This window comes from Nicotiana attenuata, unplaced genomic scaffold, assembly GCF_001879085.1.
Source record: "Nicotiana attenuata strain UT unplaced genomic scaffold, NIATTr2, whole genome shotgun sequence".
Lineage (NCBI taxonomy): Eukaryota > Viridiplantae > Streptophyta > Magnoliopsida > Solanales > Solanaceae > Nicotiana > Nicotiana attenuata.
In genome coordinates this window covers 233,484-305,572 of record NW_017671292.1, presented here as the reverse complement: position 1 = coordinate 305,572, position 72,089 = coordinate 233,484, and the positions used below count along the sequence as shown (strand labels likewise).

Here is a 72,089-nt window from a genome sequence, read left to right as displayed (position 1 = left end):
TTAAAATATTTAGAAATTCGGGACATGCCATTTAGCGAATCTTCATGGCTTCCCGCAAAGTTGATAGGACGCTAGCCACTTTATGCGCGCTTTCGATAATATTACTTTCCTAAACTCGGGTGCGCATTTCATGCAACCCAAATCCAAATCCCAAAACGTTGAATAAGAGGTGTTTAGGATCCGGGTGCATTTCATGTGACGTGATCCAAAAACACGCTCTTAAACGGCGCTCACTTTCGTAAAAACAAAATAAACTGAAAGCGGTAAATAATCTTAAAAGTGCACTATAGGTTTGAACATGTACAAAAATTAGATTTTTAGCCATTTATAATAATTTAAGCGACCGTGCTAGAACCACGGGATCCGGGGGTGCCTAACACCTTCCCTCGGGTCAACAGAATTCCTTATTCAGAATTTCTGGTTCGCAGACTCCAATTGGGAAGTCGAAAATTTTCCTCGATTTGGGATTTAAATTAAATCGGTGACTTGGGACACCAAAAGCCAATCCTATCCCAAGTGGCGACTCTAAAAATAAATAAATAATCCCATTTTGAATAATGTCACTTTAAATGGAAAAACTCCCTTATACATTATCCTTCGGGGTAGGTGTGTAAAAAAGGAGGTGTGACAGCTCTGGCGACTCTGCTGGGGACACGAACCCAGAATTTCGATTCAGGGTTCAAGAATTCGAGCTTAGTAAAATTGTTATATTTGGCTTTATCTGATTTTTCTACATGTCCATGCTATATGTGCTAAATGTTTTACCGCTTTGATATTTGTTGAAATTATATATATAAACTGTCGCGAATCCCTTCCTCTTTCTGAGTCTTCTACATCATGGAGAAGGGTGCACTTCGTGTAGCTTCTCTTCTGTTTAGAGTCTTTTCCCATTTAGAACGAGGTTGGATAAGTTGCAAAGCCGGCGGAGCTTCTGTATCCCCGGTGCGCTGCCTCCCCCTCGGCCCGAGTTGTCCGCTCGGGTAAGCCAGGTCTAGACCAATAAATCTAGGGTTAAACCTAGAAAAACAAATCCTCATGCCGGATCCCTAATAGGACGTTTGTTTGCATCATGTGCATTTGACTTAGGGGACTCAACACAGGGGCTGGGTCCGTCTAGGACAGGTGACCCGAAATGAATTGACCATCCTGATGCATCTTACGTGCTACTTGCGCATTTATTTGCTCGGCTATGCATGTTGACCGGCTTGTCTAAATGAGTGAAAATTGAGAAAATAGCAGTGTTAAGACTCAGTAAGGATAACCTTTTGTTGTGAAAAACCAGTGCCCAAATAGTACCGAAATGCTGCCGGATTTTTGAAAAATGAAAAAAAAAAGAGAACAGTATTTGGAAAATAGAAAGAAAATTGTTGTTCAAAAATATACTTTTGACTTTGGCAATCTGCCCGAACTACGCCGGTTTGATTCTCACCGGATGCGAGATACGTAGGCAACCCTCATCGGGTCCAACCACCCTTTTTCAAAATAGCCAAAAAATTTTAATTTTTGTCAAAATAAGTCGGGTGATGCCATTCTTGTCTAAAACAAGCCGAATGTCCCCAAAAGGATGCCGGAAGGTCTTTTTTGCAAGAATAGCCACCCTGGGTCATGGTTTGCTGGCACAACCTTAAAATCTTCCTTCCAGAAGTGCTGAAAGGCCGTATTTGCAAATCCAAGTCCTTATAAAGAATTTTTGCACAAATAGCCATTTTTCAAAATAAATCATTAAATTCCCCTAAACAAATGTGCAGGATGAATTCAAGTAATATCGAAACCTTCTCAGTCCTGAGCGAGATCCCTTTGAAACTCCATATGTGGTGGCATGACTTGGGAAAAGGAAGCAGAGATACTGTGATCAAAAGCCTGGGCGGTCTCGTAGATTTATTGAAAATCAAGCCAAGGACAGATGTCATTGAGGCACTAATACCATTTTGGGACCCGACCCGTAATGTATTTCGGTTTTCAGATTTTGAGCTCACACCTACATTAGAAGAGATCGCCGGATACGCAGGTCTCAACGGGAATCTCCGTGGTAGATACCCTTTGGCTCCACGGCCGGTAACTCTTCACAGGTTTTTAGATTTGTTGAACATCAGTCGGGATATTCAAGACCCCCATCTGACGGAAGGATGTTGTACGCTACATTTCCTATATCACCGGTATGGTAACCCCAAAGGTTTTGAGGAACCCAATACAGGATTGACTCATGCTGGGAACAAGGATAAATGGGAAGCCCGACGGGGATTAACCTTCATGGTGGCCTTCTTGGGAATGGTAATTTGTCCTAGAAAGGATGGTCACATAGACCTTGGCCTAGTAGGGATGCTAGATGTTGCCATGAAGAAACCTACTAGCACGGTGGCTCCTCTGATTGTAGCGGAAATATACCGAGCTCTGACCAAATGTCGAGAAGGGGAGAAATTCTTTCAAGGTTGCAATTTGCTCTTGCAGTTGTGGATACAGGAACATCTATGTCACCGCATAGGATATATGAACTACGGCTTAACCGGGTTGAGTTGTATTGCAGAGTTCGAGACCCGAGTTACAGGTATTGAATTCCCGGAGGGTACTGAGGCCTGGTCGTCATGTTTAAGATCCCTCACTGCAGATAAAGTTGTAGTGGGCTTATGGATGGCTTCCTCCTACTGAAGCTGTGTACACATCGGCAGAGGTCCCTTATATTCTTTTAATGGGTATTCGAAGCATTCAGCCCTATGCTCCTTACCGCGTTTTGCGACAATTTGGAAGATTCCAGACGGTGCACGGTGACGAAGACCTGAGTGGGCAAGTCATTGAGTTGGGCCCAAAAGCTGCATTCCCTGAAGGCCAAATCCGGAAAATATGGAATGAGTGCAGGTATCTTGAGCCTAAAACTATAGTACAGGACCGGGCCAGAGGCGAGGTAGANCCCGCAAAGATACCAACACGCTAGTCGCTTTAGGCGCGTTATTTAATAATTTTACCTTCCTAAACTCGGGTGCGCATTTCATGCAACCCAAATCCAAATCCCAAAACGTTGAATAAGAGGTGTTTAGGATCCGGGTGCATTTCATGTGACGTGATCCAAAAACACGCTCTTAAACGGCGTTCACTTTCGTAAAAACAAAATAAACTAAAAGCGGTAAATAATCTTAAAATTGCACTATAGGTTTAAATATGTATAAAAACCAGATTTTAGCCATTTATGATAATTTAAGCGACCGTGCTAGAACCACGGGATCCGGGGGTTCCTAACACCTTCCCTCGGGTCAACAGAATTCCTTACACAGAATTTCTGGTTCGCAAACTCCAATTGGGAAGTCGAAATTTTTCTCGATTTGGGATTTAAATTAAATCGGTGACTTGGGACACCAAAAGCCAATCCTATCCCAAGTGGCGACTCTAAAAATAAATAAATGATCCCATTTCGAATAATGTCACTTTAAATGGAAAAACTCCCTTTATACATTATCCTTCGTGGTAGGTGTGTAAAAAAGGAGGTGTGACAGCTCTGGCGACTCTGCTGGGGACACGAACCCAGAATTTTGATTCAGGGTTCAAGAATTCGAGCTTAGTACAATTGTTATATTTGGCTTTATCTGATTTTTCCACATGTTCCATGCTATATGTGCTAAATGTTTTACTGCTTTGATATTTGTTGAAATTGTATATATAAACTGTCGCGAATCCCTTCCTCTTTCTGAGTCTTCTACATCATGGAGAAGGGTGCACTTCGTGTAGCTTCTCTTCTGTTTAGAGTCTTTTCCCATTTAGAACGAGGATGGATAAGTTGCAAAGCCGGCGGAGCTTCTGTATCCCCGGTACGCTGCCTCCCCCTCGGCCCGAGTTGTCCGCTCGGGTAAGCCAGGTCTAGACCAATAAACCTAGGGTTAAACCTAGAAGAACAAATCCTCATGCCGGATCCCTAATAGGACGTTTGTTTTATCATGTGCATTTGACTTAGGGGACTCAACACAGGGGTTGGGTCCGTCTAGGACAGGTGACCTGAAATAAATTGACCATCCTGATGCATCTTATGTGCTACTTGCGCATTTATTTGCTCGGCTTTGCATGTTGACCGGCTTGTCTAAATGAGTGAATTATGAAAATAAGCAATGTGAGGACTAAGTGAGGGTGACCATTTGTTTTGAAGAAAAACCACAATGCCCAAATAGTACCGAAATGCTGCCGGATTTTGAAAAATGAAAAAAAAGACAAAAAAAAAGAAAATATTTGAAAACATAGAAAAGAAAAATTGTTGTTCAAAATAGTTTTGATTTTGGCAAATCTGCCCGAACTACGCTGGTTTGATTCTCACCGGGTGTGAGATACGTAGGCAACCCTCATCGGGTCCAATCACCCTTTTGCAAAAATAGTCAAAAATACCAAAATTTTAATTTTTGTCAAAAAATAAGACGGGTGATGCCATTCTTGTTTTAAAATAAGCCGAATGTCCCCAAAAGGACGTCGGAAGGCTATTTTTGCAAGAACAACCACCCTGAGTCATTTTAAATGGTTTGCGGGCACAGCCTTAAAATCTTCCTCCTAGAAGTGCTGAAAGGCCGTATCTGCAAAACCAAGTCCTTGTTTTTCTAGATAAAGAAAAGTTTGCAAAAATAGCCACTTTTTCCTTTTAAGTCAAAATAAGTCATTAAAATACTCCTTAGATGTCTTTCTTTCATAAATAAAAAATATAAAAAAAAATACGGTTTGAAAATTGATTCCGAAAATATTTTTGCTCAAAAATCCAAAACATTTCGTAAAAGTCCCTTTTTAGAAAGTAAGAGGCAACTTTCAAAATCAAAAAAAAAAAAGAAGAAAAAAAGAAAAATATTTCTTTTTACTTCTAAAAATTTCCGAAGTTCCAATAAAAAGAAAAGAATTGTTAGAAGTCTTTCTTCAAAAATCAAAAGAAAAATCAAAATCAAAAATCAAAAAAAAAATGTTTTCCTTTTTTTTTTAAAGCATTCTTTCAAAATTCCAAAAAAAAAGTTAGTTTATTTACCCTATTTGCAAGAACTACGCTTGGTGTGATTCATGCGGGGTCATGATACGTAGGCAATCTCCATAGGATTCGACCGTAACCCTAAAAAAAAACACGAGGGAAGGAAATAAAAGAAAAACAAGAGAGGAAAAGAAACGCAAAAGAGAAAATAAGGAATCGAGCGGAAGAACAGGGAAAAGCAAAAAATGAAAAAAAAAAAAACAGAGGGAAAAGAAAAATGAGAAAAAAAATAGAAAGAGAAAGAAAAGCAAGAAAAACAAAGAGTGGAAATCAAAAGAAGAGAGAATAGAAAAGAAAAGCCGGGATGACGCATGCAACCAGTGCAAACATGTAGACAACCGTTTAACTGTATAGGTGCATCACACCCCAATGTGCGATTACCTATCTGTTACTTGTCTCAAACTAACCGTGTGTTGCTGATTTCCAGCCTAGCTTTTAGAAACGGTGGTTGGTTGTGGTAAGCTGGCATCACATCAATACTTTACCAGATCGAAAGGAAGTGTGGAAATGTCTACAGAAATGACTTTGCCCGCAGTCCCCATCTCTGAAGATAGCCCCATCTCGGGGGTCCCGGCCTCTGAATCTTTTACAGCTGAAGAAAATCGGATCTTGCGCCTGCGACTGATGGAAATGTGGGATGCTTGGAACAATGGAAAGGAACCCCCAAGCAATATTCCCGGATTCCCAGAGTTATTCCCTAGAGCTGGAGGTGCTACTACGGTCCCTATCAGTCACCCTCCTACCCCTTTTGGGCAACCTACCATGACCGCTCATTTCGTTGGAATGCCTTCTGAGGTTCGCCCCCAGGTGTTCCCAGCGGGAGCGGTTCCTAACATCTTCACTGCTCCACCATGCCCTGCTACAACACAACCTTCGCTGCCAAGGCCTGCCTTTGATCCCTCAGCATTCACATTCCAAACCCCTGTATTTCCGTCAGATCCTCCTCAATATCCCACATATAATTACTCTCAGCCACCCCCATACGAGCTTACACCAGGGCAGGACAAAACCCCCAAAGACCCAGAGCAGGATGAAATGGCAAAGAGAATGAGAAGCCTCGAGCAGAGCTTGAAAAACATGCAAGGTTTGAGCGGGCAAAAGAGTGTCTCATACACGGATCTATGCATGTTCCCTCATGTACACTTGCCTTCAGGGTTCAAAATACCAAAATTTGAGAAGTATGACGGACATGGTGACCCCATTGCTCACCTAAAGAAGTATTGCAATCAGTTACGGGGGGCCGGTGGCAAAGAAGAGCTGTTGATGGCATATTTTGGAGAAAGCTTGGTTGGTATCGCTTCAGAATGGTACATGGATCAAGATGTCTCCCGTTGGCATATTTGGGATGATCTGGCCCGAGACTTTGTTCGACAAGTTCAGTACAACATAGACATCGCGCCGGACAGGAATTCTTTGGCAAATCTTAAGAAGAAGCCTTCAGAAAACTTCCGTGAATATACGATTAAGTGGCGCGAACAGGCGTCGAGAGTGAAACCTCCAATGGATGAGGTAGAGATGGTCACTGTTTTCCTCCAAGCCCAAGAAGCAGACTATTTTCAGAATATGATGTCCGCCATGGGTAAACCTTTCGCCGAGGCAATAAAAATTGGAGAGATGGTAGAGAATGGGTTAAAAACGGGTAGAATCTTGAGTCAGTCAGCCATAAGGGCCACCTCCCAAGCCATCCAAGGCGGGTCTGGAGGAACGGCCAAAGGCAGAAAGAAAAAAGAAACAGTGATGGTGGCCTCGGAGGGAAGAAGGTATCGGGCTCCTAGACCGGTGTTCTCTGGAAGAACCCCTCAACACTATTACCCTCATACTGGTATGGCCTATGCTCCTGCACCTTATGCGGTCATGAATGCACAACCTTTCGGCCGGCCGCAACCACAAGCTAACCAAAATCCACTTCCATTCCAAAGAAATCAACCTCCTTACCAGAACCAATATAATCCCCGACCACCACAGAATAACTTTCGTCCCCGAGAACTGCCCAGCAGACCAAATTTTACACCGATCGGTGAACCTTATTCCAGTTTGTTCCCGAAACTCGTCCAGATGAATTTGCTGCAGCCTATTCCCCAAAACAGGCAAAACCCCGAGTCTTCATCTTATCAACGAGGGGTCCATTGTGCTTACCATTCAGGAGCCGAAGGGCATAGTACTGATAACTGCTGGACATTGAAGAAGGCTGTGGAAGATTTGATTGAACAAGGGAAAATAGTGTTGAGGGATGAAGAAGCCCCGAATGTGACTAATAACCCGTTGCCCGCTCACAACAATGGGCCGGTAATCGGTATGATTTGTGAAGACAGGGAGTTTGATCCAGCTTTGAAAGCCATAGTTGCTATTGCCGATGCAGAAAAGAAGCCCAAGTTACTCCCGAAGCAAGGAAAAGGGGAGAAGGAGAACAAAACTGTCAAAACTGAACTTGAAAAGAAACCTGAGACAAAAGTAGAAATGAACTCTCTTAAGAATGGAATTCTCTATGTTCCGCAAGGATGCCAAGAAAAACCATTGGTTGTCACTATTCCGAGGAGAGCTGAGGTAAAAGGGGAAACACCAATATATGTACCAAAAGGAGCCTATGTGGTACGGGGGACAATTAAACCGCCTCGGCTGAGTGAGCCAGTGGTTATTGGACGCGTACCACAGAAGCCAATGACAGACCCCTCTGCAGTACCATGGAACTATCAGCAAACAGTGGTCACATACAAGGGCAAAGAAATTTCGGGGGAACACCTAGGGAAGAACTCTGTTGAGAAATATTCGAATGTGCAGGAAGTGAACAATGCCGCTCGAAAGCGTTTTCCGTCCAAGAGGCCAGTGAGTGCTGAAGAAGCAGAAGCCTTCTTCCAGAAAATGAAGATGCCTGATTATGAGACAGTGGATCAATTAAGAAAGTACCCTGAACAGGTGTCCCTGCTCTCATTGGTGACAAAATCTTCCGAACATCAGAAGATCTTGATGAAAACTTTGAATGAGGCATACGTGCCAATCGAAACTTCAGTCGAGCAGCTCGAAAGGATGACAGAAAGGTTTTTTGCCATCAACCAACTCTCTTTTAGTAAGAATGACTTGCCTCCTGAAGGTGCAGCTCACAACAAAGCCTTGCATCTGACCGTCAAGTGTGAGGGTTACTATGTCAAACGAGTCATGGTGGATGGAGGATCGGGGGTTGACATCTGCCCACTCTCCACATTGCAGAGGATGGAGATCGGGACAGAAAAGATTCGTCCGAATAATGTTTGTGTAAGGGCTTTTGACGGTATTAAGAGGGATACCATCGGTGAAATCGACATGACATTGACCATAGGACCGGTAGACTTCGAGGTGACCTTCCAGGTGTTGGACATGGATACATCTTACAACTTCCTTCTGGGGAGGCCTTGGATCCATGCTGCAGGAGCTGTGCCCTCCACTCTCCACCAAATGGTAAAATTCGAGTATGAAGGTCAGGAAATCGTGGTCCACGGAGAAGACGAGCAATCTATCTATCGTGATCCATCTATCCCATGTTTGGAGGCAAGGGAAGGAAGTGAGCATATTGTTTACCAAGCCTTTGAGATTGTGGTAGCAGATCAGCACGAGGAAGGAAATCCTTGTCCTCAGCCTTTCCTGTCTAACGCTTCAATCATGGTGGCCAGAGAAATGATTAGACATGGTTTCAGGCAAGGAAAAGGGTTGGGAAAAGCCTTACAGGGAATATCTGAGCTAGTAACTCTACCCGCAACAGAAAAGTTCTTCGGAGTAGGCTTCCACCATACCCCAGACGATGAGGAATGGGCTGAAGAAAGAAAGAAAGAAGGATGGTTTCTGCCACAGCCATTGCCATATCTCTACGATACTTTTGTCAAGACTAAGTATGGCAAAGGAAAGGATGATAAGTTGTTCACAGTTGAGGAAATCGAAGACATATGTGGAGCTATGAGAGAAATGCTTTATGAAACCAACATGGTTCAGCTAGGAGAAGGGACTAGCACCGCTGAAATGCTCTATGTGGGGCCAGATGCTAAACTCAAAAATTGGAAGGCTACGCCATTCCCGATTAGGCGGGAGTCCCGGTAGACTAGCCCTGCCACCTTTTCTACATCTCGAGTTATTTCAGGGTGTAGCTCGGGTGTCTTTTAGTTTCATGTCTTTAAATTCCTGAATGTAAACCCTGTTATCTTTCCAAGAAATGAAATCAATATTTCATCGTCCATCTTTCTTTTCTTTCTAATTTTGGATTGTTTTTCCTTTTTCATCTTTTCTTTTCAGTTATAATAATGCAGCTTTAAATAACATGACATGCTTGCGGACTCCATGCCCGGACTCAAACACGCTGTTTAATTGTGAAATAATGAATCAAGAACCGGGATATGATGAGGAAGAGGCTTTTAGGGAGATAAACCGAGAATTGGAACAATTCGAGAACAAACCTAAGCCAAACCTGAATGACACTGAACCGGTTAATTTGGGAACGGCCGAAGAAATAAGGGAAACCAAAATAAGCATTCACACAGATCAACACACTCGAGATGCAATAATCTAGCTCCTGTTCGAATTTAAAGATGTGTTTGCTTGGTCGTATGACGACATGCCAGGACTAAGTATGGACCTAGTGGTGCACAAATTGCCGATCTACCCCGATTGTCCTCCAGTACAACAAAAGCAAAGGAAGTTCAAAACTGATATCAGTGATAAGATCAAAGAAGAAGTCACAAAACAGTTAAGGCGGGGGTAATTCGAGTGGTCCGATATACCACGTGGTTGGCCAATGTGGTTCCAGTACCAAAGAAAGACGGGAAAACCCGGGTGTGTGTAGATTACCGAGATTTGAACAGGGCAAGTCCCAAAGATAATTTCCCGTTACCTAACATTCACATCCTTGTTGATAACTGCGCCAAACATGAAATACAGTCTTTCGTGGACTGTTACGCAGGATATCACCAAGTGTTGATGGATGAAGAGGATGCCGAAAAGACAGCTTTCACTACACCATGGGGAACCTACTGTTATCGGGTCATGCCGTTTGGGCTGAAGAATGCTGGGGCAACTTATATGAGGGCCATGACCACCATCTTCCACGATATGATGCATCAAGAAATAGAGGTGTATGTGGATGATGTAATCGTTAAGTCACGAACTCAGAACGATCACGTTCGAGATTTGAGAAAGTTCTTTGAACGGTTGCGCAAGTATGATCTGAAGTTGAATCCAGCTAAATGTGCTTTCGGAGTCCCATCGGGCAAGCTCTTGGGTTTCATAGTCAGCAGGAGAGGTATTGAGTTGGATCCAACAAAGATAAAGGCCATTCGAGATTTACCTCCTCCAAGAACTAAGAAGGAGGTGATGAGTTTATTGGGCAGGTTAAACTATATCAGTCGGTTCATCGCTCAATTGACTACCACCTGTGAGCCCATATTCAAGTTATTGAAGAAAGATGCGGCTATCAAGTGGACGTCCGAATGTCAAGAGGCCTTCGATAAAATCAAGGAATATTTGTCAAATCCTCCAGTATTGGTCCCACCAGAGCAGGGACGACCTCTCTTCTTGTATCTGACAGTGTTGGAAAATTCTTTTGGCTGTGTCCTCGGTCAGCATGACATAACCGGAAGGAAAGAGCAGGCAATTTACTATCTAAGCAAGAAGTTTACTGGCTACGAGGCCAAATACACCTTGTTGGAAAGAACATGCTGCGCTCTGACGTGGGTTGCCCAAAAGCTGAGACATTATCTTCAAGCCCATACCACCTATCTAATAACCAGGTTGGATCCTTTGAAATACATATTCCAGAAACCGATGCCCACTGGGAGGTTGGCAAAATGGCAAATCTTGCTCACTGAATTTGACATAGTCTATGTTACTCGCACGGCAGTGAAAGCCCAGGCTTTGGCGGATCATTTGGCTGAAAACCCGGTCGACGAGGAATATCAACCGTTAAGCACCTATTTCCCAGATGAGGAAGTAAACTCGGTGGAAGCCATCTCTGAGGACACTCGTGCTTGGAAAATGTTCTTTGATGGAGCAGTAAATGCGAGAGGTGTAGGTATTGGGGCAATCTTAATATCACCCAATGGCCAGCATTACCCGGCTACAGCCAGGCTCCGTTTCTTTTGCACGAACAATACAGCTGAGTATGAAGCCTGCATCATGGGTATGAACATGGCAATTGACCAAGATGTTGAAGATTTATTAATCATGGGGGACTCTGACTTGATTATCCGACAAGCCCAAGGAGAATGGGAAACTCGAGATGTTAAGCTCATTCCTTATCGACAGCATGTGGAAGATCTCACCAAACGCTTCAAGTCGGTAGAATTCAGGTATATCCCTCGGTGTCATAATGAACTAGCCGATGCACTTGCCACTCTAGCTTCAATGCCGCCTTACCCAGGCAATGCCCATATTGACCCTTTAGAGATTCAAATCAAAGAAAAGCACGGGTATTGTAATGCGGTTGAGGTGGAACCTAGTGGTCAGCCCTGGTATCATGATATCAAGAGATTTCTGAAAACACAGGAATACCCTGAGCAGGCCACCGGAGATCAGAAAAGAACCATTAGACGACATGCGAGTGGTTTCTTCTTAAGTGGTGATGTTTTGTATAAAAGAACCCCGGACCTCAATTTGCTAAGATGTGTTGACACCGAAGAAGCTGGAAGAATTATGCATGAAGTGCACGCAGGAGTATGTGGACCTCATATGAATGGTTATGTGTTGGCAAAGAAAATTTTGCGAGCCGGGTATTACTGGTAACCATGGAGAAGGACTGTTTCAGTTTTGTTCGGAAGTGTCATCAATGTCAGGTGCACGGTGATTTGATTCATGCACCTCCGACAGAACTCCATCCGATGTCAGCACCTTGGCCGTTTGTTGCTTGGGGCATGGATGTCATTGGGCCGATCGAGCCGAAAGCTTCGAATGGGCATAGGTTCATACTGGTAGCAGTTGACTATTTCACAAAATGGGTTGACGCCATCACTCTCAAGTCAGTCACCAAGAAAGCTGTGGTAGACTTTGTGCACTCCAATCTCATTTGCCGCTTTGGCATTCCTGCAACTATTATTACCGACAATGCAGCTAACTTGAACAGTCGCCTGATGGAGGAGGTATGTGAACAATTCAAGATAACGCATAGAAACTCAACTCCCTATCGGCCAAAAGCCAATGGTGCTGTCGAGGCAGCAAATAAGAACATCAAGAAGATTTTGAGAAAGATGATCCAAAGCTCCCGGCAATGGCATGAAAAGTTACCCTTCGCATTACTTGGATATCGCACCACAGTACGTACATCAATTGGAGCAACACCGTACTTGTTAGTTTACGGTACTGAAGCAGTCATACCTGCAGAAGTGGAAATCCCTTCACTCCGGATAATCGTTGAGGCGGAGATTGAGGACAGTGAATGGGTTAAAACCCGACTAGAGCAATTGTCATTAATTGATGAAAAACGGATGGCCGCGGTTTGTCACGGACAGCTGTACCAACAAAGAATGGCCCGTGCCTATAATAAGAAAGTGCGTCCCAGGAATTTTGAAGTGGGACAGCTGGTACTCAGACGCATTCTCCCTCATCATCAGGAAGCAAAAGGGAAGTTTGCCCCTAATTGGAAAGGTCCATACATCATCCGGAAAATATTGCCAAGAGGAGCACTGTATCTGGGAGACATCGAAGGGAATGATCCTGAGACAGCAGTCAACGCAGATGCAGTAAAAAGGTACTACGTCTAATCCTCATTCGGCGATGGCTTTTGTGCAATTGAGATGACGAAGGCTTTTCTTCTTGCTATCCAAACACTATCAACCCTTCGTAAACCCATTTGAGCCGGTTACTCTCCTTTGGCTACCCTCTTTGGAACCCGGAGGTATTATCGAAAAAAAAAAAAAAAAGGAAAAAAAAATATGATGAAAAAAAAAGAAAAGAAAAAGAAAAGAAAAGAAAAACAAAACAAAAACAAAAACAAAAACAAAAATTTGTTTGCCTGAACTACGTTTGACCTGATCCCGAAAGGGTACGTAGGCAGCCTCTCTCTGGGGTTCAGTCACACCAAAACAAAAATCCCAATTTCCCCCAAAAAAATGAAACTGGGGCAGATGATATAATGGTTCGGCCATGAATCCGCCGAAGTGGTTCCAAAGTTGTAGCTCCGCCCAAAATCCTTTTTACCCCAAAACCTTGTCCAAGTCCTTCCGATCAATTGACAAAGGCATGGAAGTGGCAAACGTCATTGTTGGAATCTGATACAATTCAAATTGAGAGAAATAAAATGAGAGAGTCTTATCGGTGAAAACCTTCGGGCACCATAAGACGATGGTAAGTAGAGAAACTAAAAATGAGAGAGTCCGCTTAGTGAAAACTCGCAAAGAGCACTATCGGGCGACGGTGAGAAGAGAAATGAGAGAGGTCGATTGGCGAAAACCCGCAAAGGGCGCTGTCGGCTGAAAAGAAGACATCTCATCACTGAAAGAGTCCTGGCAAGGTTCCCTGGTTTTGAAATGCGGAACAATGGAAGCTGGAAAGTTTGTGTGGGTCGGGCGTCCAGTCCAAGAAGCATGTCATGTTCATTTGAAGTCAGCATGCACCCCAGATGAGTCTTTCTTTTCCCCCGAAAGGGACGCTTCTCTTTAAACTCATATGCTTGCCTTTTGCATACTTTTTCTTTGAATCCCTTTCGGTTTAACTCTGATTCCATAACTATTACAAAGAAAAGGTGGCAGGACCGGCTTCACGGGGCTCCGCCTAGTCAGAGTCGAAGAAAATACCCAGCCTCAGCGAGTGCGTCAGGCCAATCCCGACTGACCATAGTGGTTGATGCTTTCGAAGCAAAGACATTGGAAAAGAAAGAAAATCAAAGGCAAGGGCAGAATAAAGTGAAAAGGCCAGAGCCCACACGGGCGATTCATAATGAAATCCCGGAGGCTAAATCCAGTCGGTTCGAACAGAGGTTCACTCTCAAAGGCGATAAGCAGCAAAGTTCTCAACGGAAATGGGGCCGGGACCAAGCAATCAATAGGATCAAGGCCACAAAACCAACCACCGTTTCAAACTAACCAATTGTTCTTTGATGAAAACAGGTTTAATTCAAAGCAACCTTGCAAGAAGCAGGTGCAATCCGAAAAGAAATGAAACGCGCAAGCACAGAAACAGCTTTGCAGCAGGAGAACGACCAAAAAGGGAGTTTTCCCTCTCCAGTTTCTTTCATGTGTTTGCAAAATAAAAGGAGAAACATGAAAAGGAAAAACAAAAGATAGAAGAAAGAAGAAAAGAAGTTAAAATAAAAATCCCAAAAAGAAAAACAAATCATGATAGCATAGGATTCCATTCCTTAAATATCCCGGAACAAAACCGAGGATCTCCCGGCACACAAACCGTGGAGCTTTTTTCTTTTCAAAATCCCGGAACAAAAACCGAGGATCTCCCGGCACAAAAACCGTGGAGCTTTTTCTTTCCAAAATCCCGGAACAAAAACCGAGGATCTCCCGGNTCAACCTCAAGACGCAAGGTGGGAAATGACCAATGGAAGGAATATCAATCCAGAATCAAGAAAAGAAGAAAAGAACAAAAAGAGATGAACTCAAATGTGAAGCAAGCAAGGGCGCGGATTGCTCAAAATCTTATTTTAGTCACAAGCTCCGCTGATCCTGTTTTGACCCTATGCTGCGTGAAGAAGTAAACACCTACAACTTGCGAGCATCAAGACTCAGATCGAAGTCCACAGCAAAATCAGCTAAGACTCAAGACCAAGTTTCAAAAGAATTATAGATAGGAATCTTGTAACTCATAGTTGGTAGGCATAGCTAGCTTAGCTTTGATTTTCCTTTTGGTGTAATAAGGAGGTCAGCAAGCAGTAGCAGCAGCAACAGCAGTGAAATTCACAGCTCCTGGTAGTCCCAGCTACCAAACTTTCCAGAACTACACTGACCTGATTCCTTTATAGCCCAGGATATGTAGGCAACCTTTGAAGCAGGGTTCGGTCAGACGGTTTTCAAAATGCTTCTCATGGAGTGCTGAGCAGGCAAAAATCCTTCATGGTGCTCATTTATCTTTGCCCGAAAACCCTTCGTGTCTTCGAGCAAAGAGGGGCAGCTGTGAGCACGTGATTTTTGCCTCGCTTAAATTACTCCTATAGAATTCTTAAAATTAGGATTTTTCTTTATTTGATTTTTAGAATCTAATTGCATGATTTTGTGTTTATTTGCATTTTTGTGTGCATTTTACTTGATATAATATATAAAAATAGCACATTTGCATTTAGGATCCAATTTTATAGTTTTCTTAGGTTTATTAGTTAATTGACATTGCAAAAATAAGAGAAAATAGCAAAATTAGTTCTTTTGCATTTTTTGCTTAGGATTTAGTTAATTTTAGAGAATTAAGTAGTTTAATTTTAGAGTTAAATCAGGTCTTTTCATTTTAATTTTGTATTTAACAAAAAATTAAAAAAAATGAATGAAATGAAAATGAATTGAAATTAAATAAAAGAGAGGAAGTAATTGAAAAGAAAATAAAGAGAAAAGGAAGAGGGCCAGCCTTTCTGGGCCAATTTTGTTTAATTCTGCCCCAGCCCAAACCAAATTCTTCACAATCCGGACCAAAATCCAAGCCCAATCCACAAAAATCCGACCTGCCCCCTCATTAAATGAAACGACGCCGTTTGGCGTCGTTCGATCTTAGCCCTCCATTTCCCCATTATCCAACGGCCACGATCGATCCTTCAATTTAAATAAAAGTGTCCAAAACAAACGGCGAAGCTCCAAACCACTCCAAAAATTTACCCCAAACGCCTCTCCTCCTCCTCTTTCCAACCCTCAAGTCCATTTCCTTCAAATCCTCACCGATTTTCTCGAATTTCAGATCGAAAATCCGGCCAAAATGCAAACTCATCCAAACCGGCCCAAATTCATACTATATGTTCCTCATCCCTCCCTCATCATTAATCCGTACCTAGAAACCCTCGAATCTGTCCGGAATATCATGAATTTTAAACCACAGAGCCGGCAGAACCCTAGAAGTTCATGTTGTTCAAGTTCTGCCCGATTTTTTGAGTCCGGCATTGGATTCGAGTCACGAAACAATGTTTCGTGCTTAACATTGTTTCGAGGCTCGAATCGAGGTTCCACTCCCGCTTGACCTTGCGTGGGTGAGTTTCTCCTACTTCGCTAACTAGCTTAAACAAAACTGTTCTTCGTTTCTATTCTTGTTGCTTCTGATTTTTCTTTTTGTTTCTCTGTTGTTTTTCTTTCTTGGTAGTAATTAAGTATTTTAGGTCTAACAAGTAGTTTAAACTTTCTATGTGATTCTTCCTTTGTTAGTCAATAGTAATTTGTCAATTTCGCTGTATTTGAGTCTTTGTCACTCGAGCATGTTCAGTGTTATAGGGTTTAGTTTAAACTTTGTTAATTTGAATAAATTTCTTCACGCTAATCGACATTGTTCTAACTCTCATGTGTGATTTAACTNCCGGCACAAAAACCGTGGAGCCTTTTCTTTTCAAAATCCCGGAACAAAAAACCGAGGATCTCCCGGCACAAAAACCGTGGAGCTTTTTCTTTCCAAAATCCCGGAGCAAAAACCGAGGATCTCCCGGCCAAGAACCGCGGAGCTTTTCTTTCCAAATCCCGGCCAAAACCGAGGATCTCTCTACACATTCCTGATTTGATTGCTTAGATATGCGTCACAACTAACTCACGAAATTTTTCTAGTGAAAACTGGGGCAGAAAATTTCGTTCGTTTGGTTTGTTTTGGTATCCTAAGCAGGTCAACATCAAGACACAAGGTGCGAGATGACCAATATCTCAATCCAGAATCAAGAAAAGAAGAAAGGAACAAAAAGAAATGAACCCGAAAGTGAAGCAAGCAAGGGTGCAGATTGCTCAAAATCTGATTAAAGTCACAAGCTCCGCTGATCCGCTTTGACCCAATACTGCAGAAAGAAACAACACCTACAACTTGCGAGCATCAAGATTCAGATCAGAGTCCACAGCAAAATCAGCTAAAACTCAAGATCAAGTTTCAAGAGATTTATAGATAGGAATCTTGTAACTCGTAGTTGATAGGCATAGCTAGCTTAGCTTTGATTTCCCTTTTGATGTAATAAGGAGGTCAGCAAGCAGCAGCAGCAGCATTAGCAGTGAAATCACAGCTCCTGGTAGTCCCAGCTACCAAACCTTCCAGAACTACACTGACCTGATTCCTTTATAGCCGAGGATATGTAGGCAACCTTTGAAGCAGGGTTCGGTCAAACGATTTTCAAAAAAAAATGCTTCTCCTGGAGTGCCGAGCTGGCAAAAATCCCTCATGTTGCTCATTTATCTTTGCCCGGAAACCCTTCGTGTCTTCGAGCAAAGAGGGGCAGCTGTGAGCATGTGATTTTTGCCTCGCACTAATTACTCCCACAGATTTCTTAGATCTAGAATTTTTCCCTTTAATTGTTTAACTTGTAGGAATTAATTGCATAATTTCCATGTTTATTTGCATTTCTGTGTGCATTCTTAAGTTAACATAAACTCATAAAAATACAAAAACTATGCATTGCGCTTAGGATTTAATTTTACATATTTTTAGATTAATTAGTAATTAGGGTTTTACAAAAATACAAAAAAAAAAAAACCACAAGAATTGAGTTGTTTTGCTTGGTTTGAATTTTAGCTTTGAATTTTATTAGTTTTCTTTAAATTGGTGATGCTGGTTATTCATTAGAGCTTAATATAACTTGGTAGGGTAATTTAGAGTTAATTTAGATTTTTAGTCTTAATTTGAAAAGAAAAAGAATAAAAAAAAGAAAATAAAAGGAAAAGAAATTAAAGAGAAATCAGATTTTGGGCCAAAATCCAATTCTAGCCCAAACAAACTTTCAAAATCTGGACCAAACCCAGCCCAAATCACACCCTTACCCGGTCCAGTTCCCCCCCCCCCCCCCCCAATAACAAAACGACGTCGTTTTTGCCAAATCAATCCAAGCCATCCATTCATCCCAATCCGATGGCCCATAATTCTTTTTGACTTTGAATAATAATGTCTGAAATATGTGAAAATCATAAAGACCAAAAATCCCCTCCTCGTACCCTGTTCGCCACCACCGTTCACCGCCGCCCTCCGCCGGCCGGAAATCGCCTCCGCCGGCGGCGAAGCTCCAAATTACCCCAAAATTTTACCCCAAACGCCTCTCTTCCTCCTCTTTCCAACCCTCAAGTCCATTTCCTTCAAATTCTCACCGATTTTCTCGAATTTCAGATCGAAAATCCGGCCAAAATGCAAACTCATCCAAACCGGCCCAAATTCATACTATATGTTCCTCATCCCTCCCTCATCATTAATCCGTACCTAGAAACCCTCGAATCTGTCCGGAATATCACGAATTTTAAACCACAGAGCCGGCAGAACCCTAGAAGTTCATGTTGTTCAAGTTCTGCCCGATTTTTTGAGTCCTGCATTGGATTCGAGTCACGAAACAATGTTTCGTTTGTTCTTTGAGAAGAACGAATGCTTAACATTGTTTCGAGGCTCGAATCGAGGTTCCACTCCCGCTTGACCTTGCGTGGGTGAGTTTCTCCTACTTCGCTAACTAGCTTAAACAAAACTGTTCTTCGTTTCTATTCTTGTTGCTTCTGATTTTTCTTTTTGTTTCTCTGTTGTTTTTCTTTCTTGGTAGTAATTAAGTATTTTAGGTCTAACAAGTAGTTTAAACTTTCTATGTGATTCTTCCTTTGTTAGTCAATAGTAATTTGTCAATTTCGCTGTATTTGAGTCTTTGTCACTCGAGCATGTTCAGTGTTATAGGGTTTAGTTTAAACTTTGTTAATTTGAATAAATTTCTTCACGCTAATCGACATTGTTCTAACTCTCATGTGTGATTTAACTCTGCCCAGTTCGGCTTTGTGATTGGTTCAATTAGTTGATCCACGTTTGTTTGCTGCAATTTGGTTTTAGATTCAATAAATCTGTCCAGTTAATTTGATGTTAAGGATTAACCATAGTTGAGTAGCTAGTATGGTTACAGTTGATAGAGTTTAACTAGTGTNCATTGGATTAATTGACTGAAACTGGGACTATAGACCTCTGTTTCACTCATTTCGTTTGCGTTCTGTAATTAGGTCCTATGCATAAATCGTTAGGTCTATTGTTTTATTTCAAATGTTGTTGATACTACCAGTTTCTAGTGTGGATGATTTGAATGTTGGAACAGCTGGTGTAATTCAGTCATATTACAAATGTTAGAACACATAGGCATGATTTAAATCTGGAAACGGCATACATGCTTATAACGACGTGCAGTCAATTACGTCTAGTAGTCTAAAGGCGTAGTCATTTCCAGTGATTCATCTCCAAGTTTAATTCACGAATGAAAAAAAAAAACTTCTGAGCGTGTATTTGAATGAAATTATTTGGTTATTAAAATCTCAAAATAAATGAGTTTGTAGTCATCAGTATACACATGAATGTAAGTCAACATGTTTTTGATTTGAGTAAATACGAAACTATTCATTTGTTCACAAATTGACTAGTCCAGTCGTGACTTGGGTTCCAAAAAACTCAATCTAATATTGGACTTGGATTCCTTCATGTGCCGAACCTGATGGCCCTTGTTTTAATAGAAGCTGGGCCTAAATTTTGTTCGTGCAAGGCCCACGTTTGGGCAGTTTTGTTTTCAGGAGCATAACTGAATTTGCTTAGGGCCAGGTTGAGGCCCAATAAAAATGCTAAAAGTTTCAAATCACGAGTCTTGGGCTAATTGTTGAGGCCCAATAGAATGCTGGAAACTAAAAATCCATTAAGATTACATTAGGAATATGGGGGCCTAGTTTGCAATATAAATTTAGGTTTTCGAGTTAGGTAGCGGGTTCAAATTAAGAGGGTCCTCCCTTTTGTTTGAATTCGGATTTGAACTCGAGGCCCGAATTTATAAATGCAAATTAATTAGGTCCTTTTAGAGACAAAAGAAATAGAAAATCGTAGTTGCTTTAGGTTGGCCTTTAAATAAAAATGAGATGAGCCTCGCCAAACAAAACACATAAATTGCGGGGCCCTCAGTAATTGTTCCTATTAAAATCCTTAGAATTCAGGGGCGTGCCGTTTAGCGAATTTCACGGCCCTCCACAAAGATAATAAGACGCTAGCCACCTCAAGCGCGCCATTAATAAATTTACCTTCTTAAATACGGGTGTGCATTTCATGCGATCCAAATCCAAATCCCAAAATGTTGAATGAGAGGTGTCGAGGATCCGGGTGCATTTCATGTGACGTGATCCAAAAACACGCTCTTAAACGGCGTTCACTTTCATAAAAAAGGTAATTAAAAGCGGTTAAACAAATTTATAAAATTGCACTATAGGATTGAATATGTATAAAATCAGATTTTAGCCATTTATGATAATTTAAGCGTCCGTGCTAGAACCACGGGATCCGGGGGTGCCTAATACCTTCCCTCGGGTCAACAGAATTCCTTACACAGAATTTCTGGTTCGCAGACTCCAATTGGGAAGTCGAAATTTTTCCTCGATTTGGGATTTAAATTAAACCGGTGACTCGGGACACCAAAAGCCCATCCTTTCCCGAGTGGCGACTCTAAAACTAAATAAATAATCCCATTTCGAATAATGTCACTTTAAATGGAAAAACTCCTTTATACATTATCTTTCGGGGTAGGTGTGTAAACAGGAGGTGTGACAGCTCTGGCGACTCTGCTGGGGATCGAACCCAGAATTTCGATTCAGGGTTGAAGAATTCGAGCTTAGTACAATTGTTATATTTGGCTTTATCTGATTTTTCCACATGTTCCATGCTATATGTGCTAAATGTTTACCGCTTTGATATTTGTTGAAATTGTATATATAAACTGTCGCGAATCCCTTCCTCTTTCTGAGTCTTCTACATCATGGAGAAGGGTGCACTTCGTGTAGCTTCTCTTCTGTTTAGAGTCTTTTCCCATTTAGAACGAGGTTGGATAAGTTGCAAAGCCGGCGGAGCTTCTGTATCCCCGGTACGCTGCCTCCCCTCGGCCCGAGTTGTCCGCTCGGGTAAGCCAGGTCTAGACCAATAAACCTAGGGTTAAACCTAGAAGAACAAAAACTCATGCCGGATCCCTAGTAGGACGTTTGTTTGCATCATGTGCATTTGACTTAGGGGACTCAACACAGGGGTTGGGTCCGTCTAGGACAGGTGACCTGAAATGAATTGACCATCCTGATGCATCTTACGTGCTACTTGCGCATTTATTTGCTCGGCTTTGCATGTTGACTGGCTTGTCTAAATAAGTGAAAATTGAGGAAATAAGCAGTGTTAGGACTAAGTGAGGGTGACCATTTGTTTTGAAAAACCCCAATGCCCAAATNACTCGAGGCCCGAATTTATAAATGCAAATTAATTAGGCCCTTTTAGAGACAAAAGAAATAGAAAATCGTAGTTGCTTTAGGTTGGCCTTTAAATAAAAATGAGATGAGCCTCGCCAAACAAAACACATAAATTGCGGGGCCCTCAGTAATTGTTCCTATTAAAATCCTTAGAATTCAGGGGCGTGCCGTTTAGCAAATTTCACGGCCCTCCACAAAGATAATAAGATGCTAGCCACCTCAAGCGCGCCATTAATAAATTTACCTTCTTAAATACGGGTGTGCATTTCATGCGATCCAAATCCAAATCCCAAAACATTGAATGAGAGGTGTCGAGGATCCGGGTGCATTTCATGTGACGTGATCCAAAAACATGCTCTTAAACGGCGTTCACTTTCATAAAAAGGGTAATTAAAAGCGGTTAAACAAATTTATAAAATTGCACTATAGGATTGAATATGTATAAAATCAGATTTTAGCCATTTATAATAATTTAAGCGACCGTGCTAGAACCACGGGATCCGGGGGTGCCTAACACCTTCCCTCGGGTCAACAGAATTCCTTACACAGAATTTCTGGTTCGCAGACTCCAATTGGGAAGTCGAAATTTTTCCTCGATTTGGGATTTAAATTAAACCGGTGACTCGGGACACCAAAAGCCCATCCTTTCCCGAGTGGCGACTCTAAAACTAAATAAATAATCCCATTTCGAATAATGTCACTTTAAGTGGAAAAATTCCCTTATACATTATCCTTCGGGGTAGGTGTGTAAAAAAGGAGGTGTGACAAGCGTGTCGAGTGATTGAGCATGATAAGGGGAAAGCGTGAGAGACTGCGAGATTGAGTACTCTGAGAGTATGAGTACATGAGTTCACCACTGAGATGTATTGCATTTCACATGCGTACTTGAGATATATGCACATAGATGCATTTCTTTTTTGCTACCCGGTTTAGGTGACAGTCATGATACCTGTGTATTGACATGTAGGCATAGAGATTTATTTTTCCTCATGCTATCTGAAAAATAAAACATCTTATTTATTGTTGAAATGTTTTTGGGAAAAATCACGGCTTTCAAACTTACTCGTATGCATTTGGTGTTTTCGGTGAAAGATTTGGGGATTTACCGATATACTTGAAAAGCATGTCTTTTTTTCTGTAACTGTCAACGAGTTGAGTATCTTACCTCTGAGTTATTTTCATGTATCCTTTTATTATATTGTTATGAATTGTTGCTGGTTATTGAAGTTTGTCACGATCCAAAATCCAACTAGTCGTCATGGCACCTAACCCAACCGCTAGGTAAGCTAATTAACAACTATCCAAATTAATGAGATTTTTTAAAGAAAGAAATGATGATAAAACTATTTTTATACAAGAATTCCCAAGGACTGGTAGTACAAATCATGAGCTTCTAAGATTTAGATTTTATAGAGTTAGTATGAAATAAATACATCATCTGTCCGAATATAAAAAATCAGATTTTTCATAAGTCTAGAGCTACCATGAACAAGAGGCAACAATAACCGGAACGCAAGTACATCTTCCGATCCAGCTCCCACCGTACGTAGCAACATCAGCATCCAACATCTGCATGCAACGTGCAAAAGTATAGTATGAGTACAACCGACCCCATGTACTCAATAAGTAACAAACTTAACCTTAGTTTGAAAGTAGTGACCAGCTGGAACAAAGGGTCCGAGTCCAACACCAATAACCAACAACAGTTCATAACAACATTATGAAAGTAATAGAAGAAGTAACTCAGTGATAAAATGCTCAACTCGTTCACAGTTCCAAAAATAGGAGTATTTCTCAAGTATATAAGTGAAAACCCAAATCTTTTACCGAAATCGCCAAAATATGAGTAAGTTTGAAAACTATAATCATTCCCAGAATGCATTCAACAGGTAAACGTTTTATTTTCTAATGGCATGAGAAAAATACATCTCTATGCATATATGTCAATATGTCCGAGAAGTTATGAAAGATATGATACCGTACAACATGAGAAAAATGCATCTCTATGCCACAATATAAATCAAGTGTGTTCACTGGTGGGTGTACAGACTCCGAAGAGGGTTCTTAAGCCCAAGCCCTATAATTCGCACGGACAACTCACGTGATGCATGCACAATTCACGTGCAATAGTATCAATATCTGGATCCGCACGTACAACTTTAGTGTTGCACGTACAACTCATATGCTGCACGGACATCTCACGTGCTATAGTATCAATATCCTCACAACTAGGCCCTCGGCCTCACTCAGTCATCAATCTCTCCAGTCTCTCGGGCTCACAATGCCATTGAGACTAGCCCAAAATAATGATATGATGTGTCAATAGATAGCAACAGAGACTGAGATATGATATGTAATGAATGAATATGAATTACAATTTAAACAAGTACTTCAATAGCAAGATGACCTCAGTGGGTCCCAATAGGATAAACATGAAGCCTAGACATGGTTTCTAACATGGATCACAGCTCAATAGCTCTAGTACGTAGAGATTTTATTGTTACAGATAAGATCAGGTAACTGCACCGTATCACAGGAATAACGGAGTCACAATTCACACGGTGCACGCCCACACGCCCATCACCTAGCATGTGCGTCACCTCAACACCAAACACATAATACATAATTCGGTGTTTCATACCATCAACACCAAGTTTAGAAGTGTTACTTACCTCGAACAAGCCAAGTCCAACATCGAGCAAGCCAAACGATGCTCCAAAATACCATCCCGCGTTAACCGACCTCTGAACGACTCGAAACTAACCAAAAGCAACTCAAATACGTCAAATAAAGCCCAAGGAAACAATTCCAAATGATAAAGGTCGAATCCATAATCAAAAGTCCAAAATCAACCAAAATGTCCAACCCAAGCCCGCACTTTGGAGCCCGACAAAACTCACAAATTCCGACGACCCATTCAATTACAAGTCCAACCATACTATTTTCACCTAAAATCGATGTTCAAAACTCAAAAATTAGCTATATGAAAATTTAGGCTAAAACCCCGAATTTCTCTTTAAAATTCACAATCCCATTTACCAAAAGATGAAGATAGATTCATGAATATAATCAAAACCGAGTGTAGAACACTTACCCCTATCTTTGTGATGAAAATTGCTCCAAAAATCGTCTCAATCCGAGCCCCCCAATATCAAAATATGATAAAAGAACCAACACCTCGAAAAATAAAGAATCTGCCCAGCGAATTCCGCATTTGCGATCAAATCGTCGCACCTGCGACCCCCGCTTCTGCGGTGAACATTTCGTTTTTGCGAAGGACCCCTGAATTAGCAGCCATCGGTTCTGCGATCGCGCTTCTGCGCACAATGAACCGCATCTGCGGTCGCACAAGTGCGCCCAAGCACCCGCACCTGCAATCCTCACACCCAGCTCTCTCTTCACGCTTCTACGATGACACTGCCGCTTTTGCGGCTCCGCACCTGTGCTCAAGGCTCCGCAGGTGTGGTCACACCAGAACCTTTGCGAAAGCATCCTTAGCCTAAATTTCCAAAATGCTTCGAACCTTGTCTAAAACTCATCCAAGCCCCTAAGGACCCCGTCCGAATAAACCAACAAGTCCAATAACATAACACGGACCTACTCAAGGCCTCAAATCACGCATAACAACATCGAAACGATGAATCGCACCTCAAATCGAACTTAATGAACTTTGAACTTTTAAACTTCCATAACGTGTGCTGAAACATAGCAAATCAACCCGGAATGAACCCAAATTTTGCACACAAGTCCCAGATAACATAACGATGCTATTCCAACTCTCGGAACCAGAATCCGATTCCGATATCTTCAAAGTCAACTCTCGGTCAAACTTATAAACTTTCCAAACCTTCAAATTTTCATTTTTCACCAGTTTGTGTCGAAACCTTCTAGAAACATTCAAATGCTAATCCGGGTATATGCCCGATTCCAAAATCACCATCTGGACCTAACGGAACCATCAAAACTCCATTCCGGAGTCAGTTTCACAAAATGTCAAACTTGGTCTACTCTTCCAACTTAAAACTTCAACAATGAAATACATCATACGGAGCTACTCATGCCCGTAAAATACCAAGCGAAGTTCAAATGCTTTAAACGACCGGTCGGGTCGTTACATCCTCCCCCACTTAACATACGTTTGTCCTCGAATGTGCTAAGAGTTGTTCCAAAGCCGCCAAACCGCCGTGTAACCTTACCATGCACATACCTGGGGATGATCCCACATCACCCTACTCCATATAGGCCCGACAACACAACATACTTAAGATCATTAATTCAATCATAAGCCATAGACCTTAGAATCCAATTTTTCCAACATCCGAAATTTCCTATAAGACCCAAATTTCACATTTATACATTGTATTAGTCTGAACAAGCTACATCGAGCCATAACTGTAACCCATGACACAACCATATGATATACCACATAACTAACATACTCAAAGCAATAATTTCTAATCAGCGTAGCTGCTTAATATAACTTGGTACTGGTAATAAACCTCATATCAAAAAAAACCTTCGTACACTGCCGATGATGAAAGAAACCCGCAGAAATTCATAACCATTCATCAGATCAACAAGTCATGTAGCTCCCTCCCCTTCGACAAGAACTATAGAAAATTTCTAAGTCGATCAGTGACATCACCCTCTCAAATATACCACAATCAAATCCGATAGCACCAATTCTAGGTCCAATGACCTTACCTTATCAAGCACAACTATTCTATTGACATGACACACCAATACACCCAGAGCCACAAACCGTACAATCCATACACCAATACACAATAATTCAAATGTGCTCAAACATAGAAAATGACTCAAACGAGAGAACTGTCCCGCAAGCTCAACAAGTACCGCCACAATGCAATGGTAAAAACCCATCACACCCCGCAGAACCATAACACTTGAATCTAACACAAAGGACCATATCTCAGCATAACTCTGTTGCAATGCGTGACCCCATCTAAACACTGGTCCGTATGAAATACCTCAGCTGCCACGATCAAAATCAATAACCACGCGCAATTCGGCATCAAGTACCCAAGGTGCATGACCATAACCATAGAGAAGCAATTTCACAATTCCACACAAACCCAAAAGAACATAGCCAATGCGCAATCATTCACTCAATACCCTAATACCCATCTCGCTCAGGTTATGCTATAAGGCCCAAAGAGATATGCACCATGTGTGCATATAACCAACGGATCATAACCCCTCGTAGCATAGAAGGGTAACACAGAATATCTCAGAACACGAATAAGCTCAATTCTAACCGAATGGCACATCTCTTATAATGGAAATACGGGGTCAACCAATCCGACCCGGTTAGAATACACATCCTTATTGGGCCTACCCATGGAACCCAAATCAACTCAAGTCACCCGCAAATAGATATATAACCCCCCAAAAGTCCACAATGACTGAACCATAAAGCATACTATCATCTGGCTAGCTTTGGCCACATTTTCACAGTCCACAACCACGAAACAATTTGGTTCTGAGAACTCCCGGTCTCCAAATACATAGTATACACGAATCACCATATCTGATACTCCACCACCCGAATGTCGAATGTCTAACACATCTCTCACACATGATCAACCCATGAGGAATACTCTTGTAATTCTTTCGTGCCATAATACAAAAATCTGAATATCAACAGTTGATCAACCAGACGAGCACCGCATACCAATGAAGCGTCTGTAAGTCTGAACACGGTGCGCCTTTTGAAATGCGCACCCTTCTCCGGAATTACCAAGTAATTATAGCATTCATCTAACAACAGAAATCGTCCATGCTATCTAAGAATTTGTGACCTTCCCTTCAAAACTGAACCGTGACCTTGCACATGCAAATCTTAATCCCACCCAACACACTGCATCTATCATGCCATCATATTAAAAGTACGAGAACCTCATAATATATTCTGAGACACAAGCAAAATACATACCCGGTCAGCCAAAACCCTCCATTTGAATTCGTCCAAGAGAAAATCCTAATACACAACATGTTCCTCACGCTAGTAGAAAATATCCACCTCGAACCGTGATAGAAATCCTCGAGAACTCTTTGGAATCCATTTGCACATAACCAAACCATTAGAACTAAATCTCTTTAGATCCACCAAGCTACGCGGGTCGCCAAAACCCAAGAGCATTGCCATGAAATACCTGTAGAGGCTCACCACGTCATAAGAACCAAAATAGGTAACCATATCCATTACCTTGCTGATCCAACCTATTACCAAGCTGTCCTAATTCTCCGAGTTCCTTCCGAATTACCCTTAAGTTGACACTTCTCCTTGCCAGATCACCCTGATCCTTACCCATAGCTCTCCACAAGAGATCCTAGCATAAAACCACAATGCCTTAAGTCCCACATGCCGCCGAATTCCCTCTTAAGCACCTCAACCTAGATACCTACTCTGAAGAGACCTTCTGCAAATCTAAAGTCGTTTCCTTCACCTTCTTGATACTGAAATGTAAGCTCCATAATGATAAGGAAATACTGTGAGTCTCGACAATATCCAATGTAAATCTCAAATTCTAACCATATACAAATCTGCAAAATTCTCAATCGCTACATATAACTCTTGAATCCATTAGAACATTCTTGAGAGTCATCCACTACACTCAAATCTCATTTTCACCAATCAAATAGGTCGAACGACTTGTGACCCATTAGCACAACAACACCAAGGAAGTAATCCCACCTTAATGCAACCAAAAAAATTCCTACTCCATGCACACTAAATCCTTCACGAATAACCTCTCAATCATTCCATGATTTTCATAAGCCCATAGTGTGTAATACATCATGCATATCAAGAAATTCCCTTGTTTAATTCATCCTCATAACCAACATTTGCAATTCATAACCGATCCACAAGTATGCCTCAGACTAAAATGGATATAACACTTAACCATGCAATCAAATTATCGATAGCAGACTCCCCCACTTGGCCCAAAGCCATAGATCAAAACACACAATAACTCACAATGCCCATACTCCGTTAGTGCTATAATCCCGCACCGAAGTTCAACTCAATCCTTCATACGTTCATGCAACAAAAACCATCTAATATCTCAAATCATCTACAAATCTTGCATTCATCCTCGTGACGGTCATGTCAACTACTACAACCGATCCAAACTTAAATCGAACAAACATTACCCACTGGTAGAAAAGAAAGCCTACACACAACATCATAAAAAAATCACACATACGTAGATTACCGCGCAGGTTATAACCCATCTGCTCAGCCTTAAACCGATATCTTTTTATGCCCTTCCACAGCTACAACTACTACGTAATTACTAAATCTTCCTGAGTTTGAACTCACAACAAAACATGAAAATCCACTCCACTCCACAATTAAACAACATGAAAGGTCCTTCAACACACCTATAACTTGACACTATACGTCAAATCAAGACAAAAATCAAGCACCCAATAGTCCTTTTTACATCTCAAGCAAACTCCTTTCGTCACATTCAAACAATATGGACACTTCCCGCAGTCACATCATACTCATTATATAGCCATCTAACCACTCATCGAGCCACAAAGTTCACTAATAGGGACACTACCGTACTTATAAGTCCAAAAGCACGTGCTCACACAACCGAAATCCTTGTGCTCAAGCTACAATCGAAACTCGACCTCAAGTCCTCCAGATTGGCCCATCATCAGCATGTGAAAATCACATCTCGCACCTCATCCATGGAAATCACAAGCCGTCGATGCACGGCTGATACTGAGCGCTCACATGCGCGTACGAATGCGTGGAAGGAATTCAAAGAGTTACGCTTCAAGCTAAATCAATGTTGCACGATAAAGAAAGAAAGATGGGAAGTTTATCCTAAATGTCCTGTAGCCTCTCAAAGATAGGTATGGACGTCATCGATCCGTAAGACTCTACTAGACTCTTGCTCATGACTTATAGAACCTATGAACCTAGGACTCTGATACCAGATAATAAACCTATTTTTATACAAGAACTCCCAAGGACTGGTAGTACAAATCATGAGCTTCTAAGATTTAGAGTTTACAAAGCTAGTGTGAAATAAATACATCATCTGTCCGAATATACACAAACAGATTTTTCATAAGTCTAGAGCTACCATGAACAAGAGGCAACTATAACCGGAACGCAACTACATCTTCCGAACCAGCTCCCGCCATACGCAGCAACATCAGCATCCAACATCTGCACACAAGGTGCAGAAGTGTAGTATGAGTACAACCGACACCATGTACTCAATAAATAACAAACCTAACTTTAGGTTGAAAGTAGTGACGAGCTGGAACAAAGGGTCCAAGTCTAACACCAATAGCCAACAATAGTTCATAACAACATAATGAAAGTAATAGAAGAAGTAATTCATAGAGAAAATGCTCAACTCGTTTACAGTTCCAGAAATAGGACTGTTTTTCACGTATATCACTGAAAACCCAAATTTTTTACTGAAATCGCCAAAATATGAGTATGTTTGAAAACTGTAATTTTTCCCAAAAAGCTTTCAACAGGTAAATGTTTCATTTTCAAATGGCATGAGGAAAATACATCTGTGCCTATATGTAAATATGTGTGAGAAGCCATGAATGACGTGATACCGTGCAGCATGAGAAAAATGCATATCTATGTTTGTATGTCATATGTGCATGTAAATGCAATGTATCTTAGAGATGAACTCATGTACTCACACTCTCAGAGTACTCAATCTCACTGTCTCACAATTTTCACTCGTCATGCTCAACCACTCCACATGCTCAATCACTCAGTACTGTATATGGCCAACCCAACCCAGGGAAGATCCATCTCGACTATATACATAGCAACTGACAGTCAGTCACTCAGTACTGTATAAGGCCAATCAACCCGGGGAAGATCCATCCCCAAAATATAAATCAATCGCGCTCACTGAGGGTGTATACAGAATCCGCAGGGTTCCTTCAGCCCAAGCGCTATAATCCGCACGGGCAACTCACGTGCTTCACGGACAACTCACGTGCTATAATATCAATATGTGGATCCGCACGGATAACTCACGTGCTGCACGGATAACTCACGTGCTATAGTATCAATATCCTCACAATCAGGCCCTCGATATCACTCAGTCATTAATCTCTCCAGTCCCTCGGGCTCACAATGCCATGAAACTAGCCCAAAATGATGATATGTTGTGTCAATAGATAGAAACAGACACTAAGATATGATATGAAATGAATAAACATGACTGAGTATGAATTACAGTTTAACAAGTACTTCAACAAGAAAATGACCTCATTGGGTCCCAACAGAATAAGCACGAAGCTTAGACATGGTTTCTATCATGGATCAAAACTTAATAGCTCTAGTACGTAGAGATTTCATGGTTACAGATAAAATCAGGTAACTATACAGTACCATAGAAATAACGGAGTAACAATTCACACGGTGCACGCCCATACGCCCGTCACCTAGCAAGTGTGTCACCTCAACACCAAACACATAACACATAATTCAGGGTTGCATACCCTCAACACCAAGTTTAGAAGTGTTACTTACCTTGAACAAGCCAAGTCTAATATCGAGCAAGCCAAACGATGCTCCAAAATGCCATCCTGCGCATAGCGACCTCCGACGACTCGAAACCAACCAAAAGCAACTCAAACATATCAAATAAAGCCCAAGGAAACAATTCCAAATGATAAAGGTCAAATCCTTAATCAATAAGCCCAAAATCGACCAAAAAGTCCAACCCGGGCCCGCACCTCGTAACCTGACAAAACTCACAAAATCCGATAACCCATGCAATTACTAGTCCAACCATACTATTTTTACCCAAATTCGACTCCAAATCGATGTTCAAAACTCAAAATTCACCTTATGAAACTTTAGGCTAAACCCTCAATTTCTCTTTAAAATTCACAATCCCATTTACCAAAAACGAAGATAGATTCATGAAATATAATCAAAATCGAGTGTAAAACACTTACCCCAATCCTTTTGATGAAAATTGGTTAAAAAATCATCTCAATCCGAGCCCCCAATCTCAAAATATGATAAAAGAACCAAACCTCGAAATATAAAGAATCTGCCAAGCGAATTCCGCATTTGCGATCAAATCATCGCACCTGCGACCCCCGCTTCTACGGTAAACGTTTCGCTTTTGCGAAGAACCCTTGAACTAGCAGCCATCACTTCTATGAAATCCTACCCACCTTTGTGATCGCGCTTCTGCGCACAATGAACCGCATCTGCAGTCATGCAGGTGCGCCCAAGTACCCGCAGCTGCGATCCTCACGCCCAACTCCCTCTTCACGCTTCTGCGATGACACTGCCGCTTTTGCGGCTCCCAGGTGCGGTCACGACAGAACCTCTGCCAAATTAGCCTTAGCCAAAATTTCCAAAATGCTCTGAACCTCATCCGAAACTCACCCAAGCACCTTGGGACCCCGTCCGAATATACCAACAAATCCAATAATATAACACGGATCTACTCGAGGCCTCAAATCACGCATAACATCATCGACACAATGAATCGCACCGCAAATCGAACTTAATGAAATTTGAACTTTTCAACTTCCATATCTCGTTCTGAAACATAGCAAATTAACCGGAATGAACCCAAATTTTGCACACAAATCCAAATGACATAACGAAGCTATTCCAACTCTTGGAACCACAATCTGATTCCGCCATCTTCAAAGTCAACTCTCGGTCAAACTTATGAACTTTTCAAACCTTGACATTTCTAATTTTCGTCAATTTGTGTCGAAACCTTCTAGAAACATCCAAATGCAAATCCGGGCATACGCCCGGGTTCTAACTTAAAGCTTCAACAATGAAATTTCATTCTTCCAAATCGATTTCGAATAACCTGAAAACCAAAATCGACGATTTATATAAGTCATGACACATCATACGGAGCTACTCATGCCCGTATACTACCGAGCAAAGTGAAAATTCTCTAAGCGACCGGTGGGGTCGCTACAGAGTTGGACTCCGACCCTTGTCCCAGCTCGCCACTGCTTTCAACCTAAGGTTATGTTTGTTACTTATTGAGTACATAGGGTCGATTGTACTCGTACTAAACTTCTGCACCATGCGTGCAGATGTTGGATGCTTATGTTGCTGTGTTCGACGGGAGTTGGATTTGAAGATGCACCTGTGTTCCGATTGTGGCTGCCTCATGTTCATGGTAGCCTTAGAATTATAGAAATCTGTTTATGTATATTTCAAATAGATGATGTACTTTATTTCAAACCAGCCTTGTAAATTCTAAATCTTAGACGCTCATGATTTCTACTACCAGTCCTTGGGGAATTATAAGACTCAGATATTTTCTTTTATTTATTTGTCTCAATAAATCTCATTAAATTGGTTAGTTGTTAATTGGCTTACCTAGCAGATTGTTAGGTGTCATCACGACTTGTTAGATTTTGGATCGTAACAGTATCGTACTACAAGTCTACAACAACAACAAACCCACAAAATCTAATTTTAAACTAAAGATACTTCAAAAAATGCTCAAAAAATCTGAGTGAGTTTGGATTTAAACTAAAGATACTTCAAAAAAGTTGAAAAAATCTAAGTGATTATCGATCCCCCACCCTTTACGTGAACATGGAGAAGCTGCCCATCAGACCGAGTAAGCTTATTTTTCAAGTACTTTCATTTAATTTATATATTTGTTTACTACACGGTTCACATATCTACTTAGTAAAATTTTCCGGTGAACCGATGTTGGATGACACCGCTTCAACTAACGTGCATCCTTCCCCGCTTACCCCTATTCTACGATGGTAGAGGGTATTTCGAAATACCCTCGGTTCAAGAATAGTGAAAATGAAGCAATAAACAGACATTAGCAACAACAAGGTAATAAGATATGAAAGCAAAATGGTGCAACATGGAATAACAAAAATCTAAGAATACAACGCTACAAGAATAAAGCCAATCCTACCGGAAATAATGACACACCGTGTAATAGCAAGGAGCTAGGAATAGGAAAGTACAAGACTAGTACTAATAATACTGGAAAGACTAGACGAAACTCTAGACTGTCTGTCAACCCACAACCCTATCCTCAACCTTCACACCTTTCTATCAACGATCATGTTCTCGGTAAGCTGAAGTAGAGTCATGTCCTGCCTAATCACATCACCCTAGTACTTCTTAGGCCTCCCTCTACCCCTCCTCTGACCCGCCATGGTAAACCTCTCACACCTCCTATCGGGGCATCAAGGTCTCTCCTCTTTACATGTCCGAACCATCTCAGCCTCGATTCCCGCAACTTATCTTCCATAGGAGCCACGCCCACCTTGTCCCTAATATATTCATTCCTAATCTTATCTTTCCTGGTATGCCCACACATCTATTTCAATATCCTCATTTTCGCTACTTTCAACTTCTGGACATGAAATTTCTTGACTGGCCAACACTCGGCTCCATACAACATTGCCGGTCGAACTACCGCTTTATAGAGCTTGCCCTTAAGTCTAGGTGGTACATTCTTGTCACATAAAATACCAGAAGTGAGCTTCCATTTCATCCATCTCGCTCCAATATGATGTGCGACATCCTCGTAGATCTCCCTGTTACCCTGTATCACAGACCCAAGATATTTGATCTTCGGTCAAAACAGTTCGAAAAATTGGAAGGACAGTATGTTAAGAGTATACTTCTTAGGTCTTAATTTCTGTTATCGCAGAAAACCACAAGGGAAGGGAAGAAGCAAAAGAAGAGAAATGAAACTAGAAAGCTGCTCTTTTTTCCACTTTTCGTCAACTGAATTTTACCATTTGTTTCCCTTTTTATAGTTCTGTTGTTTACAAGTTAAGCTAAAGAAAGGATATCAGACTATGAACAAGGCTAGATAAAGAATGCTGCCCTACCTTGCTCTATACAAACGGTTACATGAAAACTAAAACTCGAGACTTTCTTAACTACTGCTTGTCAAGAGTAGCTGCAAACTAAGAACTGACTTTCTGAATGCAAACCAAGAGCTTTTGCTAAGCTAATCACGTTCAGCGGGGCTGTTGGATGCTGCGGAAGCTGTTCCTAGAGAAGTATTTGATTTGCTAGTTTCAGGGTTGGATCTCATTCTTGATGTACTTGATCAAATCTATCATCATAAAAGGATTTGACCAGCAAAGATAATTAGACTATGTTATTTGGAAACTTGATAAATTAAGTTGTAATATAAGAATAGAAATATTACATTAACTGAAACTGAAGAAATTTTATCATATTCAACTATATATATTGCTATAATTTAAATTTCAAGTTTATTAAAAAATCGATCGTAAACCGTTGAAATCTTTTTTTCATTTTTCTATTTCTTTGTTTTAGACCAAAAAGTAAATAATATTACCGATTAAACATTTTATTTTATTCTTTTCAACTGTCGACCTCTCTATAACAACATCCCTATATAACGTTACTTATATAAAAAGCCAAGTTGTTTATGGAATCGCTTTTTTATGTTATATTTTACCTCTCTATAACAGTGTTTATCTATAACAAGAACATCCATCTTTATAACAACACGCTCTTTGTAAAACTATTCTTCTATAATGGACGTCGATGTGAAGCTTGAGTCACAGGTTATCCCAAGTAGAGGCAGCTTTAAGTACCTTGGTTCGGTTATCCAAAGGGGAGGGGAGATCGACGAGGATGTCACACACCGTATTAGGGTAGGATGAATAAAGTGGAGGTTAGCATCTAGAGTCTTATGTGACAAGAGAGTGCCAATGATACTCAAAGGTAAGTTCTACAAAGCGGTGGTTAGACCGGCCATGATGTATGGGGCTGAGTGTTGGCCTGTTAAGAACTCACATATCCAAAAGATGAAAGTAGCAGAAATGAGGTTGTTGAGGTGGATGTGCGGGCACACTAGGATGGATAAGATTAGGAATGATGATATTCGGGAGAAGGTGCATGTGGCTCCCATTGATGACAAGATGCGGGAAGCGAGGCTCAGATGGTTCGGGCATGTACAAAGGAGAGGCCCAGATGCTCCGGCAAGGAGGCGTGAGCGGCTGGTTATGGAAGGCACGAGAAGAGGTAGAGGGTGGCCTAAGAAGTATTGGGGAGAGGTGATCAGACAGGATATGGCGAGGCTTCAGATTTCCGAGGACATGACACTTGATAGGAAGTTGTTGAGGTCGAGTATTACGGTTGTAGGCTAGGAGGTAGTTGAGTCTTGCGTTACTTTGTACCTTTGTGAGCCTAGTCCGGTAGGGTTTTGTCTAAGAGAGCTAGGGGCAATGTCGTGTCTTATTATTTTCTTTTTCGACGTTGGATCCATTTACTAGCCACCGTTTTTGCTTTGCATTTTTCTTCTGCATTTTATGTTCCTATTTTTCCTATGATCTCCGTGATGAATCTAATATCCTCTCCTTTTGTCTTCTTTTATTATCTTGAGCCGAGGGTCTTTCGGAAACAGCCTCTCTACCCCTTCGGGGTAGGGGTAAGGTCTGTGTACACACTACCCTTCCCAGACCCCATTTGTGGGACTTTATTGGGTTGTTGTTGTTGTTGTAATAGTAATGTAAAATCTCTAAGATTCCCTATAATTAGTCTAAAAGTTTGGCAAAATATTTTGAAAATGTAATACACCACTTCTGATAAAAATATTTTGCTAATACAAACTTCGTGAATTAAAGATTTTATTTAATTTCATTAAAATATATGCTTCGTCGTACATAACGCCTAATATTTAAAAATCTGCACATATCTTTTCTATTCCCATCGTACGTAAGTTTAAGATTTTAAGAAATACTCACTAAAGTTTGAGTCTTTTATTGGACTCAATATTTCTTGTGGTGTATTAAAATTTTTAAGTAAGGCCTTTTGATTTCTTGATGAGAATAATTCATGTCATGTATATGGAGTCTAAACATCAAGCTATTTCTTTAGAAGTAAAGATAGCATTGTGTCAGAATAGATAACTTTTTTATATTCTATATGTAAATTTAAAAAAGAAAAAAATGTTTATTTGTAGATATTTTGTCTATAACAACTAAATAATAATTAAATGTCAAATAATGTTATAGGTGTACTATAATATCTATTTACTATAAAGGACGAACCATATAATAACAAATGGAGCTATTATAAAGTGATATGATTGTATTCTATATACGTAATTTAATTCAATTTTTATACCTACGCAAATACGCGCGAAACTTTTTCAAATTTTTGAGAAAGCGCGTTAAATTTCGCTTGAACTGTATATGTCCCATGAATCACAAGTAACCAAATATGAACATATTTATTAACAAGTAATATGAAGGATTTGCTACCAAAAAAAAATTAAGTATATTGCTCATTTTTTAGAGAACAAAATCTAGGCTTATTAAATGTATTTAAGTAAGAGTCAAATCCTGTTATCTTAGATGTAATCTGATTTTGTAATTAAAACATTAAAATCATTATATCTTGCTATATATATATTTCTTAAATTGCACTGTGTTTAATCAACTCATTTCTTCTCCATTTTTATATTAACAAGAAAATAGCTAGGGAGAAAAATTTGCTTTGTAATTAAGTATTTAGGGTTAATTCCCAGGTGAAAAGAAAATGGAGAATGCAGATCCGGTCATATCTAATGAAAAATGTGCAGCATGTATGTACCTAAGGAAAAAATGTGCTGCAAATTGCCAATTAGCTCCATATTTTCCTTCCGATAGAACTGAAGATTTCCAAAATGTTTATCAACTTTTCGGCGTAAGCAACATCATAAATATGCTTAATTCAGTTGATGATGATGATGAGCAAAAAGGAAAAATGGCAGAAAGCTTAATTTTAGAGGCAAAGATTAGGAAAGAAAACCCTGTGTATGGTTGCCTTGCTATTGAAAGAAAACTGAGGTTAGCAATTCAAGAAACCGAAAAGGAACTTGAAATAGTACAGAAAACAAATGCATTTTACAAAGAAATGGCCAAATCTCAAATGCAAAAATAGCTCGTTAGATCTTCCTTGGACAAGGTAATAATATTCCCCTTTAATTTCAATTTGTTTTCCTAGATATATAAAGTGAACATATAATTAGTTTTTGCTAGCAAACCCACCCTGTTATCTGTGTCTCAACCAACTTTTTTCTTATTGGAAAATTTCTCTTTTGGCTTTTGAAACTTCGATTTGTGACTGACTTCTTTCCCTTACCCTCACATGCATCATGTGTCTATACTTACTATCTATAAACGTTCAATTCTTATAAATCTTTTTTTATTTTAATTGCACCTTTCAAGTTAGAATATAATCTTTAGCAAATTTACACTATCTTTTTTGCTTAAACATGCCGTCTGCAACAACTAATTTTTATATTTATTTTTCTTCATTGTAGGGTTGAATTCGAGGAGTATTAAATGGAACCTAGTAAGTAGTGGATTTGCAATGAAGATGAAGATCGTAGTTGACGCAGATTATTTATAGAGTTTATTGATCGCCAGAGCTGTCACACCTCCTTTTTCCTACACACCTACCCCGAAGGATAATGTATAAGGGAGTTTTTCCAATTAAAGTGACATTATTCAAAATGGGATTATTTATTTATTTCAGAGTCGCCACTTGGGATAGGTTTGGCTTTTGGTGTCCCAAGTCACCGATTTATCTTGAATCCCAAATCGAGGAAAATTTCGACTTCCCGAAGGGAATCTGCGAACCAGAAATTCTAAGTAAGGAATTCTGTTGACCCGAGGGAAGGTGTTAGGCACCCCCGGATCCCGTGGTTCTAGCACGGTCGCTTAAACTATTATAATTGGCTAAAAATCTGATTTTTATACATGTCATCCTATAGTGCAATTTTGAGATTATTTACCGCTTTTAGTTAATCTTTTTAAGAAACAGAACGTCGTTTAAAACATATTTTCGGATCATGTCACATGAAATGCACCCGAACCCTCGACACATTTTATTCAACGTTTTGGGATTTGGATTTGGGTCACATGAAATGCACACCCGAATTTAGGAAGGTAAAATTATTAAAGAACGCGCCTAAAGCGGCTAACGTGTTATTAACTTTGCGGGAGGCCATGAAAATTCGCTAAATGGCACGTCCCGGTTTCTAAGTATTTTAATATGAGTATTTAGAGAGGGCCACGCAATTTATGAATTTTGTTTGGTGTGGCGGACCTCGTTTTATTTTAAAGGCCATCCTAAACGGGACTATTATTATCTATTAAAGATTGTCTCTAAAGCCTAATTAATTGGCATGATTAATTGAATATTATTTAAGGCATTCTAGCAAGACTTAGGCCTCAAGATCATGTCCAAATCCAAACAAACGGATCTCCATGATCGAAGACCGCTTAATTCAAATTTGCTACTTAGCTCGGAAAAATCCAAACTCGATATTATGAAATTAGACTAACAACTTTGAATATGGATTCAAATCTTCAGTATGTTGGGCTGCGAAAACTGGCCCAGAAACCCAATACAAATCGGACAGAGTGTTGGTTCAAAGGACCAACAATATCTGGGTTTGTTATCATGTAATTAAGCCCAAACCTCATTTACATAACAAACCAGAATGCTAATTTTAAAACCAACTTGATCTAATGGTCTTATACTAAGAAAATGCCTAAGCTTATTCAAGTCAAAGATGTATTAAAACAGGCCAGTCGAATTCGAATCGTATAGGCGTTAACTAACTCATGGATATGGTGATGAATTAACATACCTAATCTAGACTTTGATAGCAATTTCAAATCCTTAAGCTAAACTGGAGTATAATGTAAACACTGATATTGAGTTGGACTCTTTGAATTTACTTTCGAACAAATTAACACAAATCGGTCCTTTTAGAGCTGCAAGAGATGATTCAAAGCTTCAAACCATGATAAACTGTTCTAAAACTGAAACTAACTTTATCAGATTGAGATCACATTTTACGCTTAAATTTTATGACAAACAAACAGAACTAAACCTATTCGATCTAGCCTTATTAACAGAATATCTGAGTAACTATAACAGTCCAGCAGTTCAATTTAAAAGCAGTTCGAACAGCCCTAATTACACAAATGATATGAAGTTTCAAATAAACATGAATGTTCTACATCTTTAAACTAAAACAAAACAGGAAAAACCCAGAGATCAACTTAAACAGCACTTTATCATTTAATCCTTCAAATCAGACCTACATTGATCATTCACAGTTCACACGAGATCAAAGGAGTACCTGGAATTGAGGCAAAATGAGAGAAGAAGGTAGAGTCAGCAAGTTCAACAGCAGTACAATAACAGGAATCGGCAGCTCGAGATCTATTGTAAACCCAGAAACAGTATCAAACAGCCCAGGACAGGTTCTAACCAGTAAACCACCCAAAACAGCTTGAATAAACCCAAACAAACTTGGAATTAAACCCAGGACAATCTCTGACACTTCAGCAACCAATACACAAGGAATATTAAGCTATTTCTATCCTTATCTAAGCTGGAAACTCAAATCAACAGCCAGAACTCGAAATTAAACTAAGAAACTTCAATAGAATAGCATTTTTTGGAGTTTTTTGTGCCATTTTTTTGGGTTTTTTTTTTTTGAAATTTAAGATCTAGAATGAATGTTTTTACTCTCAGATTTCAGATTCTTCTTTTGAATTTGAATTTTTCAAATTTTTTAGACCTTTCAAACTTGTCAAACAACGCAGTAGAGACTGCCTTTCATAGGCCAAAATTGGGGCTCTTTCAGATTTTTTACTTTACACCTTTAGTCCCTCTTTTATTTTCAGTATTTAGCTAGTTAGTCCCTAATAGACTGACTTGTTTCTCAAGTTACACTACTAAATTTTCTGAAATTCCATTTTGAACCCCATCTAGAAGGCTCTAGGAGTTTCTAATTCAGTTATTTGCAGGGTTTTCTTTTTGAAAAAGCTATACTACCCTTGATTTGATTCTGAAATTTCTTTTTGTCTACAACAACCAAATAATATTGAAATGTCAAATGATGTTATAGATGTACTATAATATCTATTTACTATAAAAGACGAAAAATATAAAAATAAATGGAGTTGTTATAGAGAAATTTGAATGTACTCTATATACGTAATTTAATTTAATTTTTAAACCTAACGCAAATACCCACGTACTAAACTTCGCTTGAATTGTAATTACATATGTCCCATGAATCACAAGTAACCAAATATGAACATATTTATTAACAAGTAATATGAAGGATTTGCTACCAAAAAAAAAATTAAGTATATTGCTCATTTTTTAGAGAACAAAATCTAGGCTTATTAAATGTATTTAAGTAAGAGTCAAATCCTGTTATCTTAGATGTAATCTGATTTTGTAATTAAAACATTAAAATCATTATATCTTGCTATATATATATTTCTTAAATTGCACTGTGTTTAATCAACTCATTTCTTCTCCATTTTTATATTAACAAGAAAATAGCTAGGGAGAAAAATTTGCTTTGTAATTAAGTATTTAGGGTTAATTCCCAGGTGAAAAGAAAATGGAGAATGCAGATCCGGTCATATCTAATGAAAAATGTGCAGCATGTATGTACCTAAGGAAAAAATGTGCTGCAAATTGCCAATTAGCTCCATATTTTCCTTCCGATAGAACTGAAGATTTCCAAAATGTTTATCAACTTTTCGGCGTAAGCAACATCATAAATATGCTTAATTCAGTTGATGATGATGATGAGCAAAAAGGAAAAATGGCAGAAAGCTTAATTTTAGAGGCAAAGATTAGGAAAGAAAACCCTGTGTATGGTTGCCTTGCTATTGAAAGAAAACTGAGGTTAGCAATTCAAGAAACCGAAAAGGAACTTGAAATAGTACAGAAAACAAATGCATTTTACAAAGAAATGGCCAAATCTCAAATGCAAAAATAGCTCGTTAGATCTTCCTTGGACAAGGTAATAATATTCCCCTTTAATTTCAATTTGTTTTCCTAGATATATAAAGTGAACATATAATTAGTTTTTGCTAGCAAACCCACCCTGTTATCTGTGTCTCAACCAACTTTTTTCTTATTGGAAAATCTCTCTTTTGGCTTTTGAAACTTCGATTTGTGACCGCTACTTATACGTACCAAAGAGACTTCTTTCCCTTACCCTCACATGCATCATGTGTCTATACTTATTATCTATAAACGTTCAATTCTTATAAATCTTTTTTTCATTTTAATTGCACCTTTCAAGTTAGAATATAATCTTTAGCAAATTTACACTATCTTTTTCGCTTAAACATGCGGTCTGCAACAACTAACTTTTATATTTATTTTTCTTCATTGTATGGTTGAATTCGAGGAGTATTAAATGGAACTTGTGAGCGTTACTGTGTTAAATCAAAAATCAGGAAAAAAAAACTGTTAGAAAAAATAAAAGAAACTGGAAAAACAGAAGAGTTTAAGAAATATTCCGAGTCCACAATTTTCTTGTGTGTCCTTAAGGAATTTTAACCCCTCACACGTTGCCAAGGTAATGGATTAAATCCTCCCAGGATAAAACGGAATAAACCTTCCTGCAACAGTGGCAATACAAACTGCAGGATACCAACGAACTCAAAGAACGGAGCAAAATCACACTTATGAATTTGAGAGAGAGGGACTGCGAATTAGGATGCAGTATATTCAGAAAGAAAGAAGTTCTGGAGTGTTTTTCGTGTGTAGAAAATGGAGCCTTGCCTCAGAATTTATAGGCAATTATCAGAAGAGGTGTCTGGAAAAGGTGCCTTTTCAGAAGAATACGCTGCCTGCCGCGGTTCTACCGCGGTCGCGGCAGAACGTTGGTCAGAGAGGCTTTCTGAACCTGCCTGCCGCGGTTCTGCCGCGGTCGCGGCAGAACCGCGGCCAGAGAGGCCCTCTGAACCTTCAGCAGGGTTCTGGCGTATTTTCAGCAGTGATTTGGCATTTAATTAATTATTAAATAATTAAATAAATTTTGTCAAAAAATAATCTTATCGATCGATCATTTGACAAATCCAAATCCAAATCCAAATCCAAATCCAAGCCGAAGCCGAGCCGAGCGAGCGACGACGACGGCGCGAGGGTTCATTCTCTTCAACTCCTTTTAAGAGCTTTAAGAAGTGATTCTATATTTAAGCACACAAATGTGGTTGTCCCTCACCAATGAGGGACAAAGTGCAAGACAAAAGTTCACTTATTCAAATTTTCAATTTTCCTCCATTTTATTTCCCTCCATTTCCAATTCACACTTCTTCTACTTTAAAGCTCAATGGCTTAAAGTCCAACAATCCCCCACATGAATGGGAATGGCTGTATCAAGAAAGATCATAGATGAAAGCTATGTGATTTTGCAAGTAAGGATTAATTGCATCTGGATAAGTAGGTTTCCCTTTGAACTTTCCGTAGTGAACATATGTCGGATATACTCCGTCAATCGGTAGATTTGATATCTTTGAACCGTCGAACTTTAGTGTATACCTAGACAACCATATGTCACATAACCAACCCTTAACCGTCTTTTGGTTCTCATTGTTGTGTTCGTTTTAGCCATGAACACCGCCTGGTTTCATAAGTGCGTAGAGAATTGGCCTTACAAAATTCTCATTGAAGCGGCTTCCACTTCACACTTACATAGGTGATTCCTAAACGTGTAATCCTTTAGATTGACACTATTTGATAAATACCTCATCAAACTTAGGTAATCATTAAAGAACGTGTAAAGTTCTATCCTTGTTACTGAACATTGTCTTCATCACGAGAAGGGACCAAAGATTTTACTTTGACAATGTTGAACCGGTCAATCACAACTTTGTTTGAGCTCCTTGAACCTAGATCTCGGAACATCCAAAATTCTAGGTAGAGTTACCGCCATGTTGACTTGTCCTCGGCCATAGTCCCATTCCCTTAGATGATTTCTCAACTCCCTCTCTAGTTAAGCCTTTTGTAAGCGGATCCGCCACATTATCCTTTGATCTTACATAATCAATAGTGATAATTCCACTAGAAAGTAGTTGTCTAACGGTGTTATGTCTTCGTCGTATATGACGAGACTTTCCGTTATACATAACGCTCCCTGCCCGTCCTATTGCAGCCTCACTATCGCAATGTATGCAAATAGGAGCCAAAGGTTTTGGCCAGAACGGAATGTCTTCTAAGAAATTTCGAAGCCATTCAGCTTCTTCACCGGCTTTATCCAAAGCTATAAACTCTGATTCCATTGTAGAGCGAGCAATGCACGTTTGTTTGGAAGACTTCCAAGATACTGCTCCTCCACCAACAGTAAAAACATATCCACTTGTGGACTTTGTTTCTGTTGAGCCGGTTATCCAATTTGCATCACTATATCCTTCGATAACCGCAGGATATTTATTGTAGTGCAAAGCGTAGTCTTGGGTATATTCCAAATATCCCAGAACTCGTTTCATTGCTACCCAGTGATGTTTGTTGGGATTACTTGTGAATCGACTAAGTTTACTTATCGCACAAGCTATATCAGGTCGTGTACAGTTCATGATGTACATTAAGCTTCCCAACACACGAGCATACTCCAATTGAGACGTACTTTCACCTTTATTCTTTATGAGATGATGATTTAAGTCAATTGGAGTTCTTGCACTTCTAAATTCCAAGTGTTTGAATTTTTCAAGTACCATTTTCACGTAATGTGATTGAGACAAAGCTAGACCTTGAGGAGTCCTCTGGATTTTAATTCCTAGAATTACATCGGCAACTCCTAAGTCTTTCATATCAAACTTACTAGCAAGCATGCGCTTAGTAGCTTGAATGTCGGCAATGTCTTTGCTCATTATTAGCATATCATCAACATATAAGCAAACAATGACTATATGATTTGGAACGTTCTTAATGTAAACACATTTATCACATTCATTAATCTTAAAACCATTTGACAACATTGTTTGGTCAAATTTCGCATGCCATTGTTTGGGTGCTTGTTTTAGTCCATAAAGAGACTTAACAAGTCTACACACCTTCTTTTCTTTTCCCGGAACCACAAACCCTTCAGGTTGGTTCATGTAAATTTCTTCCTCAAGATCACCATTTAAAAAGGCTGTTTTTACATCCATTTGATGGATTTGAAGACCATACAAGGCGGCTAACGCTATTAGCATCCGAATGGATGTAATTCTTGTTACCGGCGAGTATTTGTCAAAATAGTCAAGACCTTCTTGTAGTCTAAATCCTTTGACAACAAGTCTTGCCTTGTATTTGTCAATAGTACCGTCGTCTTTCATTTTCTTCTTGAAAATCCATTTAGAACCCAACATTTCGTTACCTGGAGGAAGATCAACCAATTCCCAAGTATGGTTGCTCAATATGGATTCTATTTCACTATTGACAGCTTCTTTCCAATATTGTGCCTCTGAGGAAGACATTGCTTCCTTGAAGGTACGAGGCTCATTTTCTAACAGAAAAGTCAGAAAATATGGACCGAATGAAGTAGATGTCCTTTGACGTTTACTTCTTCTCGGATTTTCTTCATTAGGCATACCATCTATTATTTCCTCCCGAAGTCGTTTTGACTTTTGGTAGGTCACTTCACTTTCCTTTTTATACGGATAAATAGTTTCAAAGAATTCAGCATTATCTGATTCTATTATCGTATTAACGTGAATCTCTGGATTTTCTGATTTATGAACCAGAAAACGATATGCCTTGCTATTGGTTACATATCCAATAAACACACAATCAACCATTTTTGGACCTATCTTAACCCTTTTAGGTTTAGGAACTTGTACCTTAGCTAAACACCCCCACACTTTGAAGTATTTCAAGCTAGGCTTCCTTCCTTTCTACTTCTCATAAGGAATGGATTGTGTTTTACTATGAGGTACACGGTTGATTATTTGGTTAGCTGTAAGTATAGCTTCCCCCCACAAGTTCTGTGGTAAGCCAGAACTTATTAGCAATGCATTCATCATCTCCTTCAACGTTCGATTCTTCCTCTCCGCAATTCCATTAGATTGTGGAGAGTAAGGGGCAGTTGTTTGGTGAATAATGCCATTTTCCAAACATATTTCTTCAAAAGGAGATTCATATTCGCCACCCCTATCACTTCTTATCATTTTGATCTTTTTGTTTAGTTGCGTTTCAACTTCACTCTTGTATTGCTTGAAAGCATCAATTGCCTCATCTTTATTATTAAGTAAATAAACATAGAAGTATCTCGTGCTATCGTCAATAAAAGTAATAAAATACTTTTTCCCACCGCGAGATGGTGTTGACTTCATGTCGCAAATATCTGTGTGAATTAAGTCTAAAGGACTTGAATTCCTTTCAACGGACTTATAAGGATGCTTAGCATACTTTGATTCCACACATATTTGACATTTGGAATTAATGCAATCAAATTTTGGCAATACTTCTAGATTTATCATCTTTCGCAATGTTTTGAAGTTTACGTGACCTAAACGCGAATGCCATAAAGTGTTTGACTCAAGTAAGTAAGAAGAAGCATTCACTTTATTGATAGGAACTGCTATTACTTTTAGCTTAAAAAGGCCCTCATTTAGGTAACCTTTTCCTACATACAAATCGCTCTTACTTAGTACAACACTATTGGAAACAAAAATACATTTGAATCCATTCTTGACAAGAAGTGAAGTCGACACAAGATTCTTGCGAATTTCTGGAACATGGAGGACTTGGTTTAGAGTCACTATTTTTCCCGACGTCATCTTTAACGCAATCTTGCCAACTCCTTCAATTTTGGCTGTAGACGAATTTCCCATGAAAATTCTCTCGTCGGGTCCTGCGGGGGCATAAGAAGAAAATAACTCCTTGTTAGCACAAATATGGCGGGTGGCTCCAGAATCTATCCACCATTCTTTCGGATTTCCTACCAAGCTGCATTCAGACAACATGGCACACAAGTCTTCCATTTCATCTTCAACCATGTTGGCTTGATTTTTTTTCTTCTTATCATTCTTTGGCGCACGACAATCCACGGCCTTATGCCCAGATTTTCTACAGTTGTGGCAATTATCCTTGAACTTTTTCTTGCTTGGGTAATTCTTTGGTCCAGAAGCCTTCTTTATTCCGGAAAACTTTTCGGATTTTTCTGCTGGTGCCATAGCATGAGCAGGAGTTGAACGGCTTGACGAGGCAGTCACATTTTTAACAGTAGCACCCGTTCCCGCAACATTTCCATTAGTTTGATTTTCATTCATCATTTTTTCTGTAAAGTTGGAAACAAAACAGAACTTGGTTAAATCAGTGAAGTTTTGATATCTTCAAACTGAATACCAAACCAAACCTACAACACGTAACAATGGTGAAGTTTTTATATACTTCAAACCCGTACGTTTATTATTCCGGTAAAGTTTTTTATATACTTTAAACCGGACAGAACAATTATTGGAGTAGAAAGCAACAAGGCTTTAGTCTCCAAAACAGTATACAAAATATGAATAACAGTTTAATATATGTTTCAACACAGAAACGTTAGTATAAAATTCCTTAAGCTTGTGAGCGTTACTGTGTTAAACCAAAAATCAGGAAAAAAAACTGCTAGAAAAAATAAAAGAAACTGGAAAAACAGAAGAGTTTAAGAAATATTCTGAGTCCACAATTTTCTTGTGTGTCCTTAAGGAATTTTAACCCCCTCACACGTTGCCAAGATAATGGATTAAATCCTCCCAGGATAAAACGGAATAAACCTTCCTGCAACAGTGGCAATACAAACTGCAGGATACCAACGAACTCAAAGAACGGAGCAAAATCACACTTATGAATTTGAGAGAGAGAGACTGCGAATTAGGATGCAGTATATTCAGAAAGAAAGAAAGAAGTTCTGGAGTGTTTTCGTGTGTAGAAAATGGAGCCTTGCTGCAATTATCAGAAGAGGTGTCTGGAAAAGGTGCCTTTTCAGAAGAATACTCGCGGCAGAACCGCAGTCAGAGAGGCTTTCTGAACCTGCCTGCCGCGGTTCTACCGCGGTCGCGGCAGAACCGCGGCCAGAGAGGCCCTCTGAACCTTCAGCAGGGTTCTAGCGTATTTTCAGCAGTGATTTGGCATTTCATTAATTATTAAATAATTAAACAAATTTTGTCCAAAAATAATCTTATCGATCGACTGACAAATCCAAATCCGAAGCCGAAGCCGAAGCCGAGCGACGACGATGGCGCGAGGGTTCATTCTCTTCAACTCCTTTTAAGAGCTTTAAGAAGTGATTCTATATATAAGCACACAAATGTGGTTGTCCCTCACCAATGAGGGACAAAGTGCAAGACAAAAGTTCACTTCTTCAAATTTTCAATTTTCCTCCATTTTATTTCCCTCCATTTCCAATTCACACTTCTTCTGCTTTAAAGCCCAATGGCTTAAAGTCCAACAGAACCTAGGAAGTAGTGGATTTGCAATGAAGATGATGAAGATCGTAGTTGACGTAGATTATTTAAAATTTTATTGATGCTCATATACTAGTGTTGAAAAAAAACAAAAAGAGGAAAAATAATAGAGTACTCAGAACAGAAGCATATTAAAATTATTGTGTTTTATTTTAATTTTTGCATCGTGATGAAAAAACATGGGTTCCATACGACAGTTTACATGTCCTAATTGTCAAATTGCTACTTCAAATTATATGAATCTATACAAGCATGAAGACAAATTATGAAAACGGATTTGTATTTTTTGTTTATCTCTAGATAAATGCTGAGCAGCCATTTTATATTCTTAAACCGAAACGATATTGTTTATTGGAACTACAGACGCTTGTTAGCCAATAAAATAAATAAATTTTTGTGTTATTCATAAAATATAAAAATTTAATTAATATTTTAATTTCATTTTAGAAAGAAGAAACAAACTCTATAGAAAAAATTCAAGCCTTACCAAACCCAATGGCAATTGCATACTAATATTAATATTAACTAAACAAAGAATTTAGAAGAAAGAGAGTGGAACAAAGAAAATGAAAAGAAGATCAAGTTTAGGGGTGTTTTAAGGTATTTTACTTTAACAAAACATAAGTTGTCTCAACGCAAAATAACAACGTAGCTAGAACCATTTATTTCGAAAGCAATGTTTGAGAAACTTTCTTCAAATTTCATTTATTTTTTTTCAAGATTAAAACGTCTGGATCTGAATACATATTTGAATGTCAAAATGTGCATTAAAATTAAGATATATGAATCTGAGTACACATCTGAATATTAAGAGGTGTATCAAGATCTGAATACTAAATGATTAAGACTGTTTGTTGTTTAACATTTGAATGTATAAAATTTGTCTTTAATTAAAAATTAACAAACATAAAATTAATCTAATATTCTATCAATAAAATAGATATTTTTTAAAATATGGTAGTTAGTGGTAGTGGCGGCTAACAGTGGTGCTTGTGAATGCCAACTAGAGGCGGTGGTAGTGGTGGTGGAATTTTGGTTGATGGTGATGGTTCTGAGTAGTAGCTAGTGGTAATTGACAGTGATGGCGATTATGGTTGAGAATGTTGGTGGTAAGTGATAATAATTAATAATGGTGGGTGGTGATGATGGTTGTTGTGGTTGTGATTGAGGAAGGTGGTGGTAGTTTATAATGGTAGACAGAGTCAGCTATGATTGTTGGTAGTGATGGGGTGGTTAGTTGTGATAGTTGAGGTGGATGAGTTTGTGGTTGTGGTTGAGAATGATGGTGGTGGGGATAGTGGAGATTTTGATGGTGATTGTCGATAATGGTGGATGATTGAGGAGGAGGTGGTGGTGGTTGAGTATGGTGGTGGTGGGTGGCATGGTAATAGTTGATAATGGTAGGCGGAGGTGGCAACTAAATATGGATGATAGCATCTTAATGATTAAAATCTGAATGATTAAGATTTAGACCTCCATTAAGTGCAAACAAATGAAGATATCAATATGTATTAAGAGTGTCTTGAGCTGATAGTAATTCTTTGTTAAATTTTCAAATCCATGTTCGGGATTAGGTTTTAGATATTCTCATACAATAATATGTAAAATGTATATCACTTTAATTTTCATAATGAAAGCGCACAAAATAAACAGCTTAAAAGGAAAAGAAATTTTCAGTAAAGCCAAAATTAAAGTAGCTAAAATACTGACGTTTTGATTTAATAAGTTTTCAAAAATATTTCTGATTTTATTTTAATAAAAGCAAAATATTCTGGAAATCTTAAAACAGCTATAATGTATAACGCACATCGAAAAATTGGGAGATGTATGGGGCAATAATTTAGAAATACATTTTGTGCTACAGCCCTCATATCTTATAGAAAATTCTGAAGCAATCTTTCTTAGGTGGCTTACGCCCCCACAATACTTGAGCTCTCCTCAATCCTCCTGGATGCTTATCTCTAGACTTGCCTCGCAAAATTTATGAATTTTTACAGCGATATCTTTCAATTCGAAACTAAATAGTTTCTTAAGTACATAAATTTTAAAATTAGAAGTCTACTCTTAAACTAAAATTAGGAGATGTCACGATCCAAAAATCCAACTAGCTGTGATGGCACCTAGTCCGACCCACTAGGTCAGCCAATAAACAACTATCCAATTTAATGAGATTTAATGAGAAAATATATGAAGAAATAACTGAGCTTATATACAAGGAATTCCCAAGAACTGGTTGTACAAATCATGAGCTTCTAAGATTTAGAGATTACAAAGCTAGTATGAAACAAATACACCATCTGTCCGAATATAAAAAACAGATTTCATAAGTCTAGAGCTTCCAAGAACAAAAGGTAGTTGTAACCGGAACGCAGGTACATCTTCAAATTCGGCTCTCGTCGAACACCGCAACATCAGCAGCCAGCATTAGCATGCCAGGTGCAAAAGTGTAGTATGAGTACAACCGACCTCATGTACTCAATAAGTAACAAACCTAACCTTAGGTTGAAAGTAGTGACGAGCTAGAACAAAGGTCGAAGTCCAACACCAATAGCCAATAACAGTTCATAACAACATAATGAAAGTAAATAAAGAAGTAACTCAGAGATAAAATGCTCAGCTCGTTCACAATTCCAAAAAATAGGCTTGCTTTTCAAGTATATTAGTGAAAGTCCAATTTCTTTACCAAAATCGCCAAAAAAAAATATGAGTAAGTTTGAAAACTATAATTTTTCCAAAAGCTTTCAACAGGTAAATGTTTCATTTTCAAATGGCATGAGGAAAATACATCTCTATTCCTATATGCCGATATGTGTGAGAAGTCACGAATGACACGATACCATACAACGTGAGAAAAAATGCATCTCTATGCCTTTAAGCCAAGTGTGCATGTCAAATGCAATGCGACTCAGTGATAAAATCATATGCATACTCTCTGTCATGACCCGGAATTTCCACCATTGGGACCGTGATGGCGCCTAACATCGCACTCCCAAGCAAGCCAACGTTAGAGTTTTATTCACCTTTTTGCTTTACATTTCATAAATTAAAATTAACAAAACTAAATCAAGTTGAAATAATATGGAAGTACGTAAATAACCTGTTATCTATATACTATTAATAATATCATAACTGTTACTACCCAGAATCTGGTGTCACAATCCACGTACATACTATGAATTACTACATATATCGGTCTGAAAGAAATTACATCTGTTGGAAACAAAAGAAAACAGAAATGTAGAATTGTAGAAGGGGACAGTCAGGGCCTGCGAACGCCAACAGGACTACCTTGGGTCTCCAAACTGTGAACCTGCAGCCAATCTCTCAATCAGCCACTACCTGCTCTGAAATCTGCACAGAAAGTGCAGAGTACAGTATCAGTACAACCGACCCCATGTACTGGTAAGTGTCGAGCCTAACCTCGACGAGGTAGTGACGAGGCTACGACAGGGCAATTACAATATAACCTGCATACAGTATATAATAAAGCGAAAAAGAAGTACGGGACAAAATAAAACAGTAACTTGCTGCAAAAATGAATACGGAACTCAAATATCTTATCAGTACCCAGCTATAACCAATCCTTAAGTGAGATACAAAACTGCTGAATAAATTCACAGCAGAAGAAGGATACATAAACAATAAACTGATGCGGCACGCATCCCGATCCCACCATATAATTAGTAACAATATGAACATTCATTACTCCGTATCAATCCACCCTTATTCCTCCTGTTGCGGCGTGCAACTCGATCTCACCATACAATAACAATCCATCCTAATTACTCCTCATTATATCACCCTTATTTTTCTTGTTGCGGCGCGCAACCCGATCCCACCAAATAATCTTATTTTTACCTAAGGGTGTCTAACGGGTGGGCCGGGCCGGGCTGGGTAGGCAAAATTTGGAACCGTACGGGTTGGGAACCGGGCCGGTTACGGGTTAAGGCTTACCGGGTTTAACGGGTTCGGGTTCATCCGGGTAAAAAATGAACCGTAAAGGTTACGGGTACAAGGGGCCGGGTCGGGCCGGGTTAGTGTAATTTCAAAATTTTTTTTCTTGTATTTTGTATAGCAATTTTAATTTATATTAATATAAAGAAAAAATATAAATAATACAATGAAGATGGAAAAATTGCACTTATAAATTGCAAGTGCTACATTTATTTCAAAATTACAAAATTGAAGTTTGCATTTAACAAGTAGATTAACGAAAAAAGAGTAAAACTAAATTTTCATACATAATAATACTTCAAATTAATCTAATAAACTAAAACATTAAGCATAAAATACGTCTAATAATTTTAAAATAACACAAATTGTCTCAAATCAACTTAAATACGAATTTCTGGAGGACGCTCAAGACAACTCTTCATATGCCTCCTTAAAGAGCCTGTGCCACACTTTGGACGAAGATTTAAGACTCGACCACAGTTCTTGCACTTTACTTTCTGAACTTCTTCATTTTCTTCTACCACCTCAAAGTGTTCCCAAACATATGAGCGCACTCTAGAAGTACGGGGCATGATTTAACTTGAATTGAGAATTTGAGTTTGAGAAATGAGAGATGAGTGAAGAAATGAAGAAGAGGGGGGTGTATTTATAGTTTTTCAAAGGGCTAATTAGGTAATTACAAAAGGTATTTATTTATTTTTTTAAAAAGCCCAAAAATGGGCTATTTGTGCAAATCTGCCGTTGGGCAACGGCCCCAAGGCCAGAAGACTATTGCCAAAAGTCAGAAAAAGGCAGGACCCATTATAAAAAAAAAATTAATGCAGCCATTCCGGTTCGGGCCGGTTAACTGGTTCTACAGTAAAAATCGTTGACCGGGTTTGACCGGGCCGGTTAACCGGTAGCCCCAAGTGAACGGACCAACCCCCTTACCCCATTAACCCAGCCCACCCGGCCCCCTTTGTACCGGTCTGGGCCGGTTCCAGTTTCAACCGGTCTAGACCGGTCCGAAAACGGGCTGACCCGGCCTGGTAGACACCCTTAATTTCACCCTTTTTCCTCCTCAATATATCACCCTTATTGCTCATGTAGCGGCGTGCAACCCGATCTCACCATATCAGTACCAATCACAAAATAAGAACAGAAATTTCACAATTTGACTCAAACTCCTCATGGTATTTAACCTCAACTCAAACAAACGGATAACGATAAAATTATGAAACTTCACTTGAATTATGTTACTCAGCGAAACCAATCCAAAGTATACTAACAAACACTGATAGCCAGCTCAAACCAATAATATGAATTAGTGAAACCACATAACATCCAATACTTTTGAAACCGAAAACAATAGCCGACAAGTAGCAACTAAACATGGAAATATCAAATAAACAGGTAGCAGTTAAGGCAGGGAACAATATATTAAGAACGGGAAGGGGACAGTCAAAAACAGATACATTGGCGGCGCATAGGTACTCGTCACCTCACCTATACGTCACACACATGGATTTCAACATAGCAATTATGTCGGGCATCCCTAATCCCTCGAGTCAAAGTTAGACACAACACTTACCTTGATCTACAGGCCACTCACTGCTCAATTACCGTTTTTCCTCTAGTTTCCACCTCTGAACCACTCGTATCTAGTCATAACTAACTCAATAACATCAAATATAGCTAAAGAAATAAATTCCAATACATAATTATAAGTTTTCCAACATTTCCCCCAAAAAGTCAAAAACCAACCCCGGGCTCGCTTGGTCAAAACTCGAGGTTCGGACCAAAACTCATTCACCCATTCACCCCCGAGCCCAAATATGTAATTATTTTCGGAATCCAACCCCAAATCGAGGTCTAAATCCCCAAATTTGAAAAATCCCCAATTCTCCTAAAATCCCTAATTTTCTACCCTTAAAAACAAGATTTAAGACTAGAAATCTAATAGATGTTGATGGAAATTGAAGGAAATGAGTCAAAGAACACAAACCTATGATCTGGTGTTAAATTCCCTCTTCAAAAATTGCCCTAGGTTGAGTTCTAATGGAAGAGATATGAAATTTTGAACCATTCCCGTTTTGAAGTCTGTTTTTAAGACACTGGACAGGTCCTCTTCGCATTTGCGAGAAGCCTATCGCGATCGCGAAGCTACGGCCCTGATGGCCTACGCGTTTGCGAGTTACCATACGCGTTCGTGAAGGCATACTCCCCCCAACCTCCGCGTTCGCGAGCCAAATGTCGCGTTCGCGTAGAGTAAGCTTCCTCTCCCCCAGGTCCCAATGCTTCGCATTCACGATAGCCTGGTCACGTTCGCGAAGGGTAATGCCCCCAATGCTCCGCATTCGTGACAAGTACTTCGCGTTCGCGTAGAAGGAATTCTCCTACAAGCCAACTTACTCTTCATGTTTGCGAGAGTCCCTTCGCTAACGCGAAGAAGAAGATACCAGATGACAGCTGAAGCCAAAAACACCAAATTTTTCAAGTCTAAAACATCCCGTAGCCTATCCGAAACTCACCCGAGCCCTCGGGGCTCCAAGTCAAACATGCACACAAGTCAAAAAACATCACACAAACTTGCTCGCGCGATCAAATCGCCAAAATAATACCTAGAACTATGAATTTGGCACCAAATTGCATGAAATTTTCAAGAAAGTTTTAAAAATTCTATTATCTCAATCAAAGGTCCGGATCACGACAAGTCAGTCCCGTTTCTCACCAAATTTCACAGATAAGGTATAAATATCATAACGGACCTGTTTCGGGCTCCGGAACCAAAATACAGACCCGGTACCAACAAGATCAAATATTAACCAAATTCTTAAAACCATTATAATTTCAGTCTTACAATTTTCGTCAAAAATTCATTTCTCGGGCTAGGGACCTTTGAATTCGATTCCGGGAAAACGCCCAGGTCCCATATTTTACTACGGACCCATCGGGACAGTCAAAAAACGGGTCCATATTCGGTTCTGTTTACTCAAAACGTTGACCTAAGTCAACTAAAATTAACTTTTTAGGCCAAAAATTATTATTTCATCAATTTTCCACATAAAAGCTTTCCGGAAATGCGCCCGAACTACGCATGCAAATCGAGGAGGAATAAAATGAGGTTTTTAAGGCCTTGGAACACGGGATCGAGTTCTAAAACATAAGATGACCTTTTGGGTCATCACACTCTTAGAGTATCAATTCACTCAGTCCTCCCAGTCACTAAGTCCTTACAGCCACTCAGTCCTCACAGTCACTCAGTTCTCACAGCCACTCAATCCTCACAGTCTTTCAATCCTCCCAATTACTCAACAACGCTAAGTAGGTACCTGCGCTCACTTGGGGTGTGTACAGACTCCGGAGGGGCTCCTTCAACCCAAGCGCTATAATAAGCCAATCATGGAATAAATCAATAAAACATGTTGCGGCGTGCAGCCCGATCCCATAAACATCCTCACCATTAAGCCATCGGCCTCACTCAGTTATCAATCTCTCCAGTCTCTCAGGCTCTCAATGTCATGAAAAATCAGCCCAAAAATAATGATGTGATGTATCAACAAATGGTAACAAAGACTAAGATATGATATGCATATGAATGCGTATGTCTAAGTATGTAACGCAATCTAAGTAGATCACTCAACCGCAGAAATGACCTCAGTGGGTCCCAACAGGATAAGCATGTAGCTTAGACGTGATTTGATAGGTTTCGGCGTCGAATGAAGAAGTTTGAAATTCTAAAGTTCATTAAGCTCGAATTGGAGGGCGATTCATGATTTTAGCATTGTTTGATGTGATTTGAGGCTTCTAGTAGGTCCGCGTTATGTTATAGGACTGGTTGGTGTGATTGGACGGGGTCCCGGGGGCCTCGAGTGGATTCCGGGTGGTTAACGGATCGAATTGGAGTTGGTAGGAAGAGCTGAAGCCTATTGTCATCTGGTGTAACCCACCTGCGAGGTCATGGTTGCAGGTGTGGAGCCGCAGAAGCGGCCAAAGGAGCGCATATGCGGTTGAGAAGGGAGAAGGCTGGGACAGCAGATGATGTCATCTTGCCGCAGAAGCGGGACCGCACCTGCGGAAGGAGAAGCGCAGAAGAGGAATGAGGAGGCCTGGTGAAGGACCGCAGATGCGGTAGTGGGGCCGCACTTGCGGAACCGCAGAAGCGGTCAAATGACCGCAGGTGCGGAAAGAATGGAGGCAGTGTGTTCTTTTAAAATCGGGAAATTGGCCATTTTTCTCCCATTTTCATTTGGTGTGGGCGATTTTGGAGAGCTCCAAGGGGATATATTCTTCAAGTGTCACAAGGTAAGTTGTTCCCACTCATTACAAGTTAAATACATGATTTAGATACGGATTAAAGTATGGAAATTTGTAGAAATTTGGGGTTTGAGGAAAACCCTAAAAAATTGGTATCTTTGGATTTTGACCACGATTTTGGAGATGAAATTGAGATTAAATTGTACATTCGAGTTCGTGAGGTTGTGGGAAAACTTTATCTTCGAAAATTTTCGGAATCCGGGCACGTGGGCTTGAGGGCGGTTTTTGTTAACTTTTCGATCGGGGTTAGAAATTGTTATAAATTGGATTATTATGAGTAATTGAGCATATATTAATGGGTTTGCATAATTATTGGCTAGTTTTGGAGCGTTATGCATCGATTTGAGTCTTCGCTAGGGCGTGGAATGCCGATTATGGAACTTCGGAGCGAGGTAAGTCTCCTTTCAACCGTGTAAGAGGGAATTGTCCCCATAGGTGAATTAATTGGATATGTGCTCCTATTTGTGGGGCTACGTATGCACGAGGTGACGAGAGTCTGTGCATAGCTACTATTATGCTTAAGTCCGGGTATACTAGGACCCAAAAGCATGCTTTACTTGAAATAATTGTAACCTTATTGACAGTTTAAATTGTTTTAATCATATCGAAGTGATAAATGATTTTCTAAAGGAGTTAAACTTCGTTTTCGCGACTTGTAAAAGAGAAATTGACACCTCCTTGAATAATGATTTCCTTGATGAGGTCTTGATTAACTGTTTGAATGTGTGTTTCTATGTGTACCTGCGTCGTATGTATGATTCGCGAGCGGGGTGATTGTTTATTTATATTTGATCGCGTCGCATGTATGATTCACGAGCGGGGTAATAGATGCATCTATGGTTCGCCCCATTCAACCCTCTGGCAATGCACAGTTTAAATATTTGTTGGATCGGGCCGTACGACCTCGGCATGATTTCGCATGCTTGTATTGCTTGCCTTGAAATTCACAGATGTTGATATTTGTTTCTCCCTGGCCTGAGATAAATGTATAAATGATGAAAATGAATTTGGGAATTTCCTATAAATGAAAGAAATGTTTACTTGCCTCATGCAATTGAGTTACAGCCATTTATATAAAAATCCTCGATTTACTATATTAATGGTATAATATTATTGGACCACTAGTAAGTGTCGAAGTCGACCTCTCGTCTCTACTTCTTCGAGATTAGACGGGATACTTACTGAGTACACATTGTTTTTGTACTCATGCTACACTTGCCGTGTATTTTTGTTGCACAGGCACGTGTACCTCTAGAGGCCTGATGGGCGTAACAACATGGATGATACGGAGACTTAGGTGAGCTGCATCTCTCGAGGCGACCCGCAGCCAGCATAGTCTCTTTCAGTGTATTGTATTTACTTTCTGTCCAAATTTGTATTCCGAACAGATATTGTACTTCATTTGATTTCCTAGTGATTGCTCATGCACTTATGACTCCGGGTTCTGAGATGATTTCGGGATTATTCAGTAAAATAAATTTTGTAAAGACATCATTATTTATTCAGTGAAGTTTATTATTCAGTGTTTAATGTTTAGAAGAAATGATTTTGAAAATATTGAAACAAAAATTTACTAGTTATATGGTGTTGGCTTGCCTGATAGTGGTGTCCGGTGTCATCACAACCCTTAGTGGATTTTGGGTCGTGACAGAGAAACTTTTACTTATTAAAAATTTACTAAACTTTTACTTATTAAATATTTCCTTATTTGAAGTATGTAAAGCTCCTAAAATTTAGAATTTTGAGTGCAGCAGAGAATTTGCTATTTTTCTCTCCTAAGAGTGTTACTATCTCATGTTAAAAGTTAAACTTTTAGTGTAATTATTTAGAATACGTAATATTAAGCATGTTAAAATTTACAATATTAGATATCAAACTCTTTGCACACGAGATTTCTTAGTTCATCTAATGTTAAGCGCGTTGTAAGTTATTTGTTATTTTTTTACGTGATTATTTTTTATTATTGTATATGGTGGAAATCGGAGTGTCGATTTCGACGACTGGATTACACTCTGAGTCCGAGTTCTGGAAGCTCGAAGTAAGAATCAAGCCCGGCCCGGATGAGCGCACCTCGAAAAGCAAATCGGGGACCCGTCATGATCTGCCTCGAGGGCAGTACAATTTCGAGGGCACTCAAGAAAGAGCAGGAATTTCTCAAGGACACGTGGGTCAGGGCATGAATTACAGGATAGGATTTGTACGAAATGGTACAAGTTCGTACTAGGTTGTTATACAGCTGTACCAATAGAATTCTTTGTCATAATTGGAAATGTACTATATCAGGGTATTCCTTTTCTATATAAAGGGGACCCCAATCTTTGTAAAAAGAATCTCATTCTCTGCAATAGAACATTCTACTCTGCTTTTTTTGTTTACCGTGCTCAACAATTGTTCTTCAATTTTATTGTCTTTACTTTATTGTTCATACTTTATTGCTCTTAGCTCACCTCGAGGCCCCTAAGATAATCGAGCTCGAGGTCCTTATTACTTTAACAACAATGGTTTGGTTCATCAATTCTTCTTATTTAAACTTAATATTATTTGTACATTCACTAGTATTAGAATAAATCACATATCTTTAAAACCACAAATCATATTTAATTGTTACTCACGTTTTTCGAGATAAACAGTTTGGCGCCCACCATGGGGCTAAAGATAATAGTGATTATTTTAGTGCTAGTTTTCTGGTAACATATGTTATTCTTCACACTTTTTCTTGGAAAAGATTCTTTGATTTCAGGCTAAGATATGTCTAGCACACAAAAAGCACCTGCTCATGACAGTGAGGGACTCGGAGAAAATAGTGGTATGGTGTACCACCCATAAACCTTGAGAGAGTGCCAAATATGGAGCCAGTTGATATCAGTTCGCATAACACTCTAAACACCGACGCAGGCACAGACCCCGTAAGGAATGCACACAGGGAGGCTCGGCCAGGGGACCAAGGAACGCCAGGAATGGAAAAGGGGGAGTCAGCCTCCAAGTGATATTCGAGATGCTAGAAGCTCAGCAAGTCCCCATCGCTCAACTTCAGAGTCAGAATAGAACTCCAAACACAGCCGAACCAGCAAACACTCGGCGTGGTGAACCAACGCTAGAAAGGCCCGATGAAAATGGCTCGGGGGCTGACCCCGCTATTATTAAAATTCTTGAAGAACTAACCAAAAGAATCGAGTTCGGAGAAAAGAAAATTGAAGAAAATGACAAAAAGGTGGAGACATACAATTCAAGGGTCGACCAGATACCAGGAGCACCTCCCATTTTGAAAGGACTGGACTCGAAAAAATTCATGCAAAAACCTTTTCCCCCAAGTGCGGCTCCAATGCCCATTCCCAAGAAGTTTCCCATGCCCGATATACCGAAATATAATGGAACAACTGACCCTAACGAACATATTACTTCATGCACTTGTAGAATCAAAGTAAATGACTTGAACGACGATGAAATCGAGTCAGTACTATTGAAAAAGTTTGGGGAAACACTATCAAAATGTAACGACCCGGCCGGTCGTTTCATGAGTTACAACCCTGTTTCCCCCATTTCTGCCCCTTGATGTGTTTTTCAGTTGTATTGGATCATATCGTGTTAGTTTTGTTGTGTTCGGAGCGGTCTTAGAGTGGAATGAGACACTTAGTCTCTTAAGTTGGCCTTTTAGTTGGAAAAATCAACGGAAGTTGACTTGTGGGTAAATGATCTCGGAATTGGGTTTTTATGGTTTGGATAGCTTCGTTAGGTGATTTGGGACTTAGGAGCGTGATCAGAATGTAATTGGAGGTTCGTGGTAGATTTAGGCTTGAATTGACAAAATTAGAATTTTGGCGTTTTCCGGTTGGTAGTGAAAATCTTGATATCGGGGTCGGATTGGAATTTTGGAAATTGGAGTAGGTCCGTTGTGTTATTTGTGACGTGTGTGCAAAATTTCAGGTCATTCAGATGAGGTTTGATAGGTTTTTATATCATTTGTGGAATTCAGAAGTTTTGGGATCCTTAGGCTTGAATTCGATGGTGATTTGATGCTTTGGTGTTGTTTTGAGTTTTCTAAAGGTTGGAACGAGTTTGAATGGTGATAGGTGACTTGTTGGATTGTTTGGTTGGGGTCCCGAGGGCCTCGGGTGTGTTTCGGATGCTCAACGGGTCATTTTTGGACTTGAAAGGTTAGTAGATTTTGCTGGTATTTTGTTGCAGAAGATTTGTTCTTCGCGTTCGCGAAAATTTTCCCACGTTCGCATAGAAGAGCTTGGTCAGGGGGTGAAGATTCTCTTCGCGTTCACGAGTAAGGGGACGCGTTCGCGTAGGTTTGGGTCTCTAGTGAATCGCGGACGCGTGGGTGGCGTCGCGTTCGCGTAGGGTAGTTGGAGCAGCTGGGACCCCGGGAATTTGTTCATCGCGTTCGCGTAGGAAGGATCGCGTTCGCAAAGGCTCTGGCAGCTGAAGCTTCGTGTTCGCGGGAAGGAGCTCGCGTTCACAAAAGAGGAAAGAGTGAGCAGTGGAGTTTTGTTCTACGCGAACACGAGGAGGATGTCGCATTCGCGATGAAGGTCGCATGTGGGCAGAATCTTAAGTTCAAAAATGAGGGTGTTAGGCCATAATTTCAAAACTCATTAGAGAGCTCGGGAGAAGGCGAATTTAGAGGGGATTTTCAAAGGAGTGATTGGGGTAAGTGTTCTTCACTTGTTTTTGGTTGAATTCCATGATTATGTCTTGATTCTTATCATTTAATTTGGGAATTTGGGGTGAAAATTGGGGAAAATGGAAGAAAATTTGGAGAGTGGATTTTTGGGATTTGGATGGCCATTTGACGTAGGATTTTGGTGAATTTGATATGGATAGACTCGTGGGAGGAAAAGGGTTCTAATGGTGTGACTTTTATCGGATTTCGAGACGTGGGCCCGGGGGTCGGGTTTGGCCGATTTCGGGATTTTTGATGTAATTTGATTATTTTCGCGTGGGCTTTGTTCCTTTACCATATATTGATGTTATGATTCTGATTTTGGATAGACTCGGGGCGATTTGAGGCCGAGTCGAGTGGCAAAGGCATCGTGGAGTAGATTTTCATCCGGTTTGAGGTAAGTAACGACTGTAAATCTAGACCTGAGGGTATGAAACCCCGGAATTTTGTGTTGTTTTGATAAATGAGGCGACGCACATGCTAGGTGACGGGCGTGTAAGTGTGCACCGGTAGGGATTGCGACTTGGTCCGTCCCGTGGCAGCTGTAGAGTTGCTTATTTTGATAAACTCTATATGATATCTATTTGTTATAGGAATGAATCTGTTAATTTGGGCTGAATGCCATGTTTGGGGCCTTGTGCCGAACTGTTTGGACCCTCAGGGGTATTTTACTACTTTCCTCACACTGTTTTGATTCGAAAGCATATCCTCAGTCATGATTTTTACTGTTTACTTTTGATTCGGTTTTATTACACTGTTTTAAATATATGAAAGTTATTTGGGCTGAGTTTCCCTAATTTTTACTGAAATGCCCGAGTAGCTGTGAGGTTGATGACTGAGATAGAGGTCGAGGACCTGATATATATATATATATATATATATATATATATATATATATATATGGATCGGTTTGTACGCCGCAGCGATATAGCGCTTAGGTTGTAGGAGCTTCTCCCGAGTCTGCACACCCCCAGTGAGCGCAGTCGACTACATATTTGCGGATCGGGCTGCNCCTTCACCTTCACCCACCTCCAAGAGACCGGTCAACGTAGTCTCGGATTCGTCTGATGAGTCCGTAGCAAGGAGTGAAGAACAATACTCCACCTCCCCCACAACTTCATTATCTGGGGAGAGTACAGGATATGGTGAGAGAGGTGAGCCTCAAGTCGGGGGAGTTGATCGAACCAGAAAACCTGAAGCCTGGGCAGACAGATTTGTGAGTGAGATAGCGTTCCACAAATTTAGAGAGTGGTGGCCCGTGAGGAAATTGATCCCGGAGAGACAATTCATTGACAGTGATCTTCTACCCCTCAACCCAAAGGTGCAAGAGCGATTCCGTACTAGAGATGGCTGGGGCTTCTTCAAGGAGAGATGTATTGATGCCAATGAGCATATGATAGAAGAGTTCTATTGCAATGTTTCTCATGTGGTTAAGGACACAAAGGCGACGAAGGTGCGGGATAAAATGGTGGTTTTTGATGGGAAGTCCTTGAATGAATATTTGGGGTTCAAAGAGGAGGATGAAACAGAATACTTAGCGAAGCTAGCAATGGGTGAGGAGGTGCGTCCCTGGTTGGCCGAGTACTTGGCAGCCCCGGGCACTGTTCCAAAATGGTTGAAGGCGGGGGAGAAGATTCTACGGAACACATTCAATTTTGAAGCAAAGGGTTGGTTGACATTCGTTTGTAGTAGACTTGATCCCGCCACACATGATCACTTAGTTCCTCTTGCCCGGGCTGTTCTTGCGGCATCTATCATGGCCGGGCTTCCTCTCAATGTGGGCAACATCATCTCGAGGGTGATCTCTGCAGTCGGACAGGAGACCAACACAAACTACCCCTTCCCGAACACTCTGTCCATGTACTTTAGGGATTTGGAGGTGAAGAAAAAATGTTTTGATGTCAAGACAAAGCCGGTGGCCCCCTATTCATGGTATAGCCAGTTGGGTTCAGACAACCCAAAATCCAAAAAGTACCAGCCACCCACCTCTGCCCCAGCTGGCCAGTCTGAGGAGCCAGTTGCGGTAGAGCCTTCTATTGAACCATCCTCCATCCCGACCACTTCCACCAGTGAGCCCTTACCCCCAGGTCCTTCTACTTCAACTGACCCGGCAGTTCCTGTTTCAAAGACTCATCGGTTCACTGCCCACTAGCCCAGTCAGTCTTTAGCCAGTCTAAACAACTGGATGTTAGCAGCGACATCCAAGTTGTCCACATTGGCTACTACAGTTGAGGCACATTCAGCACCAGCCACTGCTCAGATTCCTCCTTCCATTGAGGAGACATTGAAGAAGCTCCTGGCCAACCAGGAGTAGATTTTGGAGACCCAGGCCACCTTGACTACGGCGGTAGCCTCGCATGGCAAGGCTTTGAAGGAGCTTGCCAAGGAACATAAGAAGATAAGAAAGTCAAGGGCATCTCGGGAGTCGGTAAAGAAGCTGCGAGCAGATGTGGACAAGCTTTTGGCAGACCAGATGCCATTAGACTTGCTATTGGGGGATCCAGCAGCAGCACAGCCACAGCAGGAGGAGGAGCCTAGGCACCCAAGGAAGAAGAGGAAGCTGCCTAGCACTGAGGGTGTTGTGATAGAGGTGGCACAGGTTCAGGAGGGTACCTCCACTGCTCCACTAGATGTTCAGCCGGTCCATGACCCGGCCCCTGTCCCAGCAGCAGAGCAGCAGCAGGCCGGGAACCAGTCTAAGGTTCCTGCCAGTACAGAGGACCAGGGGATCACTGATCAGCCCATGCAGACCGATCAGGCTTGAGGAGCCACTCTATATCCTTTCTTTGTTTTTATGCTTATTTTGGTAGTTGGCATTAGGGACAATGCCAGCTCTTATTCGTGGGGGTGCGCCCTACTGTTTTGATTTTTGATACATTTGGATGATTGTATATATTTGACTTTTAGTTTATGTTTTTTTATTTGATAGTAGGCCTGTATATAACTGCTAATTTTGGCTACTTCTCTACTTTATGTATATATTCATCCCCGTTGTATATTCTACTCCGCATTGTATATATTCATTCGGTTTTTCTATTTTCGTTAAAATTTTTCGTTTTTAGCCTGGTATTTAGGCTCGTAGCCTATTGTTTTGGTTTTGGCGTTGTCAATAAGCCCTTGGTTTTCTTAATGCCACGGTTCTTTCCAAGGGTAGAGTGTTGTGCGAACCGGGTGGCTCTTCCTAATGATAGATGGCGTGACAACCTTCTTAAGGGTTTGAGTCCGTTTTTGATTTTTTTTCTTTTGATTTTGCATAGTTAAGGGTACCTCAGGCAAAGCTTCACTTGGGCCTAACACATTTGCCTTTGATCCCATGGTCAAAGACATAATGTTGTGCTTAGGATGGTGAAAGTCGTGGCCTTGAGACTCTTGTGTTGACCAAACAATCATCATGTGGTCTTGTTGAACCATTGTGCACTTGAATCATAACTAAGGTCGTTGTGGGCCCTCAACTCGATGTCTTTAGCAATCCTTGAGGGTGTGTGGTGAGAATTAGAATTGTGAGTCCAAGTCCCGAGCCGATGGTCTAGAACTTGCCCCGGATGTTTGTTGAGGCGAAATCTTAGGTGAAATTTGACTTGAGAAGTGATTATAGGCTCTCCTTGATCCAAATGCTAAGTTGAAAAATTCCATAGCCTACCAATGAAATGATTCCCTAGTTATCCCTTTTGAGCCTTAAAATTTCTTCTTTCAAGAACCAATTCCTATACCCGTTTTTAATGAGACCCTCTCTTGGCACCCACATCTTCCCTTGAGTAAATGACAAATGTCTAAATTTGGGGGGAGAGGCAAGAAAGGAAACAATGTGGTAAAAGGTACAAAAGCAAAAGAAAAGAAAGACAATGAAAAAGGAAGAAAAGACAAGACAAAAAGAAAGACCAAATTGAATAAGGTCAAAAGGAGGATTCAAAGAAAACAAATGTGAAAAAGGGTGTGGAAAAAGTAGAAAAAGGAGAAATGTGTTGAATTGCATAAGAAAGAGTGACAGTGTGTCTCTCTAACCCCTTGAAAAAGAAGTGAATACTCAAATGAGTCAAGAATGTGTGCCAAAATAAATCAAAAGAAGTGCTTAAGGGAAGATTGAACCCACTTGAACAAAAACATGTCCTATCCTTACTCAAAAGCCTTTACAATGACTCCACAAAAGCCCTATATGATCTTGAGTTGAACGGAACCTACATTAGTGGATACTTACATAAGGGGCAAGCATATGGTACCTAGAGCCGGACTTGTGACCTTCTTTTTGAGAGAATTGAGTGAAAATCCCATCAACCTCGGTTTGTGTGTCACTACTCTAAAAGGTGAGGTTTGCTTAGGGAGAGTTGAGGATGTTTGAGTTTGGGTTCCACAATGACCAAGGTATTTGAGAAAAGCTCTTTGATGAAATGTGTCAACCCTTGATGCTCTTGTGGCACATTTGATCCATAGTTTTCAAAAGCTTAAAATGTGTTAATGATGCATTCGTATTGAGGGCAATTGCTAGTCCCAATTGACGCTTGTTGAGGTTACTTTAGGATAGATGGAAATTCTTGGATTGCTCTTTTGGGGTGGGTCTTATTTTGTTTGCTTGAGGACAAACAAAGGTTTAAGTTTGGGGGAGTTGATAAGTTAGGATTTTAACATGATTATACCCCTACTTGCTATTGCTTTTGTTATGAATTGCCACAAAATAATCCCAAAATGCTTACAAGTTGACTTGATTGCAGGTTTGAGCGACAAGATGACAAATGTCAAAGATCGGCTCAAAACGGAGTGAAACCTGCCAAGTGTCAAAGACCAATTGAAGTGGGGAAAAAGAAGACCTAGCGCGGACCACACTGTTTTGCCATGCGGCCGCGCTAGGAGATTCAGAGACTGGTTCATTCAAGGGCTTCCTGCGCGGTCCGCACTCCTTTTTACGCGGTCCGCGTGGATAAGATTCAGAGAGATGGTGTTTTTGCCAAAGTACTGCAACGCGGCTGCGCTCCATTTATACGCGGTCCGCGCCTGTCCTCAAACGCGGCCGCGCTATATTTCTGCGCGGTCCATGGTCCCAACTTCAGAGAACAGAGTTCAAGAGTCCAAGGGCCAACGCGGTCGCACTCCCTTTTTGCGCGGTCAGCGCCTACCCTGCAGGGGCATTTTTGTCTAGATTTTCTAGCTCGGTATAAATAGATCTTTTTAACATTTTTAGGTCATGTTTTAGCTGCTGAACAAGAGCTGCGCTCGTGAGAAGTATTTTGTAGCCTATTTTGGCATTTTTACTCTTGAATATCATAGATTTTAAGTAGTAGTCAATTATTATGTTCATTTCATCATCTATTTCTACTGTTTCTTCTTTAATTATGTCTAGCTAAACCCCTTAGCTAGGGTTGTGGCTCAACCCTAGTGTGGGTAGTTAATGGGTGTTGCATTCTAGGGTGAGATTGAGATTGGGTATTTGTTATTTGGGTTAATTTTTTGTTTCAATCTAGAATTTGTGGTTGCAAACATGAATTCAAGCTTAGTGGGTCTAACTCTTCTTGAGAGAGAGAGTCATATGAACCTAAAAATTAACCCAACAAGGAATTGGGATGGACCCATAAGAACGGTAGTCCCAATTAACGGGTTAAACCTCGAAAGAGTAACTACCCTACTTGAGCCCTAGTTGCCCGGTCTAATTGGCCTACCTAATTGGTCTCGAGAGAGTCAATTGGGAAAAATCGTTCTCTCTACCGAGAGGTATGAGAATGAGTGCAATTGTGCAACGGCTATAGCACTAAACCCAGATTTATCAATTTCTCCTTAGTAGCTTCTACCCGTTAGCTAGCCACCTAGGTAGTGTCACAACCCTAGTGCCTTTTTCCTATATTAAGCACAACTTAACAATATTTCCTTAGCATAATTTAGCATTAATTCTTAGATTACAATAGTAGTTTTAAGTATAAAAACCCCCCCAAAAATGTTAGGAGTGCAATTAGAAGTACAAACGCAATTCTAAACTAAACAGGCAATACAACTCCATTCCAAGCTCCCTGTGGAAATTCGACCCCGATCCACTATTCGGGTATTAGTTATTGCTACCCACTCTTCCTGCCACTGTGTAGTGTTGAGACGGCTGCGACCAACATTTTGGCGCCGTCGCCGGGGAGCTTACGGTGTTGACTATCGGTTTAGTTAGTTTTGTGTCTTGCTTCTCTTTCCTTCTTGTTTACTAATTCTAGTTGTGTCAATCATTCAGGTACTATGGCTCTCAATACAAACGACCCTCTTGGCAACGTGAACACGGGGGAGGAGGTAGAGGATCTTGAGCCCGAAGAGGTTATACCACCTCAAGTTCCACGTAGAGGCCGTCCGGCCAACGCAAATGACAACAATCCTATTCCAGACCCTCCTCCGCCACCGCCAAGAGCAGTCCCAAGAGTTCTTCCTAATCAAAGGTACGCGAGTGCCATCATTCCTCCCCGAATCTGGGCGGGGAACTTTCAAATCACAAATGTCATGTTGACCTTGCTCGAGCAAAGGGGATATTTTACGGGTGCCTCGGACCAAAATGCATACAAGCACTTGAAGGGGTTCGTAGATACTTGCTGGGGCAGCAAACAAACAAACGTGTCAGAGGATGCGTTGCGAATGAGGCTTTTCCCGTTTTCTCTTCGGGGCAAAGCGTTGGACTGGTTAGAAAGGTTAGCAAATCATTCTATCACCACATGGGATGAATTGGCGGACAAATTTATTGCCAAGTTCTTTTCTCCAAGTCATATGGCGGATCTTCGGGACGAGATTCTAGCTTTCAAGCAAATGCCAACGGAACCATTGCACGAGATCTGGGAGCGATATGCCAAACTTATAACAACAATGAATCAGTTAGCGAAGGCACAATTGCAACAAGTACAAAATCCGCGCCAAGTCAATGCAATGGAGAATGTTTCTATGCTAAAAAGGAGGCAAAGAGGGCAACAACAACCTTAAGGTAATGGTGAGCAGTTTGACAACAACAATGATGGTGGTGGTTATTCGAACGAGTGTTATGATGATCAAGTGAGGAATGCCAATATGTCAATAACTACCAAGGAAATAGAGGAAATCAAGGGAATCAACAATGGAGCCCCCAAGGCAATTGGGGCAATCAACAAGGAGGCGGCAATTGGAATAACAATAATCAACAACAAGGTGGTAACAACTGGAATAATAACAATCAGAACAACAATTGGGGTAATCAAGGTAATAACCAAGGCAATTGGAACGGGAACAACAACAATTGGAGCAAAAACAATAGCAATCAAGGAGGGCGGAATAATGGTGGTAGGGGGCAAGGCTTTCAAAGGCCCCCCATGTTCCAACAACCAAACAATCCACCCCCCTTTCAGTCACAAGGGCCTAGTTCTTCCGGAAGTGATATGGGACAGATAGAGATGATGTTCGAGCAGATGATGAAAAAGAACCAAGATTCTGACGCACAATTGGCTTCACATAACACATCTATCCGGAACCTAGAGCTGCAAATAGGACAAATTTCTCAAGCTTTAAATACCCGACCTAAAGGTGCGCTACCAAGTGACACGGTAGTGAACCCGAAGGGGGCTAAAATCATGTGATGGCGGTTACAACTAGGAGTGGAAGAGGCGGTGATGTGCATGCCTCGGATGAGAATCGGGTTGTGAATGATGAAGTTGAGTTGCATGATGATGATGTACCTTTGAATGTTGACAATGTGGCTGAACCAATAGTGACAAATGATGTGCAGATTGATATTGATGATGAGGCCGGGGTAGAGACTCAAGATGCCGTGAACCCGTCTAGGGAACACATTATTGATATACCCGAGTCGGCGGTGCCCAAGGCCAAGGCACCCTTGCCTAGACCACCTCCACCATATCCTCAATGGTTAGCAAAGCAAAAGAATGACAATCAGTTCAAGAAATTCATAGACATGATGAAGAGCCTCACAATCAATGTTCCTTTAGTGGAGGCACTTGAACAAATGCCTGGGTACGCAAAATTTATGAAGGATTTAGTCACCAAGAAGCGTTCTATGGAGTGTGAAACAATAAAGATGACGCACCAAGTTAGTGCGATTGTGCATTCTATGGCCCCGAAACTAGAGGACCCCGGAGCTTTCACTATTCCTTGCACTATCGGAAGTGAGGACTTTGCTAAGGCCCTATGTGACTTCGGAGCTAGCATTAATTTGATGCCGTACTCAGTCTTCAAGACTTAGGGAATTGGGCAACCTAGGCCAACCTCAATGAGACTTCAAATGGCAGATCGGTCGATGAAGAGGCCTTTAGGTATAATCGACGATGTGCTTGTCCGGGTGGACAAATTCATATTGCCGGCCGACTTTGTCATATTGGATTGCGAAGTGGACTTCGAAGTGCCTATTATTCTTGGAAGACCTTTCCTAGCTACGGGGAAGGCATTGGTTGATGTGGAAGCGGGGGAGTTAACATTCCGTATGGGAGATGAGAAGGTGGTATTTCATGTGTGCAAGTCAATGAGGCAACCCAATAGTACGGAGGTGTGTTCATTTGTGGACATTGTCACAGCGGTGATAGTGGATGACACAAGTGCCTTGATTAATGTTGAAGATCCTCTTGAAGCCGTACTTCTTAACATGGATGCCAATGATGATGCCGGTAGAGTGGAGTGCGTGAATGCATTGCATGGAATGGGTTCATATTCATATGAGCCTAGGAAACTATCTTTGGATCTTGAAAATCGCAAAACTCCGCCAACCAAGCCATCAATTGAGGAGCCACCGGTGTTGGAGTTGAAACCACTTCCTCCACACCTCAGGTATGAATTCTTGGGCTCTAATTCTACTCTTCCAGTTATTCTTTCTTCTTGCCTTACTAACTTGCAGGTTGAGGCCACTGTGGAGGTGCTTCAAAAGCGAAAAAGGGCAATAGGATGGACTTTGGCGGACATCAGGGGAATAAGCCCCGCATTTTGCATGCATAAGATCATCTTGGAGGAGGATGCACGGCCATCTCTTGAACATCAAAGGAGACTCAACGAGGTGATGCAAGAAGTAGTAAAGAAAGAGGTTATCAAGTGGCTTGACGCCGGTGTGGTTTACCCGATCTCGGACAGTTCATGGACCTCTCCGGTCCAATGTGTGCCAAAGAAGGGTGGAATGACGGTAGTGACCAATGCCAACAATGAGTTGATTCCTACTCGGACAGTTACGGGTTGGAGAGTGTGTATGGACTATAGAAAGCTGAACAAGGTGACAAGAAAAGATCATTTCCCACTACCATTCTTGGACCAAATGCTTGATCGTCTTGCGGGCCGGGCCTTTTATTGTTTTCTAGATGGCTACTCGGGGTATAATCAAATTCTCATTGCCCCGGAGGATCAGGAGAAGACAACCTTTACATGTCCTTATGGCACGTTCGCTTTCTCGAGAATGCCATTCGGACTATGTAATGCCCCAGCGACCTTCCAAAGGTGTATGATGGCAATTTTCACCGACATGGTGGAGGATATCTTGGAGGTATTCATGGACGACTTCAGTGTGGTGGGAGATTCATTTGAAGAACGTTTGGTGAACTTGGATAGGGTTTTGGCAAGATGTGAAGAAACCAACCTTGTGCTCAACTGGGAGAAATGTCACTTTATGGTGCAAGAGGGAATTGTATTGGGTCACAAAATCTCAAGGCAAGGAATTGAAGTTGACAAGGCAAAAATAGAGGTTATCTCAAGGCTCCCTCCCCCTACTTCTGTCAAAGGGGTGAGGAGTTTTCTTGGTCATGCCGGTTCTACCGGCGATTCATTAAAGATTTTTCAAAAATTGTGAACCAGCTTTGCAAGTTGTTAAAGAAGGATGTCAAGTTTATTTTTGATGAGAAGTGCATGGAGTCTTTTGAGCTATTGAAACACAAGTTGACAACAACTCCTATAATCACCGCACCTAATTGGGATTTGCCTTTTGAACTTATGTGCAATGCGAGTGATGTAGCGGTTGGAGCGGTGCTAGGCCAAAGGATCAACAAAATGTTCCATCCTGTGTATTATGCTAGCAAGACTATGAATGAGGCCCAGAGAAACTACACAGTGACAGAAAAGGAGCTATTGGCTATTGTGTTCGCGATGGAGAAATTTCGACCTTACCTTATGGGAGCAAAGGTGATCATACACACGGACCATGCAACCCTTCAGTATTTGATGACTAAGAAGGATTCGAAAGCAAGATTGATGAGATGGGTGCTACTCCTTCAGGAATTTGATTTAGAGATTGTGGATAGAAAGGGAAGCGAGAATCAAGTTGCAGACCATTTGTCCCGATTAGAGGAAGATGGGAGACCAAGTGATGGTATTGAGATTAATGATAGGTTCCCTGACGAGCAGCTTCTTTCCGTTTCTATGTGTGAAATGCCATGGTTCGCGGACATCGCCAACTTCATTGTGACCGGTAACGTCCCGTGTGAGCTCTCTTCCAACCAAAGGAAGAAACTCAAGCGGGATAGTTTGGATTTCTATTGGGATGATCCGTATTTGTTTAGAATTTTCACGGATGGAGTGATAAGGAGATGTGTACCGGAAAGTGAACAAATGAGCATATTGGAGGCTTGTCACTCTTCTCCCTATGGTGGTCATCACGGGGGGGTGAGGACAGCCTCAAAAGTTTTGAGTTGTGGCTTCTATTGGCCCACGTTGTTCAAGGATGCTAGTGAATTGGTGAAGAGATGTGATGCATGTCAAAGAGCCGGCGGTATTTCCAAGAAGGATGAGATGCCCCTCAATACAATTCTTGAGGTGGATATTTTTTATGTTTGGGGCATCGATTTCATGGGTCCGTTCGTGAGCTCCTGTGGTAATACTTACATTCTCGTGGCGGTGGACTATGTTTCAAAATGGGTGGAAGCCGTGGCTCTACCCAACAATGAAGCCCGAAGTGTTGTAGCATTTTTGAAAAAGAGTATCTTTACGAGATTTGGTACTCCTCGGGCCATTATTAGTGATGGGGGGTCCCATTTTTGCAACAAGGCTTTTGACTCATTGCTTGCTAAGTATGGAGTTAATCACAAAGTGACCACCCCCTATCATCCACAAGCTAGTGGACAAGTGGAAGTCTCAAATCGGGAGATAAAGAGTATTTTGTCCAAAACGGTGAATGCTAATAGGACCAATTGGTCGAAGAAATTGGATGATGCTCTTTGGGCTTATCGGACGGCTTACAAGACTCCAATTGGTATGTCTCCATATCGGTTGGTGTTTGGTAAAGCTTGCCATCTTCCGATGGAACTTGAGCACAAGGCTATGTGGGCATTGAGGAAGTTGAACTTGGAATGGGATGTTGCAGCCAATCTCCGTGTGGAGCAATTGAATGAGCTTGATGAGTTTAGATTTCATGCCTACTCCAGCTCGTCCTTGTACAAGGACAAGATGAAGTACCTTCACGACAAATATGCTCGGGGAAAGGAATTCAAGGTTGGTGATATGGTTCTTCTTTTCAACTCCCGGTTGAGGTTATTTCCGGGCAAACTCAAGTCTAAGTGGAGTGGCCCTTTTGAAGTGGTATTTGTGACTCCTTTTGGTGCTCTTGATCTCAAAAACAAAAATGGTGAGGTATTCCGGGTTAATGGGCATCGCGTGAAGCATTACTTGGGGA

At 40.6% G+C, this 72,089-nt stretch overlaps 2 protein-coding genes across 2 annotated transcripts; both read left to right on the top strand.

Annotated features, from left to right (window-relative positions):
* The first annotated feature begins 36,889 nt into the window (after window positions 1-36,889).
* On the top strand, window positions 36,890-37,273 carry LOC109207326 (LOB domain-containing protein 22-like). Its single transcript, XM_019370224.1, has one exon. The coding sequence runs from the start codon at window positions 36,890-36,892 to the stop codon at window positions 37,271-37,273; it is 384 nt and encodes a 127-aa protein (XP_019225769.1).
* Window positions 37,274-40,769: 3,496 nt separating this feature from the next.
* On the top strand, window positions 40,770-55,631 carry LOC109207325 (LOB domain-containing protein 27-like). The gene is made up of 2 exons (XM_019370223.1): window positions 40,770-41,059; window positions 55,499-55,631. The coding sequence occupies exons 1-2, from the start codon at window positions 40,770-40,772 to the stop codon at window positions 55,629-55,631; spliced, it is 423 nt and encodes a 140-aa protein (XP_019225768.1).
* The last annotated feature ends 16,458 nt before the right edge of the window (window positions 55,632-72,089 follow it).

What these genes read in the sequence shown, in the direction of transcription:
- LOC109207326 (XM_019370224.1), top strand. Translation starts at nt 36,890, where the DNA reads ATGGAGAATGCAGATCCGGTCATATCTAATGAAAAATGTGCAGCATGT.
- LOC109207325 (XM_019370223.1), top strand. Translation starts at nt 40,770, where the DNA reads ATGGAGAATGCAGATCCGGTCATATCTAATGAAAAATGTGCAGCATGT. An exon ending in GCTATTGAAAGAAAACTGAG is followed by an intron (nt 41,060 to 55,498) that starts GTTAGCAATTCA and finishes TCATGGTTGCAG; the next exon opens with GTGTGGAGCCGCAGAAGCGG.